Below are 72,089 nucleotides of genomic sequence, written 5' to 3'. Positions count from 1 at the left end.
TTGTTACATGGGGCAATAATATCTGATTCATTCTACAACCCTTGCTAATCCCATTTTTTGGTTAAATTGTGATGAGATCATCAGTATTCTTGTCATAAAGTGGACATGGGTGAATAGTCTTGCTCAATGATCAGGCAACACACCTCTAGCCAGACTATGAGCATATGTAGCCTGGTTTCCTATTTATAATGTAAAAGAAATTGAGAAAACATCATTCACGACCCATCTTCCATCATGAGTGGTCAAAGGCTTTCATTAGGAACTATTTCTTTAAAAAATATTTTTTATTTGTTCTAATTAGTTGTACAAGACAGTAAAATGCACTTATACATTTTGATAAATCATACATAAATGGAGTATAATCTCTCACTTTTTTGATTGTATGTATTGTAGGATCACATCAGTCATGCAGTCATGTATTTACATGAGGTAATAATGTCGGGTTTCCCTTTACTACCCTTCCTACCCCCAACCCCTTCTCCCTCCTTCACTCCCCTCTACCTAATATAAAGTAACTCTATTCTTTCCTAGCTGCCCTCCCCGACCTTAATGTGAATTAGCTTTTGCATATCAGAGAAAACATTTAGCCTTTGGTTTTTTGGGTTTGGTTTATTTCATTTAGCATGATATTCTCCAACTCCATCCATTGACTAGCAAATGCCATAATTTCATTCTCTTTAAAGCTGAGTAATAGTCCATTTTTTATATATATATATATATATATCTATATATATATATCACATTTTCTTTATCTATTCATCTGTTGAAGGGCACCTAGGTTGGTTCCATAGCTTAGCTATTGTGAGTTGAGCTGCTATAAACATTGATATGACTGTGTCAATGTAGTATGCTGACTTTAAGTCCTTTGGGTATAAACCAAGGAGTGGAATAGCCAGGTCAAATGGTGATTCCATTTCAAGTTTTCTGAGGAATTTCCATACTGCTTTCCATAAATGGTTGAACCACTTTGCATTCCCATCAGAAAATGTATGAATCTACCTTTTCCCCCACATCCTCTCCAACATTTATTGTTGTTGGTATTCTTGACAAATGCCATTCTGATTGGAGTGAGATGAAATCATAGAGCAGCAGCTTTGATTTGCATTTCTCTAATTGCTAGAGATGTTGAACATTTTTTCATATATTTGTTGATCAATTGTATATTTTCTTCTGTGAAGTGTCTGTTCAGTTTTAGTCCATTTATTGATTGGGTTATTTGTTCTTTTGGTGTTAAGTTTTTTGAGTTCTTTATATATCCTAGAGATTAACACTGTATCTGAGGTGCATGTGGTAAAAATTTTCTCCCAATCTGTAGGCCGATTCTTTGCATTTTTGATTGTTTCCTTTGCTGAGAAGAAGCTTTTTAGTTTGAATCGTCCCATTTATTGATTCTTGAGTTTACTTCTTGTGCTTTGGGAATCTTATTAAGGAAGTCAGATCCTAGGCTGACATGGTAAAGATTTTGGGCCTACTTTTCCTTCTAATAGGTGCAGGGTCTCTGTTCTAGTGCCTAAGTTTTTGACCCACTTTGAGTTGAGTTTTGTGCAGGGTGAAAGATAGACATTGAATTTCATTTTGTTACAAGTGGGTTTCCAATTTTCCCAGCACTATTTGTTGAACAGGCTATCATTTCTCAGTGAATGTTTTTGGCACCTTTGTCTAGTATGAAACAACTGTATTTATGTGGGTTTATCTCTGTGTCTTCTATTTTGTACCATTGGTCTTCAAGTCTATTTTGATGCCAATACCATGCTGTTTTTGTTACTGTAGCTCTGTAGAGTAGTTTAGTTCTGGTATTGTGATGCTTCCTGCTTTACTCTTCTTGCTAAGCATTGTTTTGGCTATCCTGTGTCTCTTGTTTTTCCAAACAAATTGCATTATTGTTTTTTTCTAGTTCTATGAAGAATATTCTTGGATTTTTATTAGGAATTGCATTAAACTTGTATAATGCTTTTGGTAGTATGGCCGTTTTGACAAAATTAATTCTGCCTATCCAGGAGCATGGGAGTTCTTTCCATCTTCTAAGGTCTTTTTCAACTTCTTTCCTTAGTGTTCTGTAGTTTTCATTGTAGAGGTCTTTCACATCTTTTGTTAGATTGATTCCCAAATTTTTTTTTTGAGGTTACTGTGAATGGGGTAGTGTTCTTTATTTCTCTTTCAGTGAATTCATTAATGATGTATAGGAATTCATTTGACTTATGGATATTGATTTTGTATCCTGCTACTTCTCTGAATTAATTCATTAGTTCAAAAATTTTTTGGTGGAATTTTTTTAATCTTCTAAATACAGAATCATGTCATCTCCAAATAGTGATAGTTTGAGTTCTTCTCTATCTATTTGAATACTTTTAATTTCTTTCTTCTTTCTAATGCTCTGGATAGAGTTTCAAGGACAATGTTGAATAGAAGTGGTGAAAGAGGGCATCCTTGTTCCAGTTTTTAGAGGGAGTGCTTTCAATTTTTCTCTGTTTAGAAATATGTTGGCCTTGGGTTTAGCATATATGGCTTTTATGATGTTGAGGTATGTTTCTACTATCCCTATCTTATCTAGTGTTTTGAACATGAGGGGGTATTGTTTTTTTTCAAATGCTTTTCCTGCATCTATTGAGATGATCATATGATTCTTGTTTTTAAGTCTATTGATAGGATGAATTTTGTTTATTATTTTCCATATTTTTAACCAACCCTGCATCCCTGGGATGAACCTCACTTGATTATAGTGCATTATCTTTCTAGTATGCAATTTGTCAAAATTTTATTGAGAAATTTTGCTTTTATGTTCATTAGGGATAATGGTCTGAAGTTTTTTATTTGGTAGGCATTTGAAGTGTTTTGTATTTCATTACTTGAAATTATTCTGTTTAAATCGTGTATGACCTCCTGATTCAGTTTAGGTAGGTCATATGTCTCTAGAAATTTGTGAATGTCTTCAATATTTTCTATTTTATTTGAATATAAATTTTCAAAATAATTTCTCATTATCTTCTGTATTTCAGTAATGTCCATTGTGATATTTCCTTTTTCATCATGTATTCAGTAATTTGGATTTTCTCTCTCTTCCTTAGAGTGGTTAGGTGTTTATCAATTTTATTGATTTTTTTCAAAGAACCATCTTTTTGTTTTGTCAATTATTTCAGTTGTTTTCTGTGTTTCAATTTCATTGATTTCAGCTTTGATTTTAATTATTTCCAGTCTTCTGGATTTTTTCTTCTTGTTCTAGGGCTTTGAGATGTAATGTTAGGTCATTTATTTGTTGACTTTCTATTCTTTTAATCAATGAGCTCAATGCAATGAACTTTCCTCTTAGTACTGCCTTCATAGTGTCCCAGACATTTTGGTATGTTGTATTGGTAATCTCATTTACCGCTAAGTATTTTTTCATTTCATCCTTATTTTCTTCTACTATCTATTCATCATTCAATAGCATATTATTTAGTCTCCATGTGATAGAGTATCTTCTATTTTTTATTTTATTGTTGATTTCTAATTTTAGTCCATTATGATCTGATAGAATGCAGGGTAGAATCTCTACTTTTTTGTATTTGCTAAGAGTTACTTTGTGGCAAAGATATGGTCTATTTTAGGTAAGGATCCATGTGCTGCCAAGAAAAAAGTGTATTTGCTCATTGATGGATGAAATATTCTAAATTATTTATTGTGTTATTTAGTTCTATAGTTTCTTTATTTAGTTTTTGTTTAGAAGATCTGTCCGGTAGTGAGAGAGGTGTGTTAAAGTCACCCAGTATTATTGTGTTGTCGTCTATTTGATTCTTGAAATTGAGAAGGGTTTGTTTGATGTACATGGATGCTCCATTGTTTGGGGCATAAATATTTACAATTGTTATGTCTTACTGATGTATAATTCCCTTCAGTAGAATAAAGTGACCTTCTTTGTCCCTTCTGATTAACTTTGGTTGAAGTCCACTTTATCTGATATGAGGATGAAAACCCCTGCTTGTTTACACAATCCATACAAGTGATATGTTTTTTTCCCATCCTTTCATCTTTTTGTCTTTGCCTATGAGTTGAATCTCTTGGTGACAGTATATTGTTGGGTGTTGTTTTCTGATCCAATCTGATCCTATGTCTTCTGATTTATGAGTTTAAGTCATTAACATTAAGTGTAATTATTGAGATGTGACTTGTGTTCCTGGTTATTTTGGTTTATTTCTGGCTTTTAATTTGGTTTATTTTCTCCTTTGACTATTCCTTTAGTGTAGTTACTCCTTTTGCTTGTTTTGCTTTTTTTTTTTTTTTTTTTTTTCACTTCATCCTCATGGACTGTTTTGTTGAGAATGTTCTGTAGTACAGGTTTCTTGTGAACTCTTTTAACTTTTGTTTATCATGGAAGGTTTTTATTTCATCTTCAAATCTGAAACTTAATTTTGCTGGATATAAAATTCTTGGTTGGCATCCATTTTCTTTCAGAGCTTGAAATATCTTGTTCCAAGACCTCCTAGCTTTGAGGGCCTGGGTTGAGAAATCAGTTGAGATCTAAATTTGTTTTTCCCTATATGTAATTTGATTTTTTTCTCTCACAGCCTTTAAGATTTTATCCTTATTCTGTATTTTAGTCATTCTCATTATGTGTCTTGGTATGGGTCTGCTTGTAATTTTGTACTTTGGAGTCCTGTAAGCCTCATGTACTTGATTTTCTATTTTATTCTTTAGGTTAGGGAAATTTTCTGATGTTATGTCATTGAAAAGATTGTGCATTCCTTTGCTTTGTATGTCTGCTCCTTCTATCTTGATAACTCTTAAATTTGGTCTTTTCATGTTATCCCATAATTCATGGAAGTTCTGTCCACAAATTCTTACCATCTTCTCTGAATGGTCAACTTTCTTTTAAATATTAAATATTTTGTCTTCATTGCCTGAGGTTCTGTGTTCCAAATGGTCTAATCTGTTGGTGATGCTTTCCATTAATTTATCATTTGTTTTATTGATTCCTTCAAGGATTTCTGCTTTTTTTTTTATCATAATTTCTATCTCTTTTTTTATATATTTTTTTAAAAATTACTTATTTATTTTAAAATTTTTTACAGACTGCATTTTGATTCATTGTACACAAATGGGGTACATCATTTCATTTCTATGGTTGTACTCTGTAGGAAATCCTTCTTTTATTGTAGTTCTACTGAACCAATTAGTTATGGATATGGACATGTTCCTTTGCCTTCTGGCTGGTTCTTTTCCTGTGGAGCTTATACATTTACTTATATTCCAGCTAATATGTCACATAGTACACACTGTTGTCTTAGTAGACTTACTGTTTTTCTACCTCGTCTCATGATCTTTTAGGACTCCATCTCAGAGAATCAATAAGTGAGCCATTCCTCTTGATGAAAATTGTGATGACTCTTAACTTTGTTATCTAAGACAAAGTATGATGCATTAACATTTTCTTTAGTAGAAATTCCCACACTGGCTGTAGGGGCATATAAAGGAGTTATGAAATTAACCTGTGCCATGGTAAAAAATATTAATCATACCTCTATGGCTATTGCAATGCTCAATGAGGAACAAAGGCAACATCGTCAAGCTATTCTTGATAATAGAGCTGCCATTGATTATTTGTTGCTATTACACCATAAGAGCTGTAAGGAACTTAATAATATGTGTTGTTTCAACTTAACTGATAATGGTAATTCTATTTCCAAAGAGCTAAGTAATTCAAAAGATATTGTCAATAACATTCATCAAGAACCTGGAAATATAGGACTGCTAGTTTGGCTGACTTCTTGGTTACCATACATGTCTTGGTTAAAGCAATTTTTTGTAAGTGCACTCATACTTATATTTGTCGTACTCTTATGCATATGTGGGTTTCATTGTATATTTGATCTTCTTCCTAAGTGACTAGCTTACTGTCTAGTAACAACACAACAAGTATTTGCAAAGACACTGCTTGCTTCAATTAGTAAAGAAGGGGGAAATGTAGGGAACATTTCTCAAGCTTATTTGACAGCAGTTGCTGACACCATGGTTTAAATAAATCTAACAATCTTGATGGAGACACTGAGGAAATGGTAAAGACTCGCCATGGATTGTAGGCCTTTGCAGTTACTGAGGCTGAGCTACAAGCTAAGGAGAAGCCTCAGGCATCACAGCAAGCTGTGGTGTGAGTTTGCCCATACCGCCTTGCCTCATGCTGTGTGCTGGAGTGTTGCTTTTCCCCCAGTCCTTTGTCTCAGACTTGTTGCTGGACAGAATCACTTAGGGATACTTGGTTTGTTTACATTAGTACAACATATACCTTACCTATAGGTTGGTTCTGTTATGTTTTAACAAGCATTTTAACCTGATTGGATAATGTGCCTATATATGTCTTGTACAATCATAAGTAAAATTAGATCTGTGCCTTCTGAGCCTGGTCTCCAATGTCTATTCTTTGGGTGACATTGCCGTCCTCACCCTCAGGGTAACCTCTGTTTGAAATAACTACAGTACAGGATGTAGATTCATACCATTCATGTAATCATACACCACATACATAGGGTAATGATGTCTGTCTCATTCCACCATTTTTCATACCCCACCTCCTTCTCATTTCCTTCTACATAATCTAAAGTTCCCCCATTTTATATCATTTTATATCATTTATATCATTTTATATCACTCCCCACCCCCATTTTATATCATTCTCCATTTATCAGGGAAAACATTAGGCCTTTGGTTTTTGGGAATTGGCTTATTTCTAACTCTTTATTGAAGTAATCTTTCACTTCCTGTATTTTCTCTTTGATTTCACTCTTTATACCACCTTTACTTCAAAGATCAGTTTAACTACATACATTTGAAACTGCTTCTGAGGCATTTTTTCTACTGTGTTGTCAGTGGATTCTCTTATTGGGGTATCTTCGTTTATTTGGGGCACTTTGTTCCTTTGTTTTTTCATGTTGCTTATCTGTTTCCCATCTAGTTGTACGGATCTGGAGCAGTACAGATTCTACCCTGTAACCTATACTGTCCCTGAAGTTTTCCAGTATCCCACCTTTAAGAGGGAGAGCAAATCAATAGTACCCAGTGCAAACAATATACAGCCTCAAATCTAATAAATCCCACCAATCCTCTGCCTTCGCATTATAAACAGCAGTAATGAGTTCAATCACTGTCCACAATATAAACAGAAAATTTGCCAAAAGGATTTACAATCTCAAATACTGAACAAAGAAAGAACAGAAATGGTAGAGGACATAATGTTCATGAGGGAGAAAGAGAGAAGCCAGAAGAAAAATCCACAGGAAGAGCAGAAGAGTTACCAGCAGAGGCTGACTGTTAGGTGGAAAAAAGATAGAAAGGGAATCCACAAAAACAGACAAGTAAGAGGAAGAATGTACCTAAAGGGAATACACTTAAAAATATAAGAATATATAGCAGAACTGCAAAACACCATGCATATGTCACTGTCCTCAACAAACTGATGCACAAAAAACACCCTGCTCTAAATACGGTGGAGAGAGATGCCAGAGAAGGAAAAATTAAAAATAAATAAATCTCTGTGGAAAATTGAACAACTGTCTGTGCCAGCATCTAAAAGCTTCTCAGTCGTGTTTCTGACTTCCCACAAGACTGCCTGGCTCAGACAGGCCCTGTCAGACCCAGTCACTAACCCACTAATCTGGGCTTCAGATGTCCTGGGTTCTGCCATGTTGCAGTCCCAAGATCTCAATGCCATTGGAATTTGGAGAGAGACCACCAGGGATGAGCAATCCTGAGACACAGCAACTACATGGCGGCAACCTGCACTCCCAGGAGGAAGACCCCAGGTGCGGCCAAAGTGGCAGGCACCCTGACACTGAAATTCCAGGTCCTGGCAGGTATTCTCAGACAGGGGCGACTGTGCCCCAAGATAGCAGTGGCAGCAAACCCACTGGCACCACGAACCCCAGACTCTGGGGTTCTCAAGATGGATGCTGCAACCAAACCTGGAGTCTTCCTGCCCGTGGACCTCTGGGCCACGGTTGAAGTGGTAGCCTTGGGGAGTCGGTGGCAGCAAGCAGCGGATCAACAGCAGCTGCAGTTGTCAATGCATTGGCAGCAGGTGGGGTTCAGTGGCAGCAGTGGCGGCAGTGGGGGCTGAGGCTGCAGCTGCAGCGGCGCCCAGAGAGAACACCTTCAGGTGACCCTCCAGGGGGCAGTGGCAGGCCTGCCTGGAGAAAAGACCTCTGCATGTCCAAGGCGGCGTTGAAGGCAGCAGACTTCTGGGTGTCTGCGACAGCATCAGCAGCAACAATGGCACCCAAAGAAAAGACCTCCAGGCACCTGCAGCAGCAGTGTCAGAAGCAACTGTGCCCCTGAGGGGAACCTCCGGTGATGGCAGTGGCTCCCACACAGCGGCGTCTGCCCATTAGAAACTCAAACACGCTGACAGGAAATACAGGAACTGGCATGGACGGAGCATGAGGTTAGATCAATGTGCTGCATTAGTAACAACTGTAAAAAAAAAACAGACTTTGAGGTGATACTTAATTCATTCTGAAAATTAACTTTGGAAAGTCCAAAATGGGATCAACCTGTCTAATTAAGAATGTTAAAGGACTTACCACACACCTGTGAGGCACTGGGTTCAATTCTAAGCACCATATAAAATTCAAATAAATAAAGGTATTGTGTCCACCTACAACTAAAAATATTTTAAAAAAAGAAAGAAAGAAAGAAAGAAAGAAAGAAAAAAAGGTCAAAAACTTTCTTTTTTTTTCTTTTTCCTTTTTTTTTTTGCTTTGCATATTGGTTGCAGGAAGTATAAGGGAACTCCCTTGAAGAGAATAAAATCTTAGTGAATGTGAGACAGCCCAGCTTCGAGGGGTTTGGGGAGGCAGTGAAGGGCTGAAGTGCTTCCCTGGAGGTTAAGCACCAGGGCTCGGTTGGGATTCATTCCATTCACTTACCAGCTGTGTGACCTGGTGCAGTTACTTAAACTCTTGTTCTACTGAGGACCATCCCCGAATCAAATTTCCAAAACGGACTGTATTGTGCTTCCAATGAAGTAAAGTGTAGAATTGCAAAGAACTCAAGCAAATAAGAAACTCAGGAGTTTTATAGTCCTCCTGACATCCTTACAACTTATTCTGGTTTGAATATGAGGTGTCCCCCCAAAAGCTCATGCGGGAGACAATACAAGAAATTTTAGAGGAGAAATGAATAAATTCCTCTATGGCATTAACCAAGTGGTAACAGAAGGCAAGTAGGTGTGGCTGCAGGAGGCGGGTCCTGAGGGCCTGCCTTTGAGGTATATATCTGTGTCTGACGCTCTCTGCTTCCTGATCATCATGTAAGCCGCTTCCCATACTTTCCCACCATGTTGTTCTGCACCTGGAGCCCCACGGAATGGAGCCTGCCGTCTATGGACTGAGACCTCTGAAACTGAGCCACCAAATAAATTTTTCCTCCTTTACAATTGTTCTGGTCAAGTCTGTTAGTCACAGCAGCAAAAAAGCTGGCTAAACCACAACTGAAATAGCAAATTCTTTTGAGCTTAAATTGAGTGAGCATTGAAATTTTGCAGTGACTTTGGTTCCCAGTTCCATTTCAAACCTGTATTATTTGAGCAATCCCCAGCCACCAGTCCTCTGTTTTCTGTAGCTTCCACCTTCTAGGCAGGTGCTTTGCCATTGGTTTTGTGGTTATGGTCACCACAAGTGTGCCTCTCCTACTCTAAGGATATATTGAGCCGTAGACTAGTGTGATTTGTGTTTGTGGGTGAACCAACTTTGGCTTAAATTTTCACTCCGGCATGTAGGACATGCAATGACTAACCCATTGCCAACTTTCAAGGCCCTCTCACCAGAGGAATCCTCATATGAAATCTGGATCATTCTCAGATCTCAGCTTTCTAGAGTCTGTGTTATGGTTTGGATTTGGAATATCTCCCAAGGGTTTGTGTGCTGGGGCTTGGTCCCCTGTGTAGCGATGTTCTGAGGTAGGGCTCTTGGGAAGTGACTGAGTTACAAGCACTATGACCTCATGAATGGGTTAATCCCTTGATGAGTTTGTAGACAACAGCATTATTGGGATGTGATGGAAACTTAAGGTGGGGCCTAGATGAAGGAAGTAGGTCACTAGGGGCGTGATCCTGCCCCTTTCTCCACTCTCTCTCTATCTTTCTTTCTTTCTCTGTCTTTCTCTTTCCTGGTTATCACGAGGTGAGCAGCTTTCTTTCTACCATGAAGTTTCTGCTTCGCCATAGAGCTAAAAGCTGGAGGCAGCTGACCATGGACTGAAACCTCTGAAATTATGAGTCAAAATTAATCTTGCTTTCTCTAAGTTGTTTTCATTAGGTACAGGGTCACAGTGATGAAAGCTGAAACACAGCCCCATAGCTGCTTTAGAGCTCTGCTATTGCCCTCTCACATCCTTGGTAAATTTATTTTGAACCTTTGTTTTGGAAGGATAGTCTAATGGGAGAATGGAGCAGTGCCCAGGAGTGGAGAAAATATGTACAACACATCCCCTCTTCTGTGCTCTGCCATTCGCACACAGCCTCGGGTTGCCCTTGAGCACAGATCAGGGTGGGCTCCAATGTGTGGGAGTTCAGAGACTCCAAGAGAGAGTGAGTGTAGGTGTGCTATGTCTGTAACTGAGTGGGGTGCCAGGGGCTGGGGTTGGGCCACACTTCCTGTTTGAACCAGGACCAGCTTCCCACACTAGAAGAAACACAAATAAACGATCAAGAAACCCTGATTTTTCTTACTGGTGTTACTCCCCTGCATGAATCAACCAGTTACCCTAGAAGTTATGACACAGAAGGACCGAAAAAGGTAGGGGAAATCAGAATCCCCTTTCAGTTTTCCAGTCCTTGCTTACTCACCAGTGAGCTAAAGGTAGAAAGTATTGTTAGAATGTACACATGTCAGGAAATGAAATAAAAAGTTGAGTCAGTTTTGTGTAGTTTCTACTATTTTGTTAAGAATGAAAAGAGAGCCTCTTCAACAAATGGTGCTTGGAAAACTGGAAATCCATATGCAGCAAAATTAAATTAAACCCCCTATCTCTCACCCTGCACAAAACTCAACTCAAAATGGATCAAGGACCTAGGAATTAGAAGAGAGACCCTGCACCAAATAGAAGAAAAAGTAGGCCTGAATCTTCATTGTGTCGGCTTAGGTCCAGATTTCCATAACAAGATTCACAAAGCACAAGAAATAAAAGCAGGAATCAATAAATGGGATGGATTCAAACTATAAAGCTTTTTCTCAGCAAAGGAAACAATCAACAATGTGAAGAGAGAGCTTACAGAGTGGGAGAAAATCTTTACCACATGCATTTCAGATAGAGCACTAATCTCCAGATAAAGAACTCAAAAAACTTTACACCAAGAATACAAATAATCCAATCAATAAATGGGGTAAGGAACTGAACATACACTTCACAGAAGAAGATTTACAAGCAATCAACAGATAAATGGAAAAATGTTCAACATCTCTAGTAATAAGAGAAATGTAAATCAAAGCTACCATAAGATTCCATCTCACCCCAATTAGAATGGCGATCATCAAGAATACAAGCAAAAATAGGTGTTGGAGAGGATGTGGGGAAAAAGGTACACTCATACATTGCTGGTGGGGTTGCAAATTGGTGCAGCTACTCTGGACAGCAGCATGGAGATTCCTTAGAAAACTTGGAATGGAACCACCTTTTGACCCAGCTATCCCACTCCTCAGTTTATACCCAAAGGACTTAAAATCAGCATACTACAGAGATACAGCCCCATCAATGTTTATATCAGTTCAATTCACCATAGCCAGATTGTGGAACCAACCAAGATGCCCTTCGATTGATAAATGGATAAAAAAACTGTAGTATATATACACAATAGAGTATATTCAGCTATAAAGAAGAATAAAAGTATGGCATTTGCAGGTAAATGGATGGAGTTGGAGAATATCATGCTAAGTGAGATAAGCCAAACCCCCAAAATCAAAGGCCAAATGTTTTCTCTGATAAGTGGATGACCATACATAATGGGGATTGGGGAGGGGGTAAAGGAAGAATAGAAGAAGGATGGATTGTGTAGAGGGAAATGAGGGGTGGGGAATGGGTGAGGGGAAGGAAAGATAATGGAATGAGTCAAACATCATTACTCTATGTACATGTATGACTACACAAGCAGTGTGACTCTACTTCATGTACAGCCAGAGAAATGAAAAGTTGTATCTCATTTGTGTTCAATGAATAAAAAAAATAAGAATGGAATACATATGCAAAAACTTGCATATATGTTATAAAATACAAATAGTGTAATTTTGATGATTTCACATGAGTTAAAAATCAGTGGTAAAATTCATACTAATCCAAATTTGAATTTGACTTCACTTAGAACAACATTAATTAGCAAATAAAATAGTCTATGGTGAGTCAAGAGAGATTGCAGAAAGTAAAAGGCTATATATCTCAGTGTCTTTAATGGCACTTTCAGTCTCCTTTATTCTGTTTTGTGAACAATGGTCCCACAATCTTATTTTACCTTGAACCCATAAGTTACCTGGCCAGCCCTGCTTCTTCTTTAACTACTTCCATCACAGCAGTTGTCTGAGCTAAAAGTTTGGTTTCCCAGCCTCCCCTGCTTCTAGAAGTGCCCATGTGACTGAATTCTGGGTGATGGGACATAACTGAAGTCTACTGGGAATCCTCAAGGAAAATTGGAATGTCTGGTACGAGGACTGTTGTGTTGCACTACCTTTTCTGCCAACTTTGGAGCTTTGCAGCTATTTCATGGCCATTGGGCTGTAAACATGGCAACAGACAGCCAAAGGCTGCAGTGGTCAGAGTGGAAAGCTAAGAGTCTGTGTCGCAAAGGGCCTTGTTGAGCTGCCGAGCACACACAAGCAGCCATCAACCCACATGTTCTGTGTGAGAAAAATAAATCCCTACTGTTACAGACTCCATGTCCATACCTCCCCCCCAATTTTGCATTTCAACCTTAACTCCAACAAGATGGTGTTAGAGGTGGAGGCCTTTGAGAGGTGATTAGGTTTAGATGGGTTCATGAGGGTGGAGCCACTATGATGCGATCCATGTCTTTTTAAGAAATGAAAGTGAATAGAAATCATTCTCTTCCCCAGAGAAGGTTGACTACCAAACAGGAAGAGGGTCTTCACCAGATACCTGATCTTCAGGGAACTTGACCTTGAATTTTCCAGTCTCCAGAATGGTGAGAAATAAATGTTTATTGTTTAAGTCACTCTGTCTATGGGATTCTTATTATAGGAGCTTGATCTAGGACACCTACTAATCTCAGTTGCTGCGAGCCTTTCCATTCATTCTTAAGACATGCTGAGAACTGCCCACTTGTGTCCAGGGTGTTTTAACAAAAGAAGACAGCTCCTTCAGCCTCTAGCCCTATCATTTCCTACTATCAACGTCCTAAACCAGTCTCTCAGGACAGTGAAGATGTAAGAGGCTAATGTCATGTCAACCATTCCTTTCTTTTCCTTTCGATTCTCTGTTAGCTTCTGTGTCCAATACTCTCATCTTAGACTTATCCTAAATAAAACCTTGTTTGCTGATCAATCAGTATAAGCAGACACCTACAGAAGGCAGTCTGAGACATATCCCTGAAGTGTCTACAGCTTAGCTCCAGTCCCGTCAGGTCAACCTCTAACTCTTAGAGCAGTATTTCTTTCTCTCTTTTTCCCCCCAAGATAAAATAGTAATGATAAAAGTTAACCAAATAAAGAGAGAATTGATAGACAACTCCATAATCAACATCATGAGAAAAACACAGTCAGGAAGACTTTTAGAGTCAGGCTTTTAAAAATATAATACACCTTTGGTCCACCAATACAATTCACTGAGGTCTCTCTGCAGACTGGCATGTGTGCGATTTCAGTACAAGGTAGAGTTTTAGTAATTAAGCACATACTTCCAGCAAAGCAAGGGCAAACAAGGGACTGGGACACTCATTAGGTGGGATGACAAATGGCTGGCCCTCCTCCATCAGCATTGCTGAAATTAGGACTTGTTAACAGAGCTGCTGTTGGTACACAGCCTTGTTCATGACCACATTTGGTAGATCAACTGAGAACATGAGTTTTAGTTATTTTTAGAGGAAAGGAATTAGCTTAAAGCATGCCATTTCCCGGCAAGAGTTAGGTGCTTTATTATTTTGCAATCATCTCTAATGTTAATAGCTTAAATATTTACCAGGGGTTTTTGAGCAGTTCCTATCTTTCATTGGAAGACTTTGTATGGAATCTCTTTGGAATGGGTCAGAGTCCTCACTCAGCAGGTAATTCCAGGGTCAACAAAATTTCTTAGTTAGCTACATCCTCTGTTCTTTCCCCTCCCTGTTTTCAGCACAGGAAAGACTCAGGGTCACCCTGTTTGGCTTTCTCTAGACATTTTGTGGAAGGAATCAGAAATCACTAGTTGAAAGGATCTCCCTGCAATACATTTTTGCAATAAAATACCCAATGGAAACGCTCCCTTAGGAGTAGGAACAGATGGCAGTCATTTTAAAGCATGGTTGCAGTCTAACATGAGATGTGACAGGAACAGATCCACCTCACAGGATTCTGGTATCAATGGAATAAAAGCACTTTGTGCAAATGGTAAAGAACTTCACAAATACTAAAAGTTCAGCTTTTAGTTTGGTTGTATTTGGTGCCTAAATGAAACCCTCGTTCCAGGATAATAGAGTTCCCTCAAACTCTTGAACTTCCAGCACACAGATATGAATACCACTACTACTAAAGAGATTGAGGAGCAGGTCAGTCCCCACTTTGCAGGGACACTTCAGTAAGTGCCTCCTTCTACCTGGCCAGCAGTGGTTCCTAATACCCTGAGATGAATGTCTTCCTCTTAAACACATAAGTGAGCATTAACCTCCAGCAAGATCTCACAAATTCAGGCCTGTGGACATAGCACACAGTCTCAACAAGTTAGATACACTGAGAGCACCTGGAGAAGCCAAGTAATCGGTGCAACACATTCTTATCAACATCCTTCTCCAGTTCATCCTCATCTGGGCTTACTTTCAGCTCTCCTGGATGCTCTTTTTATGTGGAGTCTGTCCCTCTACCTTTAGGCTCACTCTTGTCAGAAAGAGACTAAGTGCTTCTGTTAAGGGTAAAAAGAAGGCATACCACCACACATCCCGTGACAGGTTGCATCAAAAGGTGGCTCCTCCCACACGTGTCTTATACCTTAAAGAAGTTAGGTGCAACATTAAGACCTCTACATCCAACCAAGGTCTACCTTAGGATTCTTTCCCTCCCTCTTTCTTGTAGTTCAAAGGGTTTTGTTTTGTTTTTGTAGTGCTGGGGGTTAAATCCAGAGTCTTACCCATGCTAGGGAAGTTCTCTACCACTGAGCAACACCGCCAGCCCATTCCAGGTCTTCCTGAAATGAATGAGTCTTGAATCTTGTAGCAGGTGAGAATGTATTAGAGTGTCCCAATGCTGAAAACATCTGAATGTTGGTCTGCCCACATCACACAGCCACTCTCCCGAGGAGCTCAAACCCACCACAATTGGTCCCCACAGTTGTATCTTGGTGGGGTCAAACAGGACTAAATAAAGAACGAGAAGAAGCAAAGAGTAAATCAGGCCAATACTGTACCAATAAATGGTTTTTATATTGGACGTCAGTGGAAGTTGTTCTGTGCAGGTCTTATCCACTGAACTCCATTAAACTCCCAGGAAGGGAGCATGTGTGGACCTGAGAGAGGACAATGAGGCATTGACTGGATGACAATTTATTCCCAATTCTATTCCATGGATTTATATTTTTAGTCATCTTTGTGACAGAATGTATTATAACTAACCTTGACTCAACTTTCACTGGTATATTTCAACCCTTGACCAGCACAGACTATCAGTATTAGAATAAATTGATGTTAACACATGAGATTTTGCCATTCCAGTTTATTCAAATGAGTAAATTTATAGCTTTATTTGCATACAGAAAAGTGCACGAGATAAAAAGTATGTACAGAACAGTTGTGTGGCTGATCATCATTTTCAAAAAATTCAACTACCTAGAAATAGTTACCTCCAGTTTTGCATGTTTAGGTATTTGGACTTTTAAAGTACTATTTCAAGTCTGTGTTTATAATGACACAGTAGGAAGCCAGACAGAAAATTATGCCATATATAATCAGCTATTACCATTAAACATAAAACCACAGGACTTCAGCTGAACTCCTTGGGGCTAATCAATAGAGGCTCAGGAGCCCCAGTGCTGCTTAAATCCTGATCAGCTGTCCTCCTCTTCCACCTAAGGTAACATTGTATGTGGTTGATTAGGACCCACAAGAACCTGAGCATTAAGGTCCAAGAGATAACATTTAAAAAAATCCAACATAAACAAATCTCATTTTGGCAAGAACAAACCCTTCAGAACTGTGCTAACAACAGGACTGAAGATGAAGTGGGAAGATTTCCAAGGTTATGAGGAGAAAAAATTGCAGACATTAGATGTTTGACGATAACCCCAAATACTTGTCCATCACCTTTTCCCCTGCCATTTATCTTCTTCCTCACAATGAGATTGTGGCTTCAAGAAAGTTTTCCAGTTACTTGATAAAGGTCTAGCATGGCCCCCAGTAAGAACCCAGTGTGTTGGCACAGTTAGATTTATCTTCATGATGTACTGCTCTTCAGAATACTGTCCTTCATTGCTGAGTTGAGATCAATTTCTCTTCCAATTAACTGTTCTCCTGGAATGTCAGCTCAAGAGGATGGTCGCCCCATCCACAGGAAGGGTACAGGTTGCACCTATTTGCAATTTTAGTTTCTGGGACTAGCAATTATTGAAGAAGAACACAGGTCCAAGATCTGCGAATCATTCTTTCTTTAATTAGTTCCCTCTTTAATTTTTTTTGCCCCATGAAAGTTTTTGCTTGCAAAGGGGAGGTAATGCTACATGAATCCAGGAAAAAATGGAGGTGAAAGAGAATCAGAGGGAAAAGGTGAAGAGAGGTTAATTATGTTTTCCCCTCATCTGAAATACTAACAGGAGATCAGGAAAAAGATAATCTTGGGAGAACTTGATCTTTAGAAAGAAGAGAAACCATTATCTTTAAAAAGATCTCAGGTGTATTGGATTCCAAAGTGTATAAGGAGTTGGACTTGCTTCCATTTTATTTAAAAAGTTCTCTGTAAGAGATGGTCTGAAACAAGGGCCTTGTTTAGGTTACAGAACCCCCTAATGCCTTTGGGTAGCAAGGACTTGGAAATTTACTGAAAACAGTATGTGGTAGGAGGGGCTGTGGTGGCTGCATCTTCCAATCAGAGCATAGAAGGTAGAATGTCCTGGAAGGTTCTAGGGTCACGACAGGCAAGGACTCAGTAGGGAAACTACTTCATTTACATTTAAACTATAGAGTGTGGGAAATTAATTTACTTAAAGCCATAGATTCAATTTATCTTTAGCTTAGGCAGAAAGTGAAAGGCATTTTACAAGTGGAAGAGATGAGAAATAAGGCAACAGATAATACATCAAAGCTGGAACAAGGACAGAAGCCAGGAAGCATCTGGCTATTAACTTTGTCCTTGACGACTAAGGCCAACCTTTATGTTCCTCTGGATAGTCAGCATTCCAAGTTCCTAAAGAAATATGGAGAAAATAGAAATACTGCATTTAGAAATTTTGGATTGAAATGCATGTATTAAATATCAAGTTGTTTCTGAAGACATCAGTAACAGCATCTCCTAGGGCTGATGTGAGGATCAAGTGAGAGTAAATACAGAACATGTAATGACGTGATTAACAACAGTGCTCAACAACGTCTCTTGTATGACAGTTCTCCCCACAGACTCCGCTTACTTAACAGGTTGTTATTATTGTCACTGTTAATCCCTGACTGTGCCTTTTATCAATTAAACTTCATCATAGGTATGCATGAAGAGGAAAGCACAGAGTATATGCAGGATTTGGTACTCTCCATGGTTCCAGGCATATTCTGAGGGTGTTAGAGAATATCCTGTGGGGAAGCAGGGGGGTTGATGGGAGAATACTATAAACTTAATCTTCTTCTTCTTTTTTTTTTTTTTTTTTTTTTTTGTGGTGCTGGGGATTGAACCCAGGGCTTTGTGCTTGAAAGGCAAGCACTCTACCAACTGAGCTATATCCCCAGCCCTATAAACTTAATCTTATTGTTGATATCACACTTAAGATATTTATTTAATGAACATACTCTAATATAGATGGATCAAGACTTGGTTTAGTGGCCCTGCTTAGATCCCTTTCATTCTTTTTTTGCCCCAACCAGCTGTGCCCTATCTTCTCTAAAATGGAGGCATACCTCCTTTTCCCTCCCGCCTTCAATCTTTCAAGATCAGAACCCAGTTTCTGCCATTTACTGTTGAAAAAGAACAGGTTACACTGAGTCCTCCGGGGGGTTCGGTTGCAGGTGTTATTCCTGACCCTTGTCTAGGATAAAGTCCACTGGAGAAGAAACAACTTTCTGACTCATTTCATCTTTCACTGCATCTGAAGGTGATCTTAACAGCTGTCACTGCTCTCACGGTTAATCCCACCAGATGACTGCAGGCTAATCAAGATGGCTCACAAAAAAATAAGTGGTATCTGTTTAGCTGACTTGTCTGTTGACTTCAGAAGGTCATTAGTACTTGAAACGTAAAGGAAATCACGTTTTTACTAGGATACTTTGTAATCACTTCAATATGAAGTGTAAAAACTAGAAAGTAAAAACCTAGTGTAAAAAACTAGAAAGCCCAAAATACATGTTACATTAAGTTTGACTTCCATACAGAACTGAAATATTAAAAACACAAGATGAGATAGAAATCCATTTCCTATGGTTATATTATGATTTTGATGTATTTTAGAATTTGATTCTCAACTGCCAAGTCTATTCATTACTGAATTAGCAACCAATAGATTTCATGTTTATTATTCCTAAAATACAAATATTAAACTCTTCCCAACTTTAAAAATAAAATTACACCTTATCTCCAATGTCATCATTTCTCCCTGACTATTCCCCAATCCTCACCAAGATGAACTTAAATAGCATCTTCTACTTACATAAGTTAGGCAAAAGGATTTCCAAAAGGATCCCTATGTACATCAGATGTGGAGTGAGAAGCCACCTAAGAAGTAAAACCATCCAAGCAACAAATATAATTATAGTCATAAGACAAAAATATAAAATAAAATTTATCATAAGACTTCTCAAATTCCTTTAGAAATCACTCAGGTCATATACCAATCAGACATTGTACGGGTCTATAATGATTGTGTGCCCCCCTGCTTGTAGATGGTGATATATGTTATTTATTCAAAACCAAGACTCAGGTAAATTACATTTGCATCCCCCAAATGGGATGTATTATTTTTTATGAGCTATAAAACCATGGGTGGGAAATAAAGATCTTAAATTTTTAAAGTTTTTGATTTTCTCCCCAAATGCTTTCAGAAGTCAGATTGAATAAGAGAGGACAGATGTTTTCTATATGATAGATTCTCAGTAGTTACTGTAAAAACAATCTTACCCCAGTTTGAATAAATGGTTATACTGCAAAGGTTCTCAGATTATGTGTTAGTGAAACAGGTTTTATCACCAAAAAGCTAGTATACGTAATTAATTCTGGAGGCTGTAGTTCAGTGTGACTTGAACTTTGGAGCAACGACTTTTAGGAACTGATACTTACAGGGGGTTGTGATGAACTGAAGGGATCCTTAGAGAAAGGGTTCTCAAATGCATTGTCAGCAGATTTGGTAACTGGCAGGGTACCCTGTCTGGGGGCTGGCTTTGGTGGTTCTAGAAGGTGAAAAACCCAAACAGTCAGCAGACAAGCTCTCCCCCAATATAGCACACATCCTCCACAGTTACTGTCTCTGAAATTTCGTTCCATACTTCTGAAATTTACATCAGTAGACTAAAAATCACCACCACATACTAGAACTCTCAATGGTTACTGAAGTAAAATCCACCCCTCTTAGAAGAGAAAGCTATGTGTATTTATCTGAAGGGGAAGAGATTCCATAATTCCCTTGTTGAAGGCCCTGGAATATAGATGAGGCTTTATTATAGAGTCCTCCAAATTCCACAGTCCATGGCATTTCGATAGCTCTTGGCTGCTCTTTTAAGTACTGTCACTAGAGGGCAGGATGACACCATCCTTCAGAGTCTGCCAAGGTAAATAATTGGCTCAAAAAAAAAAAGTGTGTCCATAACCACTGATTATCAAAAGAAGCCAGAGCAGGGCTACAGGTGGGTGAGGGAGGGCTCTTCTGAGGGACCTTCTGGGAAACCCTTGTTGGTACAGTAGGCAGAGAGGTGAGTAGCTTACCATTGATCTTGTTCAATAGTTGATTCGCATCGAAATCATCATGGTCAGCATTCTCCTGAGGAATGCCAACTTTATTATTGAAGTAACTGGAGAAGGCACTTGAAGTCCCAGAGGAAGGCTGCTCTCCCTTCCTTGCGGGCACAGCAGGTGGCTGCCGCAGTTGGAAGTCCTTAAACATTTCTTTCACTTCCTTGACTTCTTTATCTCCAAGTGGGTCTAAAGCAGTGAAGGCATCACTAGGGATGTCCTTTGGAGGCCCAGTTCTGGGAGGTGGCTGAGGAGGAGTGACCAGGAGAGAGGACATCATAGAAGAGGACTGAGTGGACACAGCTGGTGGAAAAATATTGCTCTGAAAAGGATTCCCCAAAGGGCTTGTCGATGACCAAGCATTGGGTGTCACAGATGTAGAAGAGCCCCAGATGGCAGGGGCTGGAGAGGGATTTGAGGCCCCAAATGATGAAGGCTGGGTCCAACTTTGAACAGCTGGGCTTGCGCCAAAAACCACTGGCTGGCTGAAACCAGTCGGCTGGCCACCCATCATGGTTCCTGGGATCATGGCAGCAGACTGACTGAAGACCACCGATGGGTTCCATGGTCCCGCCTGGGCGGGTGTGACTGGCACACCACCTGAGGGAGGAGGGAAGAAATACTCATCAGGAGACAAGCTTGGAAAGGATTCCTGAATTTTAAAAAGCACAACCTTCCAGGGAACATTTATAGAGCATCCACAGGGTAAGTACCTTCATTAAGCCTTGAAGCTAACATGGAAATAAAGACTCAGAGATTCAATTACTCTGCAGGTTAACTAGCTAATACAGCATAGCTAGCATTTGAATGTTGGTTGCATTTTGAAGTTCATGGTCCTTCTCCCACACCTTTTTGACTTTCCTCATTAGACAGATAATACAGCCCATAAATACTAATCATGAAAAAATGAGCCTTTACCATAAATAAACTAATATATCCAAAACAACTAGACCAGAGCCTGTCAATAGCAGGAACTAATTTGTTGAGTTTATGTCCACAAACCACATTGATTGTGAAGTAGTTTTTTAAGATAATCCATTAGACTCTCTGAGTTATTGATTTGATCTTTGCATTGAGCAGCTGGCTTTTGTCTGGAGACTTATGGAAACCAGCTATCACGTATGTACATACGGCCCCAACATGCATCCATCCTAAAGAAACCGTTTCAAAGTTTCCTTGCTTTTTATGGCTGCCAAAGTTGACACAGCTATATAAAGGGAAGATAAAATTTAGCTGATGCCAAGATAGTTTTAGACTTTTATATGTAAAGATGGAGGGAAAGCTATTACCCTGGGAGGGCTGTTTCAAATAAAAGTGTTTCCTGCCATGTGTCATCCACTAAACCTTGCCAGAAGTTGGAACACAATATTTAAATGAGAAAGGGAGGAGAGAAGACAACAGGAGCCCAAAATGCTTCCCAGGAAGGGAATGGCCTGTGTCAGGGTACATGATCTTGGGCCAATGGCTCCTTTGCCTGCATCCTTGCTGGGGTCACTGGGAATTACCTGAATCACAAAAATCCAGGTCTCCTAAATTTCCCTATGTCTTGAGAGCCTTATCCCCTGCAGCTTGTTCTAATATACAGGGCATTTTTCTTCTGCCTCTGCCCAAGTACATTGATGAATAAGTCAAACTGTCACCACTGACAAAACCCTAAATTCAGCCTCATATTTCTCCATGGATGATGCTGATGATCTGCTTTTGAAACCCATTTGCTTTGAAGTTTGGAGCACAGCATTCTTTAACTAAGAATTTTCTAATCCAACTAAGAAAAGACCATCAAACTTGGGTGAGGAATGCTTTTGCTTCCACAGTGATAGTGCCCTAAGAACGTTACTTAGGGGCTGATGTAGCCAGATATTCTCTCTTAAATCTTCCTAGTATTTGTATCCTGTACGCTGAGGAATGTGGTCATCTGGAAAGAAATGCATTTGTTGTTCTCACAGAGTGACTGCAGGTTTCAGAAAAGGTCCGTTCACTTAATCAACATTATTATTTTCAAGCATAAAGAATACAATTACAATTGGGGTGGTCACAATCTGTGACCACAGGGACAAGTTCAGGCACACTGTCTCCAAATCCAGCACCCTATCCACCTGCTCTGCCTCACACCAAAACACAGGACTTTTGATGTTGTGGTTGTTGTTTCTTAAGTGGTATGTTAATTCAAATACTAATCACAGACACGGAAATTAGACTTCATAGCAAATCAAGGGATAGGTTCTCTTAGATTCTATATAGGCCCTAAAAGCAGGTTGAGCTTGAAAAAAAAAATTATTGCTTTTGTTTCAGAACAAATTTATTTAAACTTTACTAAGTGAAGCCAGAGTCCCTCACTAATAATTTCCACCAATTAGATGTGCAAAAAAAGAAGGTCAGATTTTATCATCTTTCATGTTGAACCACTTACCATTCCTTAGGAAAACGCACGGCTTTGGTCATAGATCACGTCAGTGGGAGTGGTGTTTATAAAAGAGAGAAATATGATATTTGCCAGGAATTAAAGGCTCTCCCAGGATATGCTTGTGCCAGCCTTCATTTCAACCCACCAGATTGTACCCAATTGTGTTTCTGAGACATTTATGACTCAGCTGGAGAAAGTAAGGGCAAGGACTAAGGAAAAAGGGCGTGTGGGCATAAAACATTAATTTTATTACCTTCTGAAGCTAGATCAAAACACAGGGCAGCAAGTCAAAGCGGAGGGCTCAGCTTTCTATAATGCCCTCTCCCCACCCCCAGCTCCAGGGGAGACAGTCCCCCAGCTGGGTCTAGCGGAAGCCAGACCTACAACCTTCCATGGTTTGGCTGAGTATCCCTGCTGGTGGACAGGGGCTATACTGTAGAGCTCAGTTTGAGTTCCATGTCCAAACTTGGAAGAATCATCAGTATTCTGCAGTTGTATACCCAAAGGCCTCAACAGGGGCACCTAGCCAAAAAGCTTCATTTCGTCTGAATAAATTAACAGTTATAGGGTCCAGCTGTATTTTCAGGCTGACTTGTTAAATATTGGCTGTAAAAATTCTTCAGGGCATTGATATTAGACTACAAAGCCCTGGGATGTGATCTAGTCACAGCACTGCATGCAAGTTCTCTGCCTTCCTGAGAGAGACAGAAACCAACCTGCTCCCCTTGGGGGTGCAGGAAAAAGAGCAATAGAGAAAAGGGAAGCCCCAGAGACACACAGTGTTTAGGGAGAGCCTCTTGAGGGACTAAATGCCACAAAGAGACCTGGAACACATTGGCTTCTTGTACTCACATGGATTTCAGCCACTCAGTATCCCTTTCCTTGCACCCCCTCCACAGATATGATTAAACAGATTCACTGTGACAGATCTAAAATATTTTCCTTTGCAGGACTAGAGAGACCTGGGTGACTGACTCTGCAGGAGGCAGAGAAAGCCAAGGTCCTGGTCAAATTTATCAAAGGGGAAGGAGAGTCCTTCTTCATCTGTGGTCCCCCATTTCCCAAGCCAGAGTCTATTTGGAGTTTGTAGAGGTGCCAAGAAGCAGAAAAACAGAATCCCCAGCAGGACAGCAAAGACCATTGTTGGAGTTTCTGAAAACTGTACGGTGGAATCTGAAAAGAACTGGAGGCCGTGGATGAAGAGTAGCAGGACCAGACCTTATCAGGTGGCTCTGCCATCGTCATGCAGCAGAGAAGCCCTAGGGATCTGGTAAAATTCCACCTCTTCTGTAACTTTTCTCCTTCCAACTTCAGCTATCTACTATTTACCTTTTTTTTTTTTTTTTTAACTTATTTTTAAAATTTATTTATTTTTTACAGACTGCCTTTGGGTCCTTGTACACACACAAGGTACATCATTTCGTTTCTATGGTTGTGCACGATGTAGATTCAAACCCTTTGTGTGATCATACATGTACATAGGGTCATGATGTCTGTCTCTTTCCACCGTCTTTCAGACCCTCTCCTCTCTCGTTTCCTTCTACATAATCTAAAGTTCCTCCACTCTTCTCTCACCCCACCCCCACCCCCATTATATATCATCATCCACTTCTCAGGGAAAACATTCGGCCTTTGTTTGACTCTATTAGGGACACTACTAGCAAACACTGGCAAGGTGGAAGTATTCGGAGACTGAGTAGGATGTGTGCCTGGGGGCAGAGCTGAGAACAGAACCTGGCTTTTCATCCCATGACTGCTTCAGACTTAACTAGTCCCTCCTGGGGCACCTAATGTTTTAAAAGGGCAGGCAGGCATTGAGAGGTGATAGGTCTGCAATCTGTTATGGCATATGACATGGAAGACATTTGTGTTGCTATTTTTCCAGCACAGATGGCAGATGAAGAGAGGCTCTTGCATCTCATCTCCTTTGTATCACTGGACCTGGTCTGAGCTTCATGGTCTCTCACAACTGCCTTCCAAGAGCTATTGCAAATTGGTTCAGCTACATGTAATACTGAAAATGGATGTCTTGTCACATCCAGTTCCAGGAGCCACATTTCAGTTTTAAGACAAGAGTATCAACTAGGGGTGGGTGGCACAGAAGTAAAGGTGGGAGAAGGGTTGCCTAGGTTGCCTAATCTTTTATCCATGGAACCTCAATGGATAGGAAGGTCCTTCCTCCTGTTCATTCATTTTATGAGTGGAAGTGGCAGAACCATACCTAACTCTGTCACTAGGCACCTACCTAGACCCACAAGGGGCCCCACTGGGGCAGGAGTGCTTGTTTTGAAGAGGTCCAGAGGGTTGGTCTGTGGGGCTGCAGATTGTCCTGTGGGTGACGTCTGGCCTGGAGGTTCTGAGACGGGAGGAGCAAAGATGTCTGATGCAAGCAAGTCATTTGCTGAAGACTGACAGAGAGGGAGGGAGGGAGGAGGGAGAAGAATTATTCAGCAACAGTGAAATACAACTCTGCTCTGTCTTCTACTCTTTACCCCAAATTTGAGATCCAGAGAAAGGAAAACTTTTTCCTATAACTGATCAAAACAAAAAACAATGGGGGAAATTAAAGATGCAGATGGCTGCAGTGGACTGACTGTTGGGTGTAGGGACTGATACAACCTGGGATTAGCAAAATGAAAACTTTTGCTCATTTAGACATTTGTATCAGTCTGTTCTCATTGGCTCAAAGCTTGAAGCTGGGAAAAGGAAGGGCAAACTACAATTAAGCATCCTAAATAACTGTGATCATTCTACTGGATTTAAACCAGCACACATAGAGATGACAGAAGTCTTAATCATCCCGCAAACCAACATATTCCTATGAGAGTTTCAGAAGCATACCTATTGGAAACTACATTTTGAATTGCTTTTGATTAAAACTGCTAATGGTAGTGGGACTAGTACATACTTAAGTTTCTCCTAGAACAATGGGTGATTGAACCAACGCTGAAAAGAGGAGACACATTTGAGAATTTGATACCACCACCACGAATGGACTGCAACTCGCCGGGGGCGCAGGGCGGGTGTTAGTGTGGGGAAGACACAAAGGGCGTTGCGAGGACTCTTGCCCTCCCATCCCAGAATGTGACGATCAAACTTACCAGAGGTACAGAAGCATAGCAGCATTAAAAATGGAAAAAACTTGTGTTTAGTTTAGTAGTAAGAGACAAAACATGCAAACGGAAGGCAGGGTGTGACCAACACAGCCGAGAAGCTTAGCAAGACTGGCGATTAGAGGAGAGTATTCCTGGAGAATGGATGTGCCTCGTCCCACCTCCTAGTTTACAGCCACACGGGAAACCACAAGAGCAGCAGGACAAGCGCTTGCCTCACACCACCCTCTGGTACCGAGCATGCATTCTGCTAATGGCTATGTGGAGAAGACAATTCACCTTAGCAGTCCTTCTGCCTCTTCCTGGTTTGGTACTTTGTGGAGGTGGGATAATGGCTATGGAGTCATGTGCTGAGGACTGGACAGAGCTTTCCAAGTCCTGTTTTACGCCATTCGGTACAGAGAGTCCTTTGGGAGGGCTTCCCACGAAAGGGTTTGGGGAAGATTTGATATGGAAGCCGTTCTGTTCTCTTTCAGATACCCCATTTTGAGTTCTCACCGCTGGCTGGCTTTGCGTACTCGAAAAGGGCCACGGGCCTGCCTGAGCTTCCTGTTTGCTAGTCCGGTTAGAGATTTGGTCAAATTGCTGACCAAAGTAATCAACATCGCCATTCAGGGGCCCATTACTCAAGGGAGTAGACAAGCTACTCGAATTCTCTTTCTTCTGATCTGGAGATTTGAGAGAATCAAACGAAGAGGGTGTCGATTGGTCTGGCTGTGCAAAAGGATCATCACGGAAAGGATCAGGATTGGGGGTGGGAAAGAAGCTGAGATTGGCAGAAAAGGCATTTTCAGGCAAGAAGGATGCCTGAGGCTTTGGTCGAGGAAGAGAGCAGGAGGTGATGCCATTTGTTAAGAATGGATTTTCTCTTAAAGAATTCTGATTGGTGTCGATTTCAGAGTTTAGATCCACTAACAGGATATCTTTGCTTTCCTATCGCATTTGGAAAGAAAAAAAAAAAAAAAAAAGAACATGTGTTAGTCCATGTTAAGACTTCAAATGAGAAAAACTACATAAAATGACCAGGACTATCAAATTTCCCATTTGAATTTGGTCTCCATAAACTGGTTGACTATGATAGACTCCCGTTATCTCCCAGAAAGCATTTATTAGCTGTGCACTGGGGGATTCCCTGCCCCTCCCTCACCCCAGGACCTTTTATCTATGCCTCAGTTTTGTTGGCCCTTCACGAGTGAAAGCTCACTTAGGTCATACACACAGCTGGGCTGAGTTCACTACCACACTGTTTCAATTCATGCCTAACTCCTGTCTTAAAGGTTATTGATTGTGTCACTCTGAATGATTAGCCAAATATGCTGAGCCTATGTATAAGAAGTGATTTCATAAGCCTGGCCCAGCTTCTTACCTGATGTATACAAGGTCTCACCTATTGTACCTCCGAGTCATTAGCATCACATCTCCAAATAAGTCAATGCATTGGTTAATACATTCAGATTTTATAGTCCTGCTTACGACAAAGTTTAAAGCCTAATGCATTTCTCTATAATTGGTTCATTTCTTCCTGGGGGGGTGTAGTTCCTTTAATATCACAGTCAATAGTTACACCTCTTTAAATACTGAAGGCCCTTTTGAAGATGCCCACCAAAGTGGATCCCTCATTTGCACCCCCAGTCTCTCCCCTGAACACACCCTTTTTTGGTGTATATCCTTCTGTGAAAGTGACACTCAAATGCTGGTTTCATCTCATCTATCATATATTATCCCCGAGTATTTATACATTTTTTTTTCATAACATGGCTTACAGGTGTCTGTGTGGTAGTAATCTCATCTATTAAGTGCTAAGATTAATTAATAAATAATATTTTACTCTAGCATGAGTTAGAGATGGAGATTTAAGACTTAATCTAAAAGATAACCAAATGCCTAATTCTACTAATTCTGTTTCCTCTCAATCCTTTTTCTGATATTGGTAATTACTTGGTTTCTCTATTGTTATATAAATTTTTTTGTCGATATAAAAGCAACAACTTTGATAAATCTGAGGTCTTTATTCCAGTTATTGACATAAGTATTTATGATTCATCCTGGGATAGGGTCTCAAACTAAGAGCCCTTCTTTCTGATTGACCTCGATCTTTTAAATTCTTAATTACACTAGTCGTAGAAGATCATGAACAATAAACCTGCCTAGCTGAAGTGGAAGTTAGAGCAGGCATTTAACATTACTCTGGGGGAGAGTACTAAATATATTGATTATTGGGAAAACAACAACTTTAAGGAAATACTAATATCTCAAACTAGTAAGAACAAAAAGGGTTCAAGAAGGTCTCCTTGGCTTTTAGAGAAAAGAACATTTTTACCAGTTCAGATGTTACTTTGTGGTCATAGAAAAGACAGCAAAACCAGAGCTAAATGGTGTTTATCTTTTGACTCCCTTTACTGTAAGGTATAAAAACACAATTTTTAAAAGCCACATTTTTCTCTGTAACTAGAAGAATTTGGCACAAGAAAGAGCTTGTAATTTAAAAAAAATTTAATCAAAGAAATGGATTGGAAGATTCCTCTTAATGAAAGGATCTTTAAATAATCAAAAGGGAGGATAAAATGTATTACAGAAGTTTGTGATTTCAATATTCATTCACTATGAGCCACCTCTAGGTGAGGACAGTTGGGTGTTCACAGCTGGTAGAGTTCTCCTTTTCAATTACTTCAGAAGAAGTTCTTAGGACACCAATCGGGAGTCACAATGTTAGACTTCTGAATAGTCACCCTACAAGTAAAATGTATAAGGCTCGCCTCAGGTCAGGTTTGCTGTTAGTCCAAGACCGAGAGTCCAGTCTAGTTCACAGACCACAACCGATGGGTGCACTCTCCATCCACCCCTTCTCAGAGCTTCATTCATACTGTTAGACTGTCAGCACTCCATCCACTTGGCCACTCTTGGAGCACCTGAGACAGGCCCTGACACCCTGAAGTAAACCACAGTCCCTGTTATTAAGGGGCTACAAGCAGGTGGGCAGGCAATCAGGGGTCTGCATCAAGATCAGCTTTTAAAAACTGACTTCCACTGCTCTCTTGCAGGTAGCTAATCTCACCTACCATGCCAACTTGCCAAATAGAGGGCTTTCCTACTTTGGTGGTATCCTGCCTTCCTATGTATTAAAACATGCTTCTTTAGACCAACTTTCAAAATGATTCATAGTAAGACCCAATTTAATTCTGGCCCAATACATTTTCTCTACATGATTCAAAGATCCATCTCAAATTCACACTCTTTTCAAAGCCTTTTCCCATCAATCTTTCTATTTCAATTTTACCTGTGTCTTCCCCATGGTGTCTTAGGGGCGGTACCCAACTGTATAAGTATTACTTGAATGTTGTACCCTGATCCTACCCCTTGTACCATATTTAATCTCCTTGATGGTGCATCATGCCTCATTCATTTCATACTACCTGTGCTTTTACATGGAAGTTTCAAAATTAACAAATATGCATTTCCTCTCCCCTGCCTTCCTGCTCTCTTTCTCAAACAGTATGGAAGGATAATGCTCAAGTGCTTTTCCTTAAAAAAAAAAAAAAAAAAATTTCCTAAGGGAAGATGCTTAGTTGCAAAATGAACAAATTGCAGACAGCTACAGTCACTTGGAACCACTATTAAAGTCAAGGTTATTTAGATTTCTTTCTCACTTCACACCTTTCAGAGAAATTCTTGTTAAGAGTTAATTTTTTTTTATTATGCTGGTTTTCCCAAGTAGAGCTAAATCTACTCTGTGACCTATGAAGACAGAGTCAATATATAAGAGCATGTCAAAGTTTAACCAGAACATTAGCCCTTTTAGAAAACTAACAAAGGTTAGCTTTCTCTTATTTATTAGTTACTATCTATTTTGATGATATTTATTTTAATTTGTTGCTAGTTTAACTATAACTTGAATTTCTACAAATGAAAAGGTCTTAGAACTTAAGAAGTCTAAGAATAATGGGACTCAGGATCATCCATGTTATTTTCATTTCCTTTTGCAGAATGTTCTGGAAGCCTACCAGAGTAGGCTCAACAATAAGTGCTTTCCTTGCCTCTTCCTCTGCAATTTCATTTCATATCTTGAGTGTTCTACTCTTGTTCAGTGTTCTTTTTTGAGAGTTTTTCTTGGAAAGTAGATTGCATGAGTATCAAATTCCTTTGAGGAGGGTGCTACTAACAGTGGAAAGGGCAAATTTGTTTAGGAATCCAAAAGGTCTCAGAGCTACAATGGTGCTTTCAGAGTCATCTACTCAAGTTTATCTGTAGAACAGTAATAAACTTTATGAAGAATGAAAGGTTCTATAGACAAGTGAGTCTATAGAAATACAGGATAATGTGCTTAAAAGAACATTAAATAGATTTCTCCATTGCAGGCTTGGAGAGCCCTTAAGATGCTAGGGTGCAGTGAGGTTCTTACATGGTGAGGGCACAGAGGAGTGCACACAGCCCCTGTTCCCATACTAACCTCACCTGGGTGCTAATGGAGTGAGGTTGCACAGGCTTGGCATCCTCTTGCAGTACTTAGGAGGTAAGAATCTTACCCAGTCTCCCACCAACTGCTTGAATTTCTGTGACCTTTGTTTTGTAGATCTGCTTGGTAATTTCCTTATGTAAGAAACTCCTAGCTAGATATTTTCTTATCATTCTAGACTGATTCTGCTTGTCTAGTTATTGCCTTCTCTTCCTTCATGCTCAAGTCTAGAATCTCTCTTCCTCAGAAGCATTACTTGAACCTCTAAATTAGATAAATACCCTGTAATTAACATCAGTTAATATGCTTTGTGCTTCATTTTAATGTTGGTCTCCCTACTAGACAGTACATTTTATAGTGCTGGGCATTTTACTTCTTGCTGTGTCTTGCAAAGAGCAAGTTCTCAAGAAGTTGTTACATAAACAATGCAAGTTGCTAGAAGTCATTTGAAGTTTCATCAATCATTTTGACTGAGATCTGTTTTAGAAGTTCTGAGGACCAGGGCTTAAGCCTTGGGTCTGCACCTTTTTATTGGGTACGTGATGTTTTTGTTCAATCATCATTTTCTTATCTATAACATTTGGTACATATCTAAATAGCTGATACACATCAATCAACATTGAAAAGACTTGATATACCATAATGTTATGTAAAAGAAGTGAGCGATTTTCTAACAAGGACAGGTTTTGGTTGAACATCACTGAACCTCTTGTTTGTTTGAATTCTTACTTCATAATAAGCTTTTGCTGCTAAATTGCAACAGAAAGAGCAGAAGAAAGGCCAGGAGGCTTCATGATTAACCATCTAACAGACAGACTTCCTTCAAGTAGGTTTAAGCCAAGGATTATATTCAGCTCCTCTTTCTGATCCTAAGTAATTCCAAGAAGGATTATAATGCCTGACCTCCTGCTCAGATTGAACCTTTAAGCAATGTTAACGTATGAATTAGTGCTGATAAGTTCCCATGGCGACTTAAGATTCAAATTTTAGTAGTCACTTGTATTTTACGTGGAAAAATCAGTCATCACCTTCTTAGTTTCAATGAAGATGCTCGAGATTTCTGGTAAATTACTAATTTGAATTAGAGATGTCATTTCCATTACATTGCAAATTTAAAAACAAACACTTACTGTTGGACTATTTAGGTCAGGAGGTGTAGACATGTCCCCAAACAAATCCATCTGGTCCACACCCTTAAAAAAGTATTTGGATTAGATTCACATGTGTCTACTAAAAAAGATTATTTTGTATAGTGTTGTAATAGTCTGTTTCCTAAATTAAAGTTTAGGAAAACAGTTGTCACAATTTGATTTTCATTTAACTTGTACATATTTGATATTAAGCTATTTAGGTCTGGAAGTGTAGACATGTTTCCAAACAAATCTATCTGGTCCACGCTCTTTAAAAAGTATTCGAGTTAGATTTAGGTGTTCTACTAAAATGATTTTATTGTATATTGACATAAATGTAACACTAATGTTCAGGAAAATAGTTGTTGCAATTGGATTTTCTTATAGATTCAATTCAGAACTGGTATTAGCAACATCTCCAGGAAGTAGAACCCACTTTCAGGTGAGTAAGAATCATAAAACATCACATACATACCAATTTCAGTTTGTTCCCTTGATCATCAAGATTCATTAAGGTCTCGTTCCCATTCTGAAAAAATGGCAAATAGTTAAGGGTTTAATTGATGAGTTCTCATCTTACTATATTGGCTTATTAAGCAGTTAGGACTTGGACACTGATTATTTAACTATATCTTTTCCATGACCAAGAGGTCACAAATGCACAGTAATAAGGTAGGCAGGGAGAGGACCTGGGCAGGGAGCAAACAGGGCTTATACACCATTCATAAGAAGTAGCGATGCTCTTTTACCTCTACGACTCTGCTGGCTTCTTCAGCCTGAAGGAAAGATAGAAATTCAGTGATATTAGTAGTTGTGGTTAAGAGTTAAATAAAAGAACAAATATACTTTCAGACTCATAAGGCAAGGAAGAGTCTTGCCTATTTCATCTATATCCCCTCTCATTTTATAGAAATTACTGGATTTGAACAGACGTACTATATTTGACCTGGATTTTCCTGTGTGATTCCTGTGACCGATATGAATCTTGTAGGGATTGGAAATCAGAAGGGCCTGACCATAAAATTCACCCATTGCCCTACTGGGAATAACATAAGTTCTCTGCTTTGAAGAGGCTTAGAGAAGCACCATCTACGGAAGGATCCTATGTATACAGAATATTGAACACGGTCCTGAACGTAGTTACAAACCCCATGCAGCTTGTGTCAAGTAGGACTTACCTTTTTCTTTTCTTCTTCCTTTTTCTTTACATTATAGATTACTTGAAAAAGGTCTTTAAGGTCAATGACTAATGGCTCAGCCTAAAGAAGAAAACAAAAACACTGTTATCAGCATTCTTAATATTTCTCGTGTTGCCACCATCATTTCTGGTTTCTTTTTTTCTTCTAAAACTCTTTATTACCTTCTCCTGACATGTAGGGAGTGGCCCCCTGTCCCTGCCTGACACACACCACCATCACCACCCTCAGACACATAAAGGAAGCAGGGTTAGTAAGGACTTAGACAAAAGAAAAGGTACCGCGACAATTTTCACAATCTCTTCAAGGTTTCTGGGAACAATTCATTATTGTTCTAAAATCAAGACTGACCTTAAAAGAAAGACCTATTCTCACAAACATTGTGCCACATGGGTATCAATGACTATTTATTAATCCAAAGACTCTTTCTTTAATGATGTTAATGCTCTGGGTTATCATTTTACTCTCAGACATCTGATAATTCCCAGGAAGTGTGTGAGGACCAGTCCCCAAGGACACCTCACGGCTCACAGCTTACCTGTTGCCCAGTTTTTATGGCAAAAAACTGATGCTGGCCTTCTCCTCCACACACATAGCCAAATGCCCGGTTGTCTGTCACATCACGGGCAATGAAAGAAATCTTATTTACTGGGTGTTCGTGCTCTATTACCTGAAAACAAACATAAAGAATGATTTATTAGGAGCTGGGGCTGGGGCTCAGGGGTAGAGCACTTGCCTCGCATGCGTGGGCATTGGGTTCAATCCTCAGTACCACATAAATAAAATAAGTAAAATAAAGGTATTGTGTCCATGTACAACTAAAATAAAAAAAAAAAAAAAAAGAATGATTTATTGAGTAAACTAGGGCTGGGGTGTGACCCATTGGTAAAAGAATTTATTTTTAGGCTAGCACTGGTAGACATTGGACACAGAGGTTAAATCCTCTGAATAAGACTTTTTAGTCTCTGGTTAAAAGCTAGAGCTACATGAGTCCTTGCTAGGAAAGGCCCACAAGGAAGTAAGAAAAAGTGGAATGTTCCTTCTTAAAATAGTGAAACTTGAATCTTCTACCCCAAAGGTATGATGCCACATAGCCAGGAATGACTGAGGATTAGGATACCAAGAATCTCTAAAGGAAAGAGGGAATGTATAACCCTTGCACCAACCCAAGTAGGTCTACTTTTTCAATTCAAAATCAAACTTAATGAATGGCATAAATGAGTTAAAGAAGTGTCCACAGGGAACCTTTGACAGCCCTCAGGATGGCCAAGAAATTGTTCTGTATATTATTAGACTGAGGATCCCCAGTATTTTCTAGAAACTATCAAATGCTGTCTTCAAGTATTGTTCATGGACTTGTCCTAGATGGTCTGCGCCATGATCCAGAAGCTACATGAGGTGGGGGGTTCATTTCTCTTGACCCTTTCCAGCATGCAACAGGATTCAGCTCATCAAGTATGTTTATAGAAGGAAGTATGTGTCTTGTGTTTCTAAATGCCTAAGACCACTGAAAAGATCATATTTCAAGGAGAGGGAGGGAGAGCATGCTCATGGCTTGGGGAAACAAGAATTAAGAGTTGAAGGATAAGACTGGACATTTAATTCAGGGGTAGAGCACCTGGCAAGTGTAAGGCCCTGGGTTCCATTCCCAGTACCACAGGGTGAGGGTTGTGGGGAATGGTTGAAGAATAATGATGGACATGGACCTGAGCACGGCAGGCTTGATGAGCGTGCACCAGGCGTCCCCGCTCTGAGTGTGACTGGTGAATTTTGCAGACTAGACGAGGGGCATCTCTGGGAAGGAATGAATAGTAACTAGAGGTTTTCCCACAGTGTCTCGATACAAAGACAGTTTCATACACCAATGAAAATGGGCTAAAAGCAATATTTTAAGTGGATGAATCTTATGTTGAGTGGGGAAAAATGACCCAGAAAACTTGAATATGATAGCTTTTGGTTCAGGAACAAAACCAAAACAAAAGAAGCAAAATTATTCAAGAGTGATGGAACAATAGCAAACACACACACACACACACACACACACACACTTACACTCACACAAACATAAGGTCACTTCTGTGGGGGAAAAGACAGATGGAGAAAAAATACAGATGTGTTTTAAATAAGATTCAGCTTTAGGTGAGTTGGTAAGTTCACATGTGATCAGTATATTAAAAATCAAGTGAGAGCCAAGCACAGACCCATGAAAAATCACAAACCAGGAATCTTCATCTAGTTCCACACCTCGGAGGTCCCAAATAATGTGGTATTTACAGCATACCTGAGTTCATAGATTTATATTCATAGCTCTTATAGAAAACAAATTTCTATACAGGGTATCTTGACTCCACCTTCTATTCTGTTTTCTGTCTATTACTTCTGGAGAAGTAATACATTTTTTTTTAAAACAGAACTTTGAGAAGGAAAAGAGGAAGCTGAAATCCAAGCAGCGTGTAATTTGTCACACTCAGGTGCTCAAGTAGGTGTCAGTGAATGTGTATTCTTACCCCAGTTTTCTCGTCAATTATTTTTATCCCAGAAAGGGAAATGTTGACCCAGATCCTTTGTTTGTGTTGTCCCTGAGACCGACCAGCTGCTGCCATGCCCTGATGAGATTGGGAAAACAAGAAAAACCAAATTTGAAATATCCTACAGTGCTTTCCATACCAAAAGATTTAGAAGGTAGCTTTTTTGTCCAGTGTGGTTTGCCAGTTGTGAAAGAACGAGGCACCTTTCATCTGGGATAACAGGATGGAGCCAAAGACCATTGAGCAGGGCATCTCTGGACTGTGCAAACTCGAACAAGTCACTGTAGTTCTTCTGCTAAAGATAAGGGGACTGGACTGGAAGATCTTCAAAGATGCTCCTTCTAAGTCTTACGTTGTCTAATAAAAATGACCTGTTTAATCAGGTCCACGTAGTGAGGTGGTACTGAATTTAAAAATTCAAAGCACCACAGGGAGAACACTAAAGAATACCAGTTTCTAGGTAGGGTTCTGAGTCTTACCTGGGCACTTCCCATGCTCTCCACACAACCCTTGCCCATGCACACCCTTGCACGCAGGTGCTATAATCAGTTAAGGAGGTCAGACTGTTGGGACAGGCTTGGTTCATTTAAGTGCTGAGTCAACCAAAGTGAAAATACATCCAGAACCCTGATATCCTAGATGAAACTAGGTCTCCACAGCAGAACTTGAAATGTACCTACTAACACAGGGCTTCTCGCAGAATGAGATGTGACTGCGTCAATTACGGGATTAGAAAAATTTCATATCAGTGAGATACAGGTAAACGTGAGCTTTGAAAATAATTCCCTCTACTGGACACTTAAGATAAAGATAAAGCATTCTTCTCCCCTTTACCTTGAGTTTCATCATAGAATCTTGGCTCATCTTGTCCCCTCGAGCATCTGGCACATCATCAATTCCAATTAACTTGGCCTTGTATTTTACACCATCACCCTTGAACCTCGCCAAGAGATACTCATCTGTCTTTTCAGAGCCTGAGAATGGAAGAAATACAGGATAAAATTTTAATTTAAATGCCAGTCCTAGGTAAGACCAAATGTGCTCCAGAATCTCCAAATTTTGAGTAGCATAAATCTTGATTATATTATAATTTATCTTAAGTGGAATATTTAATTCTGTCTTTTTCTTCTTTTGAGTGAAATCATGCTTTGTAGTATTGAACATGGAACTGGGGTAGAAAGAAAATAAACTCTCAGAAAATGGGTGATGGGAAGCCATGGGAACATGTAAAGCGAGAGCTGTGGCTTTTTCATTCAAGAATTTTTAAGGTTTTGAAAGAATGTAATGATGATTTTATTTATTTTAGTGTGAGAAAAATAATTTACTAACATACAATTTACTAACATTTTGAACTATCAACAGAAAGAAGGGAAACACAGGTAATTTCCCTTGACAATAATTAAGGTAATTATCCCATCTTTGTAACTACTTCTGCTCCTCTTAAATGACCTGTGCAGTCTCATTCCCAGAACTAAAGAATAGTGGTAAAAACTGAGCAAGTAAGGCATATTCTCAGGCACTGGATGATTAAGGACTCTGGCCTTTCTAGTGGAGCTTTAGGACAAAAGAAGAGGGTCTACCAAAATATACATTTTGATTCTTAAGAATGGTAACTTCAATTAAGCAAAGTGGTTAATAGATCATTGAAAGATAACCACACGATAACTGTTGGTTGTATTACTAACTGAACAAGATGCCATAAACGTTTCCAGCAGGACCTAAGTCAGTGCCATCACAGATTCAGAGACCAGCCTCAGTACACATGGAGTGAACCAATCTCTTCTGCCAAAGTACACCTTTGCTGTTTAGGGAAACCTGAGGCGAGGCTAATGTGGCAGTCAGCCAAGAGGCAGTACTCGTGGTACCCCGAATCTCACATTTCTCCAAAGACAGAGGTGAATGCCTCCTGTTCCCTTCAGGGGCTTCCGGAGGATTTTTTCCATACCTTTCTTCTTTTCCTTCTTCGATGGTGCTTTTGGTGCAGCCTGTTGGTCAGGTTGACCATTGGTTGTGCTCGTTTCTACTTCGTTAGACATGGCAAGAAGGAAAGCAGCAAACCCCAGCACCAGCAGACACTTAGTGACACCAGGTGATCTCCAATGGAGACGTCTCAAATGAACATAACCTATAACACACACCTGCGGGCAGAGTTTAGAGGCATAATGAGACCAGAATACAGCAAACCCAGGCTTTATGTCATAAGGTCTGTAGCTAGTGATTCTCCTTCACAGCTCTGTAGACTCATGCCGTTCCGTCTTCTCTGTTAGCATGAAGTCTGAGAGCAGGGGAGTGGGCAGGGAGGAAGGGTGCTTACCAGTTTCCTTAAGCACTTGGTATCTGGTGAAAATTAATGATTATCTAGCTGAATAGCTTGTATAAGAACTTCAGCATAAAAATCTAGCATTTAAGATAGGGATCAAAACACTTGCTGAGTTTCAAAGCAAAGTAGATACACATTAAATGCTGAGTCTGTTAAGATTGTAACTGGCATCTGAAATTTGGAATTATGGATTTAATTCATAAATTGTTTATCTGCATAGGCAGTGACAAGAGTGGGGTTCTGGGCTGGGGATGTTGCCCAGTGGGAGTGTGTTAGGCTGGCACGTGCAAGTCTGTAGGTTCAATCCCCAGCAACACACATGGGCACACACACAGAGTTATATATTTATCTTAGTCATATTGATAAGTACTTTTAAAAATACTAGGATTTTATATTTAATCTCAGTGGTCTCCAAATACCATTCTTTAAAAGGTGTCCATTTTGACACTGATACTACCAGAGAAGGAATGAACTTATGGGTGCCTATTGTGCAACTCACTGACCATAAATACTTTAATGCTGTTGTTTAGCATTAGCATCCTCAAATAGTTGTATCATATGCTCTCATAAAGCTTCCCCATGCATCAGAGTAGGTAAAAGAGGGGGAAAAAAACAGTCATTGCAAGCCCACAGAAGTGAACCCATGTTTCAAAAAAGTTGCTTTGACTTCTCACCAGCCAAAGTGTCTACACAGCTCTAAAGAGAGCTAGAGTATGAAGGTCAGACTGCAGACCAAAGGCAAAGAAAAGTCACTCATTATTTTATAATCCTCTTAATACCACCTCTGAGCTGGAACCCCCCACACCATCACTGCTATAAAAGCCCTCTTCATTTGGTGCCTGTACAGCCCATTTATTTGAATACTTAATTAAAAGATCAAACCCACCGTGTGGGAATGTATGCTGTTAGACGTCAAAAGGCAAAAAGTCTTCTCAAGGTTTCACTCAGATGGCTAAAATTGCACTTAGTTTGCTTCATAAATGTCAATGTGTTTTCTTGGAGGCCAGCACTTAATTCTTCCCCTTTGAGGTTAACCCTTATGATCTTAAAAGCCTGTAAATATATACCTATAATCTATGTATGATCAATGTTATCCAAATTGTTTCATTTGGAGATTTAGTAGTTAATTTTGCTCAAATTCATCTTGCTGGTGGGCAGCCAGGGAGAGAGTCTATTTACAGATCCAAGTCTTACATGGTAGAAGACTCCAAGTCTTACTTGACTCAAGACTTGTTGAGGATTAACAAATCAGTTTTTTTTAACTTTGTATTAACTTCAAAAATTTCATAGCAGCTCTGTGAGTATGATGACCAAGCATTATTTCACCTTCCAGAGGAAAAGCCCAGGCACAGAAATGTTAGCATCTGCTAAGTGCAGAACCAGGTTTCTAGCCCATCAACTGGCTCAAAGCCAGAGTTCCTTAACACCCATGAATGAATCCCATCTTAGCATTAACACTGTAAGCTGGTTGTGGTGGTGCGTACCTGTAATCCCACCTACTCAGCAGGCTGAGGCAGGATGATCACGAGTTTAGAGTTAGCCTGGTCAATTTAACGAGATCCTGTCTCAAAATAAAATTTTAAGAGGACTGAACATGTAGCCCAGTGCTTGCCCAATAATCAGGAGTCCCTGAGTTCGATTTCCAGCAATATAAAAAATAATTAGCCACATAATAACTACAGAGATGCTCTATTATACACTATAGTAGATCTGTACCAAGTTCTAACTCAGAACACTTTGAATGTGACCTTATTTAGGAAAAGGGTCTTTGCAATTATAGTTAAGGTTCTGGAGATGAGATAATCCTGGATTTAAGGAGCTCCTTAAATCCAGTGACAGATGCCTCACTTTAAAAGGCAGAGGAAGAGCTGGGTGTGGTGGTCCACATCTGTTGTCCCAGTTCCTTGTGATCTCTTGAGCTTAAGAGTTTGAGATGAGCCTGGGAAACACAGTGAGAACTTTGTCTTAAAACAGTAAAAATAAAAATGGTAGAAGGAGATTTGAGGCACAGAGTCTCACACAGGAGGTGATATGAAGATAAAGGCAGAGACCAGGGTGATGTATTCACATAAAAGGAAAACCAAGTATTGCAAACAACCATCAGAAGTCAGGAGAGGGCCACACAACAGGTTCTCCCTCAGAGTTTCCTGAAGAAACCAAGGCCATGAAGTCTCAATATTGAATTTCTTACCTCCAGGACTGTGAGAGAATAAGTTTCTCTTGTTCTTAGCCACCCAGTTTATGATAATTTGTTATAGCAGCTCTGGGAAATAGAACAACTCTATTTTGTATGCCTGATTGGTTTCAGTGATTCTCAAAATTGTTTCTTTGAGACATGATAAATAAATCCCCTGGACATATCTAAACTCTCCAAATTTAAGACCAATGTTATATTTTAAGTGTGGTGTCCTCCAAAAGCTTACATGTAAGACAATGCAGGGTTTGGAGGAGAAATGATTGGGTTACAGCCTTAACCTAATCAATGGATTAATCCCTGATGGGATTAAGTGGTAACTGGAGGAAGGTAGGGTATGGCTGGAGCAGGAAAGGTACTGGGGGTGTGGCTATGGGATATATATTTGTAGTTGGAGAGTGGAGTCTCTCTCTGCTTTCTGACCATCATGTAAGCTGCTTCCCTGCACCACACTCTTCTACCATGATGTCCTGCCTCAACTTGAGTCCCGAGGAATGGGGCCGGCTTTCTATGGACTAAGAGCTCTGAAACTGGAGCCCTCAAATAAGCTTTTCCTCCTGTACAATTGTTCTGCTCAGATTTTTTTAGTTGCAGCAGCAAAAAAGGTGACTAAACAGCCAATAATCATTTTCTTAATTTCAGAGAATTTTTTTCCAAACAGAGAGGCTATTTGCCCATGTTAACCATGTCAGAAGATGAGATTAAGATCTGATCTAATGAGACACAACTATATTCTTCATTCTTCCCTTCTCCCCAGTGAGCCCTCACCTTTATGAATTTCTCAGATCTCATCTTAGAAATAAGGACTATACTTCAGTGAGACCTAGTAGCTCTCTGATTATCATCTTATGACCTTTATTGGGTTAAAAATCTAAAACTCATGGCCCTCTGCCTTTTACTATTCTCTTCCCCTCAAGGACTGTTCATCTCAACGTTCCTCTCAGGGTCAACGATAGCCTCCAATATGTCTCCTGATCAAATCTAACAAATTTGCTTTCAATCCTTTTGAGGGTAACCTTTAGCATATATCAGAAACACATAATATTTGTGACTGTTCCCCCTACACACACACACACTCTTTGATCTCATGAAAACTTGAAACTCCAGTCCGTGGCTTGTGTTTGCTCAATTAGGATGACATGATTTTTTTTTTAAAGGATTAAGTTTATCTAAAGATCTAAATATTAGAAAAAAACTTGAAATCTTTCTTCTCAATTCTGTGGTAGTTCCTCTGAATTTAGGACAAAGATTTGACTTTTTCATTTTGTATTTAAGGCTCTTAAATATTCTGCTTCACCTTCATTTCTTTTCACCTACCTCAAGTTTCTCATTTCTTATAGAATGGTTTGTGGTTTTGACTCGCATTTGCCAAACATCTGTCCTTCCTCTCCAATTACTTATTTGTCCCTGAAGACAACAGGTTAAGCTTAGCTCCTAAGCTTTCCCCTCTTCCCTCTACACATACATGCCCATTGCCTGGTTTTCACACAAGTCTATCTGTCCCTCCCTGGACTATCACCTCCTTGAGGGCAGGAGACTCACTTCTCAGTTCTGGCATATAGAAGCCATTTGTGTGGATGGTAATAAGGACGATGGTAGTTATACAGATTTTCTTTCTTGCTTGTTATGTGCATAAATGAGTATGTATTATCTACTTCTTATCTCTCCAACTTTTTTTAATGTAAGGGTTTTTTAGGGGGGACCCAAATCTTGAAGTAGCAGATTATTCAGAAGGGACTATGACTAAATTCTAGGAATGGTTGTATAGCCCAAATACACAGAATGTTTTCCAGAAAAAAGGTGTAATGCCTATTGGGACTTTGTAGCTTTCTGGTATGGGAACAGGGTGCAAATATCTTCCTTAGGATGAAGGATGGTTTTAAACTGTTCAATGGAAACACTTGCTTTGGGGCAGAAGGAGTAGCTCAAATGTGTAGGGGATGGGGTGTGCCTGGATGCTGAGTAGCTAACGGGGTGGTCTGTGCCAGTGATTAAGTTGTCTCGAAATGACCCTGGGTACCTTGCTTTGTGGTGCTGGATCTGGGACTCGGCCAACCAGTTTGCTTTGCCAGCAGGGTGCATGTCAGCTCTGCCAAGAAGGGTGCTAAAGGGAGACTGGCAAGCTGGACAAGGGATCCACCCGGTTCTGTTTGCATCTTGTGGACTTCTCCTGACGCCTGAAGCTCCTGTGCGTATGATTCTTGATTCTCAGAGAGGTCCTGCACCCTAGCAGCAAGAGTTTCTTCCTGTAGCAGTGGCTGAATATGGTTTTCAGCATTTCCTAGACTTGTAGAACTGTCTCCTGGTGGTCCCCTTGGACACAGCAGCATCGTCCTCTGTTGCTCTCCTGCCAGCGCCATGGTTCCAGGTCTTCAGAGCACAAGGTCTCCAGCCCTAGCTTAGCAGCACCCCTCTCATAGTAGCAGCTCCAGGGGACCCCGTTTTCTAAGTTCGTAAGCTTTGATGATTCCAGTGTCTTCCTTTTGATCCCCATCCCTCAGGACGGTGGCCATCTTCTGTACTCTGCTTACACAGTGATGGTTCTGAGCTTTTCCTTTCCCTTCTCGGTCATCCCGCCGACAGCTTCACATCGGGTTAATATTGAACGTTATGATATTTTAAAATAGCTGGTGTGGACTGGACTCTAACTGATACAATGTTAAAACTAATCTGTTTTGATTTTAATAGTTGAAGAACTATTCTTCAGGATACTCTAAATATCATGGATTCAAGAGTGTAATTTAAGAATCCCCCTCACCCCACCCCTCTCTCTTTCCATATATATATATTTTTTCCTTTTTTTTTTTTTTTTTTTTTTCTGTACTGGGGATTGAACTGAGCAGCATCTGCAGCCCTTCCTTATATGCTTTTTAAAAATGACATTGTTTGGGGGCTTTCAGGGCTCTATCTATGTTCTTTGATATTAAGTTCTTAGAATAAGAACACAAACTATAAGAATGTATCCCAAAACAGATTACATCCTATTCTCTCTTTGGGGGATGCACTGGGAGCATTTGTATGGCGATCCCTTCAAGTATGTCCAGCTCAGGTCAGCATTACAGTGAGTTCAACAAAGTACATGTGGGCAGCAGAGGCAAGATGGCTACGAACTGAGTGGACTCATTGGCTGAAAAGCAACATGGTCCTAAGAGTCTGTAGCTCATCGTGGAAGCCTGATCTCACACTTCCTCGCAGGATATTATTTCTGACAAGAAAAGACATCACAGTGGGAAGCATGTGGAATTAAAGAAATTTTGAGAAGTACTACAAAGCACTTTGACAGACACAGGGAGGGAATGGCATCACATGGGTTTATTCATAGAAGTAATGCAAGACTTAACAGCCATGTAACTCAAGACAGGTATCAAATCTAGTGTTGGCAGACTGGGCCAAATGGAAGGGCTTAAAGTGAGCGGTGCCCTGCTATAGATTTAAACAGCAAGAACTCTCTTCAGACACTTGTGTACAACTTTCACAGATTTGAAATTGTTTTAAAGGTATTTGGTTTCCTTTGTATCTTTTACTATTTGGGAATGAACAATTCCAGGTACAAGGGAAAACAAAATAAAACAAAACAGTGAGAAAAACTTTCTTTGGCATAAATTCCCTGAAGATAATGGATGTGTATTTTGAGTTTTAATTACCAAGTGTAGGTCTCTATTGCAAACTACACAGTTGAAAGTGTATTTTTTTCCTATAATCATCAGAAAGTAGACTGCCCACAAGCTCTAAGACTCGCACTCTTTTCTAAAATTATTTTTCAAAACATTGAATGATTTTAACAAAAGTGTGCATCTAGTTATGCATGTATTGGTGGTATAAATGTTTGCCTTTATCCTAGGAGGCCCAAGTTACCATATGCCAGTCAGCTTTCCATCACTGTGACAAACTACCTTTGAAAAACAACTAAAAGGAGGAAAGGTTTATTTTGGCTTGTGGTTTCGGTGGTTTCAGTCCATGGTCATGTGGCCCCATCACTATGATTCTATGGTGAGGCACAGTATCATGGCGGGGAGCACATGGTGGAGGAAGAGCTGCTTACCTCACGTCAGGAGGAGAGCCGAGAGAAAGAGAGGAAGGGGCTGGGACAATATATACCATTCAAGGACACACCTCCACTGACTTAGTTCCTTCAACTAGGCCTCGCCTCCCGAAGTTTCCACCACCTCTCAATAGTGCCACCAGCTGGGCACCAAACCTAAATCACATGAGCCTTTGGAGGATGTTCAGATCCAAACTCTAACACCATCTGATATGCTGTAGATGGACGAAAGCTTGCTTACAGACAGAGCCCTCTGAGAAGAGCAATCAACCTAAATTCAACAGTCAAAAATCCTTCCAACAGTATTACAGAGTTATCATTTGTGCCATAAAGCCTTTAGAAGGTTCAATAATGAACTGATTTTTTGAAAGAGATCAAGCTTGCAAAAGGGATCTGAGGATCAAAACATGTCTTAATAATTTGATTATTATGATTACTTTCTCAAACCAGAGAAGTGTCGTAGGAAGTGTCTGGAGTAGGTTAAACTACACTTTATTTTAAAGCTGAAATATGATAAGAAATTTCTCATAAAGGGGAATGAGTGAGTGTAGGACAAGGAGGAAGTACACAATCTTTCATTTGTTGAGTTGAAGCCCAGGCCCTTCTGACCAAGAAACACAAAATGAGTCTGGAACCACACAGAAGGGGGTCATCAGAAGACAGGGATTACAAAGCAAAGCTCGAAAACATACAGAGTCACATGAGCAGTCCCCCATCTAAACAGACCTGGTTTGTTATTCCAGCTCTCCAGGATGGGCTGTCTTCCTTCCTTATAAAATGAAAAAGAGAAGTAAGATGACACATCTGAAAACAAATGGGACTCTAAAGTTACTCTATACCCTTGACTCCTTCTTAAGTCCTCATATAAAATGGAATGCTCTAAATGAAACTGCTAAATCAATAAACTTAGCTTCCATTTCAGTGAAGTTATCTAACTAGGATTTTGGACTTCATTCAAACCTCCCTGAAAGAATGTGGGGATTTCCCCCTTCCGTGACACTAGAGTCAGATGACCAGAAGAGATTTTGGAGCTTGCAACATCTTCCTTGGTTTCTGAGAAGGTTCTGGGAGATGTATACTAGAAGACTGTGTGAGTCATCTTGGAATGACTATGTCCTTTGCACTAATAAAAACCCAGCTAAGATCTGTTTAGCTCTTAAAGTGATTCATGGAAAATATTTGCACCCTAGAAAAGCTAGCATGGTGGACAATGGTCAACCTGAACTTTGTAGGAACAAAACCGACAACACCTTTTACCCGTCAGTTTGTCAGTTCCCCACCCCCAAGCATTCATTACTTCTTATCTAATAATATAGAGCAGGCAGGAACTGGCTTGGTTGGTCTCAAAATGCTGATAAAAGGAATAAGCTGGATTAAGGACTTAATGGAAGCCCCATTCCATAGATGGTTGCATCTGTTTTTAAAGTTTAGGGAAATGGAATAAGCACCTAATACTGTCAGTCTCCATATCTTCTGATTCCAATCTTTGGGTTCAAATAGTGCAGATAAAAAATATTCAGGAAATAATGGCTTCTGTACTGAACATGTACAGACATTTTTTAAAAATTATTATCCCCTAGACAATACACTATAACAAATAGTTATGTAGCATTTACATTGTATTAGGTATAATAAATACTCTACAAATGACTTAATGTATAAAGGAGGATTGTGTAGGCTATATGCAAATACTATCCCATTTTTATAGAAGGGATTTGAGCATCCATGGATTTTAGTATCCAAGGAGGGTCCTGGAATCATTCCCCTGTAGATACGGAAGGACAGCTTATACCAAGCATTTACAGTGTTTATCCTGGAAGCCTTATGAAACAGCGTCCCTATTTTATGAACAAGGAAATGGACACAACAACAAAACATCCATCCCTAGTAAGCTGATGAGTTCAAAACTGAATATAATCTGTGCTCCCTTTTCTATTACATGTTTCTCTTTTCTTAAAGTCCACTAGTTTGAACCTGTATTTTCAAACATTCAAAAATCTCATTGGCTTTAACATGCCAGTTAAAATTTTCAGAAAGAGCCACATAAAATAGACATAGGGGAGGAAATTAAGAAGACACATAAATATCTTTGCTTAGGGCACCCAGCACTTTGTACAGGACAGAGGACATGTTTTCTTGTCCTTTGGAACATTATGTCTGCCCCAGCCGAAGTGCTGAATAGGACGTGTGAAATATTAACCTCTAAGACAGACCTCAGGTCCAAGAGGGCGGCAAACGGCCTTCACCACTATCTTTGCAGTAATCTTTTGAGAACAAGACACATTGCTTGAGATGGGGCAGCAAAGTTAGGCGGCTTTTGACCCTTGCCCCAAAACCTTCCTCCCTTAAATCGTTTTGATTCCTATGTGTTTAGGAAGGTATTCTACCCTGCAAAGGCAACATTGAGCAGAAATAACATTTTGCAGCCTATTAAACTGGGAAATGAGGTTCTGTTAACTTACACTGAAAAGGAGTCCTTAGAATGCATTATTGTAAGTGCTGACATGGTTATAGGGGCCTCAGTAATAGGGCATAGCTGTGTCAGTCAGTTATACATGGGTTATGCATTTACAGTGAGTATGTATCATTGATTTTAATTCTTGGAGTAGATCCTGCAAGATTTATCATCTAAAACACTGACCCAAGAAGTTTTTGCCTATTTTTGGAACCAAGTCAGACCAGAGTTGAATTCCTGAGATGGTTAATTTTGAGTAAGGGTGAGATAGCATAGCAGCTAAGAATTTAGGCTTGGGAGTCACATCCACCCCCAGGACTCACTGTTTTTTAGCTCTGTGGCTTGAGGTAACTCACTCAATGTTTATTTTTTCATCTTCTACATGGGAATAGAGTTGCTGAGCTGTTAGGAAAAACCAATAGGCACTTAAATAGGGACCCCCCAGGCCTCATGCAGGAAGCGCCTGATAAATGGTAGCTGTGATTGAACCGCAGCTAGGTTTCCTGGAAGCTCTGTGTTGTGTAGTACTGCGCTGCACCCAACATCGCTCTTCCACTGGGGTGTTCAAACACTTTTAGAATAGCAAGAAACCACAAGTAAATGGCTAATAAGTAGACACATGGGGAGGAGTAGGGCCTCATTGTTTTGCCCAGTTGAAAAAATGAGAGCGTTTGCCAAAGTGAGAATCACCTCCCACCCAACTCTGTTCAGTGCCTACAGAAAGTAGGCTCCGATGGGAACAGGACTCAGGGAACAGAATCTCCTCTAAGTTACCTCCCAGAGGAGATTTCTAACGGACCTTAAGTCAAACCCATGTCTATATCATTGCCAATGACAGTTTAGATCACCCATGAAACACTGAAGTCTGTGCACACCCAGACAAATTAAATCAGGATTTCTGGGGAAAGAAACATCATATATCTTAAAGATTCCCATATGATTCCTTTGTACTGACAAGTTGGAACTCTAATGGTCTACAACTCTTTGTTCCCTTAAAGAAATACCAAGTGGGTTAGACTATTAGTGAGTTGAAAGAACTCCAGGGAATAATTTAGTCAAAAGATTAGGAGGGCTGGGGGTGTAGCTCAGTGGTGGAGCTCTTGTCTAGTAAACACTAGATCATGGGTTCAATCCCTGCCATAGCAAATAAATAAATTAATTTCAAGAAAGAAAATATTAAGAAACTGAGGGCTAGAAAGAGTGCATGGCTTGTATAATTATTAAATGGAAGATTGGGATAGAGTTGGTACCAGGAGAGTTCTACATCTTAGAACGAGACTCTCCTGTCCTACTCCTAGAGATTATATAAGTTGGTTTTTAAAACCATTTTTAAGCAGACTGTACAAAGCCCGTTATATGGAGACTGAACACCTCTAGGTCTGGTAATGTAGCTCAGTGGTAGAGTTGTTGCCTACCATGCATGAAGCCTTGGGTTTAATGCCCAGTAACACACACACACACACACACACACACACACACACACACACACCAAAAGAAACAAAGAAAAAAAATAGAGGAAGAAGAAGGAAAAATGCCCTCCATTTAGTAGATGAAACACAAAAGAAGAGAGCTCAGCAAGGTATTTTGAACATGGTATTTCACAAGTGTTTCCTGAACCAACAGAGAAAAGGGTCTAACTGTATGTCACTGGATAATGTTTTGTCTGGGTTGCATAGTTGGTCAAACTGGCCCATTGATTTGGCTGCTTTAGCTAGGTCTCAGATACAAGCCACAGATCAAAGAATTTAAATTCATTTCAGTACATTCTCTATTATTCAGTGTTTAGCCTTTTTTTTTCCCCTAGCATGATAGGAAGCCTGAGTTCTGGAATTGGCAACTTTTAATATCCTTGACTAATGATGACCTTTTTAATTTTGTACCTACCCTCAGCTGTTTTCTTCAATAACTTTCTTAAGAATATCTCCTACTAGAACTTAAAAAAATAGTCATCATCATCATGAGTGTTCAGAAGGAGGTGAATTTTACAGAGGTTTTATGCACCCACATCACGGCCTATCTCTAGATTATGCAGTACACCCACTCACTGGAAGTGTCTGTCCACGGTTCACAAGTTGAACTGAAGAATTAAGTTTATGACTAGTTCTCCAATTGTATTTTACTCAATTGTTTCAGTAAAAGACTCTAAGTTTGCATGCCTAATTCCACTGGCATGGAAAAAAAGTAGTTTAGTCTTTCTAATCAGAATACGCTCTAGCCTCCTGGCAGAGCTGGGCACAAGTTAACACATTTGCATGAACAGAAGCCAGAGTTAATTCTCGAATCCCTTTTTACACTCATTGAGGTTCTAAGACAGAGGAGAGGGTAAGTGTTGGAATACTCCCAGGATCTTCTGATCATGTAAGCATGAACACTGAGGCTTGAGGTTGAATTGGCAGCAGGAAGTCATCCCATCCTGGACTTCGATATGGCTTTTTGAGGAGTGAGAAGGGCTTGGTAAAGGCTTCCCTGCCCCATATACTTTGGGCTTTAGACCTCATGTGTCTGGGAACATGGTGAGCAAGTTTGTATAGCAAGGCAAAGCATTTCTGGGAAATGGCCAATCGACTGAGTGGTCTAACAGGGGGTGGGGTGGGTGGGGAGGGTTCTTATGGGTACGAGATGAGAAGTTTATAAATGACTAAAGACTGAACTCAAACGCCAGGGCTCTCACTTAACCCAGACAAGAAGATACCTTGGCACCTGGAGCCTGGTACACTGATGGGTGGGTGGCATGTGTGAACACACTGAAAGTCCTGTTTGACTAGAGGGCCTATGGGGACACGATGGACTCTGCTAAGCCCTTCTTCCCAACCCCCCTCACACCCTGAGACACTACCCACAGGGTCAAGCATGGGCAACACCTGCAGTGGTCACCTTGATTCTTTCTTCAGTGGATGGAACCCAGCAGGTGTTTAGTGGAAGCTCAGTGAGCTGCATTAAGTAGCGATGGTAATGCTGGAGGCACATTGCCATAGTGACACTGGTCAGAGGATGTGCTCGAGTTTGTATGTCTAATTTTAAAATGATAACAGCCAGGAACATGTACAAAAGAAAAGGAAAGGAAGATTTAAAAAGTAGAAGTATTCACAGATAACTGGAGTAGATGAAGGAGACAAACCCATTTTAAAAATTGAGAACTATATTTTGTATTATTAAATGATAAAGTATAACATTATGCTTCATGCTATTTCCTTTCCACCCTAAATCCAAGGGAAGAAAATGTCCTAAGAAATGAACAATTAACATGAACAATTTTAGAGTTTTTAATATTTAAAACAAATTAAATTACTGACAGAGAAGTCTCCAGAATTTTTCTATTGCAGGGTCTTCAGGGCAGTGATTCAAGAAGAACCACAGCAGAATAGACACAAAAAAAGTAACTTCATGAACTTTCCTTTTACCTATCATCTAAATGTACAGAGGATATTATGTTTAATCCTTGCAGGGAAAAGAATTTAGTCATGGATTCATTTCATTTCTAAGGCAATAGCCCAACATTATTTATACCTTTTCCAACAATCCTTCATATCTTCTCTTCATACAGTTATGCAAATTGACCAGCAAATATCTGTTTTTAAGGCTGTCCTTCCTAAGTTAGGTTAGATGCATTGACCAAAACTAACTCCTTTTCCTAGTTTCCAAGCTAGTTTTTAAATGAATTCATATATAAAAATGGTAGCAGTTTGATTTTTAGAAAATGCATGTTTTGCTTTCTTGTTGACATATGGAACCCTGAGTTAAGTCCACATGGATAAGTAGTATATCTAGCATGTGGATCTCAGGATATGGTCATTTATTCATCTCAGTCCTTCTTGACTTCACCTATGATGTGTGTGCACATCAATGCTGACAGTTAAACATGTTCCACTTTACACTTAAGTATGATTATAGCAGTCATTCTGAAAGTCTGAAGAGTTTGAGAAAGCCTGTTATTTAGAAGCATCTGCATTTAAAATGTTAAGCTATAAATGAGCAGCCACATACACTAGTAGCATTATTTTATAATATATAACACACCAGGGCATGTTAAAAGCAGGTAGGTAACCTTAAACTTTTTCTTTTGCAAAAACTGATGCAAGAAATACTGCCTGATATTTGGTTTCTTCTTTAATGGTGTGGCTGAATTATACAAAATCCCAAAGTGGTTTCCCTTTCCAGGCAGAGACCCACATGTATATAATCCTCAAAGGCATTGCTTGAGTGTTGCTCTACCTTTGTGCAACTCATGTTTCAGAGACGTGCTGACTTTTGAAGAGTTTAAAGGAAGAAGAATCCAGCTGTCCTGTAACATCAGCACAGAACAGTCAAACCGGGGTGTCTCTAGTAAATGTGTACAAACAGGTGGGACTTAAGTTTTATTACATTTCTACATACAGACCAAAACTCTTAAAAAAAATTCTTGGGCTTTAATAGACTAAACATAGGATCAGTTTAAGTTTTCTGATTCTTATATGCCATCTCCAGGTCTTAGGTGGCATTTTTGGTAGAATATGCCCTTTGTTTTGGTGTTCAGTTTACCCTTAGGGTTGGCATTAACCTTCAATGAGAAACTTACCATTGGCTCACATTTCCATGTCTGATATGATCTAGTCTAGTTAGACAAGATTTTGCAGCCAACAGGGCATTTACGTTTCATCTCCAAGAGTACTGGTGTCTTTGCTAATTCCAATGTTTAATGATACTTTTTAAGCCATTTACTGCTATCTTGTGTACTCAGTATATCAATTATCACTGTAAGGATGGTTCTTCCTGACACCACTGACTTCTTTTGGAGTAGGCATGGTTACTTTCAAATAAGATGAAGGAAAAAGAAAACTAAAAATATCAAAGATGGTGGGGAATAGTGGTGTGTACCTGTAATACTAGCTACTTGGGAAGCTGAGACAGCAGGATTATGTCAGCCCAGAAAAATAAAATAAAATAAAAATGAAAACAACTAGGAACTTTCCACTTTCTTATTGAATTTCAGGTTGACAAAGAATCAGCAACCCTATAACCAGCTCGTTCTTCCTTGGATACCTGTGTTCTAGCACACTGAAGCTCAGTAAGAGTTTCCAGAATCCTATCTAAAAGGCCAGAAGAACTCTTAAGGAAGAAAAAAGAATATTAGTGTCATTTGCTTACTTCTTGGTTCCTGGACAAAAGAAACAGGTTAAGAGATTGGAAATTCCTAGATAATGTCAAGTCGTATTATACAACTTACCTTGCTTCCTGGGGTAAAATATTACTATTACCTTAGTCTTGAAAATTTAGAACACAAAATCAAAAAAATTTTCCTGAAATGACTAATCTATCTTTCTTGAAATAGTGCTTTAAGTTATTGGGAAAAAAAAATCTGTAAGAAACTGTTGCTGAGCCAAGTTGGCAGAAATGCATAATCTCCAAGTTCGGAAGGTTGAGTCAAGAAACTCCAAAGGTGCAGGACAGAGCCACCTTTGCGGTCCTGAACAATGTGCTTATCAAAACAGACAAACAACAACAACAAAAACTCATGAAAGTTCATTTTCTACATCATCTTTGACAAATTGCTTCAGTGACCTCTGTAAGTAAAGTATAATGCATGATGTAGCCTTTCTTAGGCTTACTTACTTAGGAAATGAATATACAGCTCACTTATCTTCTTTCTTGGTTGTAATAACACAAGGAAAGACCTCAAGTATCACCTTGATCTCTATAAGTTTCAGAAAGTTTGTTCTAATGAGTGACTTTAAAGATTTTCTGATATGTCTATTCAATTGGATTGTCAAACCACCTCTGCTAGTATTAGAACTATTGAGAATTGAAGAAGAAAACCAAATTTATACCAGCTGCATAAAAACAAGTTATTTAAGAAAGTCATCCTGGTTATATCATTAGACAACATTTCCAAAGGCTCAAGTCTTAAATATTTATTTCATTTAATACTTTTTTCTGATTTTTAAGATAAGCTCCTGACATGACATTAACCAATAACTTTGGGGATCGTAGAAAAACACTAATTTTCTTCCCTTCCTTGTCCCATATAATAGACTTCATAGTTTTGATTTGGACGCTAATCTATGAGACTGAAATAATTAGTGTCTTAATTTTATATTAATATGAAGTCATATCCATGCAACGTACTATTCCTTTTAAACATTTATTGCTTACCTGATAACTCAGGTTTGGGTATTTTAAAAGTTATGAATAAACTAAACAAATCATCATATCATGTGGTGTCACATGAGTTTCTATTTCCCAAAAGGCCTAACTTATTTGAAAGGATAATTTTATATATTAAGTCTAGTTTTTCTGGTTTTCTAGACTATAAAGATTCATTTATTAATGTATATCTGTACATTTTAAAATGTGTTTTTCAAAATCATCTCCAGTTACAGATACTTTTAAAGTAAATCTAACACTGGGTCACCCTCTGCTCCTGCCATAATAGATAAGTTTGATTTATATTAGTGATGAGATTACTGTACATCCAACAGTGGGTCTTAACTCAAAACAACTACAAGTTACATTATATTTTCCAGTTCTGGTTGAATATTTGTCCTTTTTACTAAGTTGTTATTTACAAACCTGCCCAGCACTTGGAGTCACATGAATCATTTAAATCATTAAGGCTTCACTTTAGAGGAAGAGATCGGTCAAAAATTTGAGTTACCACTGAAATACCTTCCCAGAGAGCAAGCAGATGGGATGAGGGCACTTCCTTCGCCAGGCCTGTTGAATATACCTCAGTCTTATCAGATTTCATTTCCTATTAGATAACTAATCATGTGGGCACCACTCTGATATAGTTCTAGTGCAAGATGAATGAATAGGAATGGTTCCTTGGTACCGCTTTTCTGGGCCTCAGCTAGACTTGTTGGCCCTTTAGGAGATATTTCTATTTGTACTGAACCACGAAAACCTTCTGCTTAGACTACTCAGGAATGTCAACATCAGTGAGTCACTCTAAAGGAAGCGTCCTGGGTTCATAAAAAAAATGTAATATTTAAGCAAGATGTTTCATTAGCTTTTATGTTATTTCAGCATAGTGTCTTCTATTCTCTAAGCCCCTACATGACTTGTTGCAAAATTCTTTACCTAATAAGCAAATGACACTTCAATACTTAACATGGGATGGAGATAAATGATTATTTAGGGGCTCTATGTGTAGCTTTAAGATCCTTGTTACGATCATTAAGTAACAGTAAATTAAGTCAGTTCTGGAATCTTTAAGCAGATTCACTCCATGGTGGCATCTGCTATTTGCTACTCCTATTTTGTAGGCATTTTAGCATCAAAGAATGCAATTGGATCATTTGTTTCCTTAGCTGAGCTCTATAGCCCTATGCAAAGACAAGTCTTTGAAAGCCCCTATTAAGTTCCTAATCCAATCTTTATTAAAAATACTCAATATAGACAAGGAGGTTAAGACAAATCCTCAAAAAGTAGCGATCAAACTCTTCCACATCCCACAGAAACCTTATAGTGCAGGAAAATCTGAAGTCAGGAAAGCACTAGCAGTTGCAATACTGTGTCTTCCTTAACTAACAAACTATAAACTGCAGAAGCATGTAAACAATTTGTTCCACCAAGGAAATGATACCAACTAGTTTCTTTGTATCTCTAAAACAAGCAAAGGTCTACTTTTAGGGCTAAGTATCAGACATGGATATGAATACAGTCTCTTTCTTAGTCTCTCCAGCGTTGAAATTCCCTATCTAAATTCATTTAATGCTCTGGGGAAGGTATTATCATTCCTCTTTGACCCAAGGAGCTGAAACACAGGAGTTAAGCAACCTTCTGAAAACCCACATCTCTAATTCTTATGCCTTAACCTCTTTAGAACAATATAAGCAAAAGAGAGAATTAAACTGGTTCTTCCAAGATAGGTTGAATTTCATTAGTCAGAAAATGCATGTGGGAAAGAGGAGTTAATAACAATGGATAAAGGATATTCATGGCAGCATGGCTAAGACACAGTGCCCTGGGGTTATGCCGGGGAAAGGTTGAAAGGTGGGTCAGGCTGGATTAGGGTGGGTTTACCACACTCTATTTCGTCTAGACGTACTGGGAAGACTTTGAGGCTTTGAGTGATGATGTGGAGGTTAGGGTGGTGACAAATCTGAGTTCAGGGAGGCATCAGATGACTTTGTAGTATGATAGTTGCACAGATTTGCCACTTTGAGTGATCAACACTGCCGGTTTCTTTTATTTAACTACTTGGCTAAGCTTGTGGAAACAAAGGCTTTTAATTGAAAGGTTAAGGTCTAACAATCTCAAATGTCAGATTCAAGGTTATCCCTTCTCCACAAGCTATGATGCTCAGTGACCCTCAAACTTCAAATAAGTATCCTAAAAGGTGGCTTTTTAAAAAGCCAGAGGCCATTATGTCTTCCTTCATTCTGAGATCCATTTCAAAACAAAAGGACTCCCCTAATCTCAGTTTTATAAAAATTTTAATACATAAAATGATATTTTCCCACGTCATCACCTTGAGAACAAACACAAAAAGCATCTTTTGTTAAAGGCAGCTATTGACTAAAACAGTCACATTATTACAGCTTCTTGTTTGAAGCAGAATATACAGCGTTTTCACATTTTATATGTTTCTCATATAACTATTGAAAATATGGAAGGAAGCTGGGCATGGTGGCACATGTCTGCAATCCCAGCTACTACGGGGTGACTGAGACAGGAGACCAAAAGTTTGAGGCCAGCCTCATCAACTTAGCATGATCCTGTATCAAAATAAAAATAAAAGTACAAAGGATTGGGGGTAAAGTTTGGTGGCTACAGTGCCCCTGGGTTCAATCTCACGTCACACACACACACAAACACACACACACACACACACACACACACACACACACACACACACACACCCCTAGAAAGATCACAGACAAGGAAATACTGATTAGGAAGGCTGACAAATCCATGCTTCTTGTAGTTGGAATAGACAAATTAGGGTGGCATGTGCCTTTCTATAATTTTCAAATTAAATTCCTTATAGACAGGTTAATCTGTCCATAGCAGTATTTAAAGGATAGGTAGCGCAGGGGCATAGCTCAGTGCTAGAACCTGGCATGTTTGAGGCCCTGGGCTACACAGCCCCAGTAGTTGGCCCCATGACATCATCTCAGACACTGATACCTGATACCTACCTACCCAAAACTGTTGGTGAAACACCCGGCTAAGTTAAAAATTCAACAGTAAGTTCTGAATCAAGTAATAATTAGATTTTGAAAAAGCTCTTTGATGGTAGGATTTTGAAGTTGGTGAGGATATGGTCTAACATTGGCTTTTATCCAGGTTTCTTGGATACGCTGGGGACTGTGTGGACAGTAAAGATTTGGCGATCTAATGTCAGCATTTTAAATAGCCTAATGGGTATCACATCTTAATCCATCATACAGCTTCACAGGCAAATTAAAAAATCAGGTTTCTTTGAATTGGGGCTGAAATTGTCAAAGCAATGAATTATCCAGTCCTGAGTCAAATGCCTTATTTATTTCTGAATTTTTATCAGTCTTTTAAAAACAGATTGGTAGGCATTTTTAAAAACAGAAACAGAGGAGGAATAAAAGGCTATTCTTGAATGAAATATCAGGTTAAAAATTTCACTGCAATTATTAGCCAGGTGATTATATCCAGCAGGTCAGAAGGACGTCTGAGTAACAATGAATACTCCATTGGTAGATTTTAAACCAATGACTTGGAAAGATCACAGCATCTGGTGAATTTCAGTAACAGTTTATCTACCTTTCTCAGACCCTGAGCAGATATAAAATAGAAGAACATATGGATATTGTTCATTATAAACTGATTTAAAGTTAAAAATGGAGGGGAACAAGTTTTCCATTTTGCTCACTTAATAATAAATTTAAATTAATATTATAAATGAGAGTAGCTTGAGTTACACATTCATGTGGCCATCTGGTTATTGCCTATAGAACACCTACTATGTGCCAAGCATTGTATTATGCTATGTACACAGTAACAAAGTGTTTCTACTCTCAAGGGGCTTATAGTATAGATAATGGAGAGAGAAAAAGCAAGTAATGGTTACAACTGAGGCTGTGTTTGGGAGGAAATGTTTCTGATTAGAGAAGAAGACTTCCTTGCCATCCATCATGTTTAGAAAGAGAAAGAAAAATTAGCACTATTTCAATGGATTCTATATAAATTGCTTTCTTATTGAAATCTACCTTGGAAAGATACCACATTTGTCTAAAGGGCTACTTCTCCTCTTCAACAGTTTTAAAATTATGATATATACTTAAAACATTAATTAGATGAGGGTTCTTGGTGTATAATGTTGGAAAGTCTCCCTCAATCATCTTGCAATCTAGAGGAGCATTTTCGTGACATGCCAGTGGGAGGGAAGAGTTGTAAAACACAGGAGGTTATTAAAGAGTCCTAGTGAAGCCAGGCATGGAGGCACACACCTCTGATCCCAGTGACAAGGGAGGTTGAGGCAGGAGGATCGCAAGTTTGAGAACAGTCTCAGCAATTTAGTGAGAAGCTGTCACAAAATAAAAAAAAAAACTAAAAAGCTCAGATACAGAGCATCCCCGGGTTCTATAACCCCCCAATATATAAATAAGTAGAAAAAAAAGAGAAAGAGTTTTAATGACGTTTCTTGCAAAGTAGTCTTGAATTACAAAGTTCTGAATCAAAACTACCTTCTTAATCACCAGAAGGAAACAGCATGCTCACTTGGTGTTCAGTTTTGCCCCCGTGGAAGTGCAGGCAATGCAGAGGGGGGCAAAGGTTTCCATTCGAGAGCCCCAGGTATGCTGTGGCACTCTTAATCAGCAGATTTTCTAAGAATACAAGAGTGTCAGATCAGGCCAAGCTACTGAATCTCAGATTTAAGCCAAACAATATCACAGAAATGTAACCAGGAGCCCCACAGCTGGCTTTAGTTAAAGAGCACTAACCTAGTTACAAGAGCACTGCCAGGAGAGTACTAGGTAGCACTTTGCTATGTTAGACTTCATCAAGAAAATGGTCTACGTTAGCATCCCAAATAACAACTTCCACAATTTTTTTCTGCATAAAGTTTTAAAGACCAAGTTTTAATGCAACCATGGCTACATTCATTAATTTTACGAAAAAGTTTTTGTATAGAAAGCTGAATATTTGCTTTGCTATACACTAACTGGGAACAGACTTGTGGAATTTATTTTGTACACAGTATAATATTGTCTGTAGATCAGCATGAAGCCGAGATTTTATCTTAGATGGTTCGTATGTCTACTGAATCTGGAAAAATCTCTCTCCGCTTCCATAATTACCCTATATTTTCATACTTTTCTCCTCCCCATCATATATTAATTTTTGCTGAGTCCCAACATCTCTTCCCAGCCTTACTTTGTTGCCTCTATTCCCCTGTCCAAAGAGCCATACCACCTTGTATCATATACGCCATCCTTCATGATACTGGACTCACATTACAATGTATTTTGATCATTTCCACACACACAGCATAGTCGCTTCTTAATGTATTTAAAATACTTGATGTCAAAGACTCTTCATGAGATGAAATCTTTCTTCCATCTTCCCCCAAGGGTTACAATTGAGAATCTAAATTATAGGAGACTCAAGTTGTACCTGATCTACATTGATGGCTAAATTTTTTAGACTGGCCTCAGCTTTCCTGATTTTGTATTCTTCGGGTATCAGGTTTGATTCCTCCTCTGGTGCTCAGGCAGAGATTCAAACCCTCCCTCCTGGAGCTGCAGAGTGTACATTTACACCAGCACCTTCTGCTTCCCCTGAACAGACTGGCCTTGTGATGCTGTCTGCTCAGCCTGTCATCCTGACTGCCTTTACCAACTTCAATCTGTCACTTAAGTCCACTCACGATGAGTAGCCTCCACTGGCCCCTCACCAGCTATGCCATTTTACCACATTAGCCATGACCTATTATTGCCCTCTGATTCATGTAGAACTCTTCCCTCAACTCAAAGAAGCTTTTGAAGTCAGAGAAATAATTTGTGCCACTTCTGTAAATGCTATACGGCCTGGTACAGGGTACTGGGATTTAAGATATTAAGGATAATGCACATTTCCCTTCTGCTCCTTAAATTAGATTATGCAGCCTGACACAGTGGCACACACTGATAATCCCAGTGATTCGGGAGATTGAGGCAAGAGGATCTCAAGTTCAAGTCCAGTCTGGGCAACTTAACGAGCCTCCCACCTCCAAACAAAATAAATAAATAAATAAATAAAAAGGACAGAGAACTATATTCAGGGGAAAAGTGGCCCTGGGTTCAATCCCCAGTACCAAAAATTGATAAATGAAGGTAAGCAAATATTTTCTTTCCCAATTTTTCAGTGAAAAACAGGTTTTCATAACTCTGCTAAGCAATCTCCATTCAACCCATCTGCCAGCCTCGCTGTGCTAACTTATCCCAGTTGGCATGTTGTTTACTTCCAGCCTCATTGCTAAGCACGTAAGATTTAAGCTCTTGTCCTGACTTCCATGGCTTGGTGTAATTCACCTCTCCTCTCCAGAGGATACCATTCTCAGCTCTCTGCCACCTGTACTCTCCCTGGGCCAAACTGGCCAGCAGGTGTTCTCTGGGCACAGCTATACTGGCCCAGCTGTGGGATCTGACCATGTGCTCTTACTGTGATGCATTTTCTCATCCTACCTTTGATTAGCTGACTTCCACTGTTGCTTTAAGGTCAACTCCACTATCACAGCAGTGACTTTTTCTTCCTCTGGATCCATGTAATGCTTTTTACACCACTTAATTACAATAAAATCACATTAGTTGAGTAGTTGTCATTTTGTCTAAATTTCTAGTACGCAATAATTGATGAGTTCGCTAGAAGAGGTAAGGTAACTATTCATACCCAATTTTCAGTTACAACTACTTTTTAATCATTGGGAACTTTAGATAGCTAGATAAATTAGAAATTCCTTCCAATATAAATCAGGCAGTTAAGCAAGCAGTTCTACATCAAGGAATCCACAGAAGGCAACTTGGGCATTAAATAAAATTAGTGATCATTTCAATTCAAGTTATATGTATGTTTCCTAAAGAGCTGAAGAGCTGAATCTTGGTCCAGGAAGAAATCAATATTGAACATCTTTATTATCAACCAACTATATTGATTTAAGAGCCTGTTTTATTAGTTATGTATTTGTTTTCTATTTCAAAAATGGAATTAGTCACATTTAAAATATTTAATTTAATGGAGAAAGGGAGATACCATAAAAAATAAAAACAAATAACAATAGCAGCAAAACCCAGTATTGATGTAACTGAAGCACATCTGAGACTTTCCTTTGAAAGACACGTTCTATGTAAAATCATTGCTCTTTTTGATCTTCTGACCTGGAGGACAACACTATGTTTCCCTGATGGATTAACTCTGCACCCCAAATCCAAACATTCCCAGCATTCTTCAGATTATTCCAGCCCTCTCATATACATTTGGCTTATTTCTACTGCATTAAAGAATAAGAAAAAGCACTTCAGCATCTGAATTACATATTACAGAAGATTAGAACAGATCCTCTCCTCCTCATAAGACACATAAAATATGAAAAATAAGTGAGGTCATTTTGGTGAAGTACTTAGAACAGAGGGCAACTGTGTCCAACATGGACTCAAGAAGATTATTTTCCACTTTCCACTTTTTCAGGTGTGGATTAACTCTAGACCTTAAGAGGGCTCGACCATCCTACTCAGAAAAAAGTGGTACCTCAAACGTTAACATTTATGGGGTGCAGCTCAGAGTGGAGCACTGGTTTAGCATCCCTGGGGCCCTTGGTTGAATCACCAGCCCCTGCCCCCTGCCCCCTGCCACACAGAGTTAACTTTTGTGCATCCCCTGCTGGTTTACCAAGCACTGTTACATTTTCTTGCTTGACCCTCATATTTAGTAATTTCAAGGTATAAAGGAAAGCCTAAATATGTTCATCTCTAGAATTTAGCTTGTTTAAAAACTCGCCAAAAATAAGAACAAAATGATCTTCCAAATATCAGCTTAGTTGGTGCACTGAGCACTGCAGCTCAGAACAGATATTTGTCCGAAATGGCAGCCGGTCTGAAGGAGTTTTCCCTTTAATTTTGAGGCAACTCATTTTAGGGTGGGGAAAACGAAACTCAGATGTTACATGTCTTGTCGTATATGTCCAAGCTGGCTTGTGGACACAGTCATTGGCAGCTCAGAGCCCAAACTCTTAACCACTAACCTATGTCTTTCCTCAAAGCCAGATCTCCAGTTTGCTACTTCAGGATGACAGTCTGTGTTTTTCAGTCTGAGGTGTGATCTCTGCCAAGCATCAGTCTCTGCCTAACACCAGTCGTCCTTAAGACTGTTTTGCAAAGTGAGTGTGGCAAACGGGTCAGAAACATTTAGTAGCATGCCTAGAAATGGCCAGGCTGCAACCTAGTACCATACTTCATATATAGGAACTTACTAAATATTCAGATGAACACCAAGATCCAGACAGAAAAAGATTCGTGCCTGAATCCTGGCTATACCACTTGGTGATGTGCAACCTTGGACAAGCTGATAGCTACTGACCACACAGGAGCAAAGAAATGGAGGCATCTTTTCTCTCACGCGCTATTTAAAATCAAAGCCAAAGGGGAGAATGGGACAGTGCTTCCTAAGACATAAAACTCTATAAAAATTAAGTGAAGTTGAATCATTTATGGGGAAGTCTCTATCTGTACTTTTGGACATGGTATGGAAAACAAAATAAAGGGCTTTATGGGTTAGAGAAAACCATCTGGTTCAAGGGAACTGATTTAGTTTACTGGAGTCTTTTCAAAAAGAAGTAACTGGGACAGTCTCCTAATAAAAGGAGACTAATTATACTCTTTAATATCCTCAGTGGAGGAGAAAGAATTGAGAGGTGAGGTGATAAGATAAAGCTAAGAGTATATTGATTTTCCTAATATCAAGAAAGCAGTCGGTGGGATACTGGGGAAGATGGCCGAGGTCTGTGCCTTTTCCTCTTTCTGCATTGAAAGATTTAGTTAAATTAAATTGTGTTTAAATAATTTTGCTTATTTATTTTCATGAGTGCAGGAAATCAAATACTTTGTTACACTTTTCACAGAATAACTGAATCATAAAACAAATGAATGATAAAAGTTACTTTCAGATCACATTTTTATAGAACTTTATCTCTTAGTGCTTACTGAAATAAAGCTGGATGGACCCTTCAGTCAGTGTTTGGTTCCAGATAGCTGGGATAGGGCCCATACTTTGAGAACCACTGCCTCAAATGTGTTCTCCTTGGTTGTAAAATACACCCAAGTGTACTGATTGCCCAATCTTAAATTACTTTGTTGCATGTGAATTTAAATATTGGCAGTTCATCTGTCACATAAGATCTAATTCTGTTTTGGACACTTTGCATCATGTTGCTAAGGAAAAATAGAGTAACTTTTTTTTTTTTTTTTAATCAAGAGAAAATGCTAAACTATATATCCTTCACCCAGATTTCTTCCAGATTGAACAGTACTTTTTATTCCTTTATTTTTCTGCAGCAATGGGGATCAAACCCAGGGTCTTATGCATTTTAGGCAAATATCCTATCTCTGAGCTACATCCTTGGCCCTTGAACAATATTTCAAATCCAACTTTCTAGAATTGTTACTTCCTGTTTTACTCTTTCCCTTTACTCTGTGGTTACCTGAAAAGCTAAGTGACAGTCATCATACATTCTGCTTCCTGGTAACTTCCCTACAATTTAACACTCAGTCACCCTACCCCATTTACTCAGAATTCTTACCAGCTTACGTCAGTGAAATGTCACTTGCCCTGAGCTAGCTTGTGTAAGTTAGGTCAGTAGAGAACAATTACCAGGCTACTTTTATACTGAGGCAATAATTTTGTTTCTGAAATTTTATAAGCCTTTATGTTTTGTTATCTAGTTGATGTAAGAACTAGTAAAAATTTGAAAGTTAAGTACTGGGATTAAAATAAGTTCGGGGGGTGGGGGAGAAGAGCGATATAAGTAGAGAGGAGATCTACTGCACTTAGAAACTTCCATTTTTAGATCAGGAAGTAATTTTTCAGATTCTGCTTGCCCAGGAGAGGCAGGCTTCCTTCCAGGGTAGAAGAAGGATGCGGGAAGGGGAGTAGCCATGGCAACCTGCCCAGCTATTGGGCAAGGAGAGTATGGGGCCCCGCATGCACTGGGAAGAATATTCATTTCTAGCCAACTCACTCCGCTTAGTCCTGGTGGTCCCTCCCTGCCCACTTCCTTCTAGAATGCTGACTTCAGGGGTAAACCTTGCTCCTTCTCTGCAGGGAGTTGGAGAGAGTGTGGGGAAGACTTCAATGAGACCAGAGGTCATTCTGACCAAACCAAACAACAGGCTTCCAGGTTGAGAACAGAGAGTAACTCCCTGTCTGTTCTAGCGTGAACACAAGCAAACACACCGGCTTTGTTAATATTAAGTGCTTGAATGATTAACATTTTCAGGTAAGTGGGTGGTATCCAATTTTGATAAAGAAATTCTCCATTTGTCTTCAGTTTTCACAAAGATGAATTTCAATTGCTTGGGGAACAGAAACACATTTCTAAATCAGATTGAATAATGTATTCTAAGTACATTAGACGAACTTGTCTTCCAATGAACTCAGGTATGTATATTCTTCCCCAGATAAAAAAGTGCAAGTACAGAGAGGTCATGCAATGTTCCCAAGGTCATTTACTAGAAGTTGTAAAGATGGCATCTTTACAACTACAGAATAAGACTACAGAACCTACAGAATAAGACTCCAGAACCTGTGTTTCTAACCACTACCCAACTGTGATAGGCCAGAGGCAGTAGCAAGCATGTGAATGCTTGGTCACTGGGTCCCCACCCAGCATCAATTCTCTCATCAGGAATCTGTGGGTGTTTTTGTCTCTAAGAGGAGACTTGGTAGCTTGGTTTTCCTATGATTTGCATGATCAATCCAGTCAGGACATCTTACCATGATTTAGGTTTCCCTTAAATACACATATCTGATGTCAAAGATACTTCATCTAAGTGTATCTCTTGGCCAACCTCTGTGCAATTCAGTGGCACTGCTTCAACTTTAGCATTATATAGCAGCTCCAGAAAGAATTTTAAAATAACCACATCCTGTTCCTCAGGTGTTTCACATTGCCAATCTGGCTCCCATTCTGGGCCTATCTGAAGGGTAGAATACTTTACATGGTAAGTCAGTTACCTAACCCTCCCTGGCCAGTCACCTTTCAAAGGAGGCATGAATTCTGATGAGCATTAAGGCAACTTAAACCCAGAAGAGTTCCATCTTCAGTAGCCATTCCACGTATCGCAGCAACTTACCTCTATCTCTATGAAAAGTAATAATCAAATCTCCAAGTTGAGAAAATGAGGAAAGAAAACACACAGTGCCTTCAAAACTATCTAGGTTGACGTTTTGATTGTAACAATATTAGGTTTATGGACATAGGAGGACAGATAAGAAATGAAGCAACAGGTATTAAATGTCCCACCATAAATCCATATCACCACAAAGCCGCCTGCGGGCCATAAGTCAGTCAGCAAAGCATATGTTTCTCTGTTTTCTCAATCTTCAGAGAGTTGAGGCATGGCTCAGCAGGCCAACAAATACCACTGACAGGCTGGTCAGGAGCTTCCAGAGCTTCGTGTATCATTGTCATGCCAACAAGTGCCTTAAAATCAATAAATATCCTTTAACTCTAACAAGATGACTGAAATCCAACCAAAATGTGGAGTTAGAAAACAAATAGATCTTAAGCACAGGAATTTGGACTTTTGGTTTCATCTAGAACTATAAAAAGTCTTTAGCAGAAATGCAAACTCTGAATTTTGTCCTTCACAAATCAAGTAGGGCTTTTCAGTGACAGCTGTGATTATATCTTCAGATGAAGATCAATTGTTTTGTGCCAAAGATCACCAGAATGGCAGCTATACAAGCATTAGAGCTCAAAGCTGGGAGACATTCCTCCACCATCTCCTTGCTCTCATCATACCTTAAAATGTAAGAGGGAATATAAGCTTGGGGCATTCAGCTCCTGTGGCAGTCTTTGATACAAAGGGATGGAACTGGGAGTAGCAAGAGAAGGAGGAAGTCAGTCACCAACAGTGGGAAAAAGAATCTGGTTGGCATTAGCAGGAAAGTGATGAAGCATGTGGAAGAAGTGGTCTGTCCCTGAATATACTTTGGGAGAGAGCACCAGGCTTCTTCCATGCTTCCTCTAGGACACTGGACACGATGTACTCATTGATTTTTTCCAGATACCCAGCAGTTCACCAAAAAGGTCTTTCCTCAAAGATGAAGGATAGCTCACATCTCAAATACTCCTGAGTTCTCAAGGCAATAAACTTACTTACAGTGTCACTGAGGCCTATTTCCTTTCAAGGAAGAGAGAGAGAAGCTGGGTGGGTGGGGGGTCACCTAGCCCAGGGAAGGGCAGCCTCATCATGGCAAGAAGAGAGCCTGGTGACAAGCCATTTGGTAGCTAAGAGGCTCCACCTTCCCCTGCTGGTTCCTCCTTCCCCAGAAGCCAGGAGTTGCTTCTGTGTGGGAAGTCAACCTCAAGATCTTAAGGGAGATTCATTATATATTCCATCAAAGTCATTCCGGGAGCCTTATCAGACATCTCAAAGACAAACGTTTTTGTAGCTGCCTTCCTTCTTTCCTGCCTTTACTTCTGTTTGAATTACATCTTACCTCCTTTTCCTCCATTCTCCTACTTTGCCTGATTAGGCAAATGAAATTTTTTCATTAAGTCACTTTATAGAGCAATAGCAACATTTACTATTCATGAGGCTGCCCCTCCATAATTTTTAAGTCTTTCCATGTGTCTGGAAGCTTGTTTCTGCTCTTCTCGTCTTACAGTGTGGCTCTCTTCCTTCCAAATACAAGCTAAAAAGAAAGAGGAAAAGGTTGGGGGGGGGGAGTGGAGGGTGGAGATAACATCCAGATTCTTTAAGTGTTTTTAATCCAGTTAAATTTCCCTTTGGACTCAAACAGCTCCCTGCTGAAACTGACTGTGGGCCTGAATTCCAGCCTAAGAATTAAGTCAAGAAGGAAACACGGCAGAAACAAATAACAGAGTCAGCTCTATGCTATGAAAACCGCTATGTTGACTGGGGCTCCAAGGTTTTAACCCATTCATTTTTTCTCCCCCTTTCTCCCCCTTTACTAAATCTTTCTAACCAGTTTATAGCAGTCAAGCAAGCACCATTTAAAAGCTTCGGGGATTTAAAACAAGTTCGTTAAGTCCCTTGGGCACATACTTTCTTAGGAATGCTGGTGCAAGATAAAGTTCACATTTTAATGCCATATGTTGTCAGTCACCAGGAAAAAAAAAACTCCTTATAGGCACAAACCAGGTCCGGAGCCTTTGTCATAAGGCAAAAATAAACACCCTTGGAGGAGTTAATTAGGCGGTCAGCAGCCACACCAGCGTCCTACCAGGGCTGCCCGCAGAGCTTTTAAACAAGCAGGCGCGCGCGCGCACACCACACACACACACACACACACACACACACACACACACACACACACACACACAAGAGGCGCTTGTTAAATGTCATGACGATGGGCATCTGGAGTCCGACCCCAAAGGTAAATGCATTCCGTGGAAGCATTCCACAGATGTCAGGCCACAAAAACGCTCGCTACCCCCAGTACACTGCCTAATTTCTAAGATTCCCCACAGCCCAAGGTCCGCACCCGAGGAGGGGGAGCAAAGGAGAAAAGGAGGTCGAAAAAAACGGAGTCAAAGGAAAGAAGGATCGCAGAGCTACTCACCGGCTAGCTAGCGCCTCTGCGAAGCGAGCATGACTTCCCCGCGCAGCGCCGCGCCGGAGCCTCCAGGCTGCAGCGCAGCCGACACGGTGGGCCCCGCTTAAATAGCCGCCGGCCGGGAGCCTGGAGCCGCGCGGCCACTCCCGGCGAGAGATATGGTTCTAATCAGATGCTGGCAGCTGAGGACTCCCCAGGAATGTGCCGGGATGTTTTTGCTGCCTGGGCTTGGTAACTCCCCCTCAACGTGTCTGCCGAGTCTTCCAAACTTAACTGTTTATTAACTAGCGCCGCAGACACGCAGAGGACCTGGCTGCAAGCCCCGCCAGCTGGGGGCGATCGCAGGAACCCCAGCGACGCGGAGGAGAACTGAGTTGGGAGAAGTCAGGATCCCCAGACCGATGTGGGCGGGGTGGGGGCAGGGTGCAAATAAGGACAGGAAAGGGAAACTCTAAAGGAAAGGGGTGGGATCCACTGAGACACATTTCACAAATCCGTTCCTTCGAGTGATGTGGCACGCGAAGTCATCCTAACCCTTTGGAGCCCTTTGAACAAAGAGCTGTATTTACTTCTGACTTTCCCGACAAGGGGCTGTGGGTCCCAGCAAGGGATTGCTATTTCTGAAGTTGAACGTGCAGTCGCCCCCTTTAAAGAAAACAGGGTCTCATTGCAGACGTGGATGCACTTAAAATTGGAGGGAAATCTATGCATATGTAAAACACACTATATTTATATATGAAATATAATCCTGCATATACAGATACAAAATGTAACCTATTGAAATGAGCTAAATTTCTAATACATATAATTGTATATTGGTTTCCCTTATCGTGCATGTACACCCATAGACACATAACATGACTTTATTAGCACTAATTTTCAGTATTTTCTTTCCTTCCACGAAAAGCAGATGTAAGAAATAATGTTTCAAAATTCAGTGTTCAACAGTAGAAGGCACTGCGCAGCCTATCTCAGGGTAGACTTACAAGCCAGGAATTCATCTTCTCCATTTTTTAAAATCAGGAACAATTGTAAAATCTCCACAGACGCTCTGGTGCTTTTTAAAATAATTATGAAATTATTCTTATAAAAAGCATGTTTTCCTTTTCTCCCCCAAAGTCGGAGGTAGAGTGTACTGAATATGAAAATGCCAAATTGTGACTTGGAAGGGCGGGGTTATTGATTTTATTGAGTAAGCAACACAATGGATTTGCATTTTACCGCTGGAACCTGAGGGTTCAAATCCGGCTTATGGGACACCAAGGATGTATTTTGTGGTCAATGCCTATCCCGGACTGCAAAGCCACTGTGTAATTTGGGGTAACTCAATGTGAGTGGCAGTCCTTGCTTGCAAGTAGGTCAGGCTTGGAACATCTAGTGTGCAGAAGAGATTGAGGGGCACCATGAAGCACAGCTGGCCAAGGATACTACCTTTTTTGGTCTCTACTGTTTCTGTTCTGAGTGTTATCTGCCCACACCTGTACATGAAGGGCAGGGAGCCTGGTGCTAAATCTGAAATATTTCTCTCTGATGTAATTTGCTATTATTTTTTAAATGCCTTGTGTGAATGACAAGATGTATATAAGTTTTAACCCTGTAAATAAAACATTTAGACAAAGAACTTAAATTCTGGAGCCTCTGAGAACATGGTCCATTATTTGCAAAATCTAAAATACAGAGGAATGGTTTCACTTCTAAAAGTTAAGCAGCTGGATTAAAAAAAAAAAGAAAATGAAAAAGAAAAAGACTTCTGATTTCAGCCAAAAAGGGGTTTTGACAATGCAGAAGAAATGGGTCTCTTTGACCTTCAATATGTAATATTTTCTCAACTTAGCTGGGGTTCTATCTCAGTGGTAGAACAATGACCTAGCATGCCCAACGCTCTGAGTTCCACCCCGAATACTGACAATATAATTTTTAAAAATTCTAATACTCTTACCAAAAAATGTTAACTTATTCTCCGCATCACAGAAAAAAGAAAGAAAAGAGAAAGAAAAGAAATTTTAACTTATGTTTACTGTACTCCACCAAATGGCAGAGATTTGCCTAAGAAGTCAGAGAAAGAAGAAAATGATTTCATCCGTTGTGAACTATAGTTTGAAGAGAAGACTTTGGTGAAAACAGTACATTTGTGAACAGAGGGCTCACACATACAGCTTAAAATGGACACCTCTTGTTTTACACAGAAATCCTGAGTTGACAATGAGGAATTCTGGTTTGAAGAGTATTTTTATATCTCTAGGGTGCTGATATTGCTTCTGGAAGTAATCCAATGTCCTGCTCACATTAAGGGAAAAAAAGGGAGGGGGTGTGAAAGTAAATTTAACTCGTTTTATCCCAGGAAGTGCTGTTTCCTGTCACATCTAAGTTGTCACTTTTCACGAGTTCTAAAATGAACATCTCTGCATCTGGACAATAACACCAAAGCCCACCCAGACATTCACCTGCCTAAACTATGGTTCTTTTATTGCCACCTCTGAAATATGTTCAGAAAATTAAGGTGAAGAAAATTCAACGCTGTAGTCAAAAAAACTATGTTTCCCCATCATTCTGTATAACTATAAAACACCAATATAAACAAGGGAAAAAAAGAAAGAAAAACTATGTTCCCACACGACAACTGTGACTGTAAGGGAGAAGGAAAAAAAAAAAAAAAAAAAAAATGGACTGTGCTCCCAGCCTAGGAAAGGGGTAGTTAATCCCGTGATGGCTTGCTGAAGAATGCATGGTTTATTATTAAAGTAATCTCTTAAGATTTTCCTGGAATGTGCTTCCACAGCAACTCTGCCTGTGCGAGCTATCCTATGTATGTGTCTTTTCTTCCATAATTAAGTTGGTTTCTTTCTTAGCTCATGGACCAAATACTTTCTCTCCTTTTTCTCTTCTATCTACTCCTCTTGTCTTCTTTAAACTTCTGACTTGCCATTTCCTAAGAACTATAGATGGTGGGATTGACTGCATGGTAAACTGTGTGTGCAACTTGATGCCTTCCTGGACTCTTAAGAGATATTCCCATCAAACAAATCAACTGACTAGCAATGAACCTTAGCGGTGGATCTCTTGACTGGAGTGTGTAAGTCCCTGGGTTCAATCCTAGTACCATAAAAACTAACAAATTGAACTAATCAAGCAGAGCCCACGGTGCCTGTCTGAAGTTCTAACTACCCAGGAGGCTGTGGCAGGAAAATCACTTTAATCCAGGAATATGAGACCAGCCTGGGCAACAGAGTAAGATCCCAGCTCAAAAAAACAAAAACAAACAAACAACAACAACAAAAAACCCCAGAATTGGTTTAAATGCATAGTGAAAAGTGCAAAGTTCACATATTTCCCCCTCTTCATCTCTGTTGTTAAAGAAGGAGAAGAAAATGGCTTTTGCTCCCAGAAAATGTTCTTTGACCTTGACTGCTCCTGAATATTTAACATTGTAGAAAAATCTGACCGTATCAGATTTGTCTGTTGGTAGGGCAGGACAAATAAGGGTGATTTTTGTTTTGTTTTTTATCCTATTTACCTACTTACCAGTCAAATCTGAAATAGTCAGAGGATAGTCTCATTGAAGACTGCCTGTGTTTAGTCTTATTGGCTACATTGACTTGTTTTCTTGCTTACATTCCTATAGTACCTTATTTGTTTGTGATGTGCAATATTAGTGAAACTCCAGTGGGGAGGCACTACCATGCTTTGAAAAATGGGAACATCGTGAAATGAAGAATATTTTAAAATTCAATATTATAAATTTATGTAACTGATTACGCTTGCCCACCAATACAAATTTTCGTAATGAGAAGTTTAAAGTGGCAAAAGTGTTTTTATACAGATGATCACTAAAATATTGTTTTATTTGGAAAGAAAGCTGACAAGAATTATCAAAAATAAAAGTACACCTGGCCCTGCAAATGAAATGATAAAAATCATATACAATCCTACAAAAGTACTAATATTAATTATTATTAAGAAAACACTTGTACAGTTCCCATCCTGGGAATAAGAATCTGTAACCTAGCAATAAAACATATATAAAGTGTCAGGATGTCAATTGCTGCATTATTACTAGCAGTAAGAACTGGGAAGCAAAATATGCCCATCAGTTTGGGAATGGTTGGATAAGATGATTCTCCATGCTGTGAAATCACAGGCAGTCATTCAAAAGAATTGGAGTTCAGTCTTGTAATTATGGAAACATTTCTAATAGATTTTGTTGGGTGGGAAGAGCAAAATACAGAAAAGAATTTGAAATATGTTTCTGTTTTATTAAGACATAAAGGAACCCCTACGCATTGAAGCTTGAGTGTATGTTTGTGCATGTGGATGAATGATTATAAAGGAAATGAGAGACTATAATACAGATTACTAGGTCTTGGTGGAGATGAGGGTAGGTAAGAGAGCAGAAAGGATGAGTGACATGCAAAAATGAGAAAATAGCCACGTGTAAATATAGCTAGAGATATATTTATGCTTCAAAGTGGAATGACATGCTCAGGTTTGTGTAATTTAAAAAATACATCCTGCGATTTTCAGGTAAGGAAAGGGAAGAAACACAAAAGAGAGCCCACACAATCACCTTCATGAAGCTGCACCTCCAGGTCTTTCAAAAAAGAGTATCTGTGATCAGCCTCTAGAGTGATAGTTCTCAAATTTTAACATTCAATCATCTTGGGAGCTGGCTACAAAGGCTAATTTCTGGGCCTTGCCACAAAGATCCCTATAGAAAGGTGTGTGTGTGTGTGTAGTACCTGGAAATCTGTATGATCAGTGACACTTCTGGGTGATTCTGATGCTGTGGTTGTGAGGACCACACTTTGAGAAATGCTGCATTTCTCTTGAGGTCCAGAGGAAATCTACTTCCCATTCTGTGTGGGATGAGGATGCCACGTGGGGGTGGAATTCACCACAATCAGAGCCACAAGGTTGAGAGGTGGATGCCTCCTGGCATTAGCCATCAGGTGTTGTCTCTCTTTTTGGCTCTCTGAAACCTCAGATGGGGTTCTGACTCTGATAGTAATAGCCCTCCTGACCTCCTTACCTGTCAAAGATTATTTTCAAAGAAAGACCTGGTGTCAGCCATTTGCCTTGACATATACCCAGATATTTGCTTTTTCAATCCTGTCCCTTATCATGGAATGAAACCCATTGTAAAAGGGTTCTCAGTCACCTTTGTAAGAACAAAGAGAGATTTTTCTTCCTCTGCTTTAGAAGATGGAGGCAACTGTCAACTCTACCTTGCACCAAGCTTAAGTTATCCTAAAGAATCGTACTTCCAATATTTTGGACAATCTTCTCTCTACTCTCCCTGAGATCATACTGTATCTTGGCCTCAGAGCGACCATTTGAACACTGATATTGCATTGTAGGGATATGATTGACCTCATGATATACCAAAGTAGGGTGGAATTTAGGATCAGATCTGGTGTGCAGTCCTGGCTGAATATCTTCTCCTCCTTCTCTCCTCCTTCTTCTTTTTCTGGTACTGTGTTCAGGGACACTTTACAACTGAGCTACACCCCATCCTTTCTATTTTTATTTTGAGACAAGGTCTCACTAAGTTACCAAGGCTGGCCTCTAACTTGTGATCCTCCTGCCTCAGACTCTATAGTCACTGAGATCACATGTGTGTACCACCACACCTGGCTCTGGCTACACATCTTACTACCAGCAAGACAGGCTGTAGTAATCACCTCTTTCACATATTTCTCAAGGACTTAATTTTTCTATCGCCTCCTCCTATGTTGATTTTGGAAACAAATGAACTTATATTCATGAAAGAATTTTAGAAGGTATAAAAGCATTAAAATTAAATAAATTATGTAGAAAGCATGCAAAAAAAAACCCCACATTATTGCTGAAAAGATCTTTTGGTCCTTAGTTATTTCTATGACAAGTATCAGAAATTCCATTATTACTAAGTCATGTGTTTAATAACTCTGCTACTTCAGCTGGTGAAATTTCCTACTGCTGACCCCTTAAGTAGCATAGTCTCAAACCTCAATTTTCTAAGATACTAGTGAGGATTAGTTGAATGGATCAATTTAATCCTATTAAAGAGAGATGAGTAAATTTATAATGAAATGAGACTATTAAAAGAGGGAAGAGGTAGAAAATGAGAAAATTGGCACTAAAGACTAATATTTCTTAAATCTGTTGTTCCTACTAAGAAAGAGGCCTGATCGTCCACAGATATTCAGTTCAATCTAAAAAACTTCCACTCAACTCCAACTGTGTGCACACAGCATGC

General features: G+C 39.6%; 1 protein-coding gene across 1 annotated transcript; it reads right to left on the bottom strand.

Moving 5' to 3' along the window:
• Positions 1 to 15,851: 15,851 nt before the first annotated feature.
• Positions 15,852 to 37,250, bottom strand: DAB2 (DAB adaptor protein 2). Its single transcript, XM_079144464.1, has 14 exons — positions 37,058 to 37,250; positions 35,947 to 36,086; positions 35,092 to 35,190; positions 33,123 to 33,254; positions 32,567 to 32,647; positions 32,138 to 32,164; positions 31,864 to 31,917; positions 31,389 to 31,451; positions 26,085 to 26,738; positions 24,938 to 25,100; positions 20,262 to 20,888; positions 19,620 to 19,729; positions 18,994 to 19,058; positions 15,852 to 17,549 (listed from the first exon to the last, which is right to left on the bottom strand). The coding sequence occupies exons 1-13, from the start codon at positions 37,146 to 37,148 to the stop codon at positions 18,999 to 19,001; spliced, it is 2,301 nt and encodes a 766-aa protein (XP_079000590.1). The 5' UTR covers positions 37,149 to 37,250; the 3' UTR covers positions 15,852 to 17,549; positions 18,994 to 18,998.
• Between the last annotated feature and the right edge of the window lie 34,839 nt (positions 37,251 to 72,089).

Source organism: Sciurus vulgaris (genome assembly GCF_902686455.1).
Source record: "Sciurus vulgaris genome assembly, chromosome: 6".
In the NCBI taxonomy this organism is placed as follows: Eukaryota; Metazoa; Chordata; class Mammalia; order Rodentia; family Sciuridae; genus Sciurus; species Sciurus vulgaris.
Note: the sequence above shows the minus strand (reverse complement) of the source record. Positions and strands in the feature narration are given on the sequence as shown.

Excerpts from the sequence above, each read along its gene's own strand:
- DAB2 (XM_079144464.1), bottom strand. The coding sequence starts at position 37,148 with ATGTCTAACGAAGTAGAAACGAGCACAACCAATGGTCAACCTGACCAA. Across the intron at positions 35,191-35,946 it reads ATTCTATGATGAAACTCAAG|GGCATGGCAGCAGCTGGTCG; the intron begins GTAAAGGGGAGA and ends CAATCTCATCAG. Across the intron at positions 19,730-20,261 it reads ACTATTGAACAAGATCAATG|AACCACCAAAGCCAGCCCCC; the intron begins GTAAGCTACTCA and ends TTCACCTTCTAG.